This window comes from Strongylocentrotus purpuratus, unplaced genomic scaffold, assembly GCF_000002235.5.
Source record: "Strongylocentrotus purpuratus isolate Spur 01 unplaced genomic scaffold, Spur_5.0 spur5_contig_833, whole genome shotgun sequence".
In the NCBI taxonomy this organism is placed as follows: domain Eukaryota; kingdom Metazoa; phylum Echinodermata; class Echinoidea; order Camarodonta; family Strongylocentrotidae; genus Strongylocentrotus; species Strongylocentrotus purpuratus.
The window spans coordinates 1,124,538-1,196,626 of NW_022145539.1; the positions used below are offsets into that span (position 1 = coordinate 1,124,538).

Below are 72,089 nucleotides of genomic sequence, written 5' to 3' on the forward strand. Positions count from 1 at the left end.
ATGCATGGCAACTTCTGCAAAAATTTGCAACATCTTTTTGCACACCTGGCCAAAAGAAATGAGAAAGAATTTTCTCCTGGGTTTTGTGAACCCCTAAGTGACCTGCAAGTGGAGCTTCATGAGCAAGGCTAATTATGTCCTGCCTGTATGTAGAAGGGACTACAATTTGGTGGACTTCTTTCCACACCTCATCTGCAGGGACATCTGCTGGCCTCCACTTTCTCATTAGCACACCTGCTTTCTTGTAATAACAAACAGGCACAGTCAATGCCTCCTCCTCAGAAACAGCTCTCTCATTCAAAGAAATCAACTGAGGATCTGTCTGTTGCTCCTTTAGCAACTTACTCTTTTTCAAAGATAGTGGTTCAGATGTTTCACTATTTCCTACACTACGATCCTTTCTCGCACTCTCATCCACATTGGAATCAGACTCATCTTCAACCAAACGACAAAAGAAAGAATCTCCCAAGTCAACATCTACGTCATTGGACTTCTTCTCCGTCTCAACTTTCTTTGCCATTGAACGAGTTACAGCACATGCTGGGAACACAACAGGAAATTCTGCAACCAACTCATCTGTCTCAGAACTTTCACAAGGACTAGAACTTACTACTGGACATGATACGACTCTGTCACCAGCGAGATCATTACCTAATATGATAGATACCTCTTCCACAGGAAGTGATGGTCGAACTGCCATCTTCACCATACCAGAAACAAGGTCTGACTTCAAGTCTACCACATGAAGGGGTGCTTCCACAAAGCCATCTCCAATGCCTTTGAGCAAAACACTAGCACCAACAGAAGAACTATCACAAAAGGGCAACGCACTTTCCAAAATCAAGGACTGAGAAGCACCAGTATCCCGCAAGACTTTCACTTTTCTTGCTACATCACTCTCTGCTACAGATACATATCCTACAGACACAAACGGTTCATACTCTTTCTGAATTTTTTCCATGTTCGCTGGTACAATTCTACTTTGTGAGTTTGATGTAGTTTGTACGAATGCATTAGGATGTGCACTAGATTCCAGTTTCCTAGCCTGAAGTGAAGGACACTTTGACTTTATGTGCCCATACTGTTTGCAAGCATAGCACATTCTTTCCTCATTTACCTGTCCTTGCTGGGACTGCGGTTTTATTTCATCCTTTTCTTGTGATGAACTAGTTTTCTGGCTTTTGCTCCAGTTACCATTTTTCTTAGGTTCTACGCTCAGTTTGTTAGAGATTTTGTGCGTGAGCACGTAATCATCCGCGATTCTTGCTGCTCCATCCAGCGAATCGACGCGCTGCTCCTCGAGATGTATACGAACATCCAGTCGCACGCTGCGCTTGAATTCCTCAAGCAGAAGAATTTCACGCAGTTTATCATAATCATGATCTACATGGAGAGACGAGCTCCATCTGTCAAACAATTGCTCTTTTTGTTTTGAAAACTCCATATGAGTTTGCGATTCTTCCTTTCGCGCTTTGCGAAATCGCTGCCTGTACGCTTCGGGTACAAGTTCGTAAGCTTTTAGCACGCTCGATTTTACTTTATCGTAATCCGACACATCGGCCATCGACATTGCTAAGTAGGCATCCCTAGCCTTACCGCTAAACTTACTCTGAATCAGGTGAGCCCACATTTCCCTAGGCCACCCCATGCTTTGAGCTAATTTCTCAAAGTGTGGAAAGTACTTTTCCACCCCTTCCTCTTCGAATGGAGGGACCATTCTGACATGCTTTGCTACGTCAAAATGCCTATCAGCATTTCTGCTTTCTTTTCTGTTTACGGCAACAAGTTTCTCCCTCTCCAACTCTACTCTTGCCCTCTCTAATTCCAGCTCCTTAATCCTCACTTCATCAGAAACTGAAGACCTAGCCTGAGAATTTAATTCAGGAGACCGAGACCTAGACCCTGGAGGAGTCACAATGATACTACCTGCCGCCTCTGAAGACAATACCTCTTCAGCAACCAGAAATTCGACAATTTTGTTCAAAATGTCCGACTTCAGCATGTACCGCTTGATGCCCACAACCTCGTAATGAGTTGCTACATCTAACAATTCAACTTTAGTCAACGAGCTTAATCGCTCCGCAGACGGATCCCTAACAAACTCCCCCAACGAGAACTCGCTAGCCATCATGCAAAAACCTAGCCTCCTAAATAACCTAGAAAGAACTAGAGCCTGGCTGTTATAATCCCCAGCCAACCTTACAACACCTAGATTCTACAATATCCGAGAAATCTAGACAACCTGACTGTTATAACCCTCAGTCAAACCCTGCAAATCCATGCAGAAACATGAGAAGACAACAATGTTTTTCTCACCACACACACCACGAATGCTCGAACCTGAAACGGCTACCCCAGCGGTGCCCGACGATATCATCTTAACGAACCGACATCGACAACACACACACACAGTATACACACCGAACAGTCCGCTCATAAGTAACGTGTATGAAACTCGTCGCACGCAATGTAATGTAACATGCCAGTTTGCCAGCGCTAATATGATCACAAAAATCACCTGAAAATCATACTTTTCACTTTATATACCTGGCCGAGCCCCCATTTGTTACGTGAGGTTTCCTCTACCCGTTGTCCCTGGGTCCTTTGTTCCACAACAACAGATTACACAACACAAAGTGGTTAGATTTCAAGGGCTGATCTTCATTATTGAGCTTCGTTCTTCAACTCCAAATACTAGACTAACTCGTCCTGAGGACGGTCCGTACAATGTATCTAGATTCGGTCGATACACCCATCACATGTAGACTAGTTTTATACTGTATAGTCTATCCTAATTCACACACAGCTGCATGACTATCCGGGCTGTGTCCTGTGTATTGAACCTATATTCTCAACATTTCAAACACCACTGTACAAAACTCAACTGATTTCACTCAAAATCGGTACTTTAGCTTAGTGACAATTGATGACACCTAAAATTAAATAGCAGTTATTAATGATTCGTTACATCTAAAGAGTTTCTTTATAAGGATAAAGTACTTAGTTTGATTACATAAGTCATTTATTATGACAGGTAGGCCTACATTAGTATGTCAAAGGACACATCATGTAGGCACAGGTGATGTCAGTTAAGAATAATGGAAGGTTTATTTCTTCCTAAGTCTCAATATCAGGCACTAAAGTAATTATTCGGTGGTGATATATTATGTAAATAAGTGAGCATAGAAATAATTTGCAGACTTTGATTATTCTTACAAGGTATGAATGAAAACACGAGCACAGACATTTTGTATGAATTTCATGTCCTAAATGTCTGTACATAATGCAAGCTGAGTTCTTTGGGGTATTCCCTGGGTGTGTGAGCCAACCAGTAATGACAGCTTATCTAAGATAAGGGGAGGGGGAGGGGATTGGTCTGCATTTCCTGAGATAGAGGGGTTCATTGAGCAGTGTTCCGGATTTAGGGGTGTCTCCAAGGCAGGAAAAGCCCGCGAAAAGCCCGCGAAAGGGGGGTCCAGAAATGTTGGCAGTCCTCAAATAGGGGGTGCTTTCAAAAAGAGGGAATAAGCATATGCGTACCCTAAATAACACTTTTATGTATATAAAGGGGTGATACAAAAAAAAAATTGGCAGAAGAAGCATAAAAATAGCAATATACATGATATAGGCCTTTGTTTATCTAACAAACTAATAAGGATTTTTCAAAATGAATTATGAGAAACAAGAATCGCAACTTACGAAAATTGATCCAGCCATGCATATAGGGAAGTTCCGACCCACCCCGGGCGCATGAGCTCGGATAGCTCTTCGCTGTTTTAGACATTACTGTTCAGGAAACTGGCATATGGATATGGCCATGAGACGAAAAAAAAACGAGAAAAAAAAAACGATTGCCATGATAATCATAACTGGCTCTTCATAACCACATTTTGTATAGTCAGCATTGTATTAATACACAGGCCGTATATAGTTATGGACTAACGATGAGCTTCATTATTAAAAGAATGAGTTTTCTTTGCAATATTACTTAAGATCATTCCCATTAAATATGTTTTTGTATAGATATTTCCGGGAAATTATGACCATGATAGCCATGTAACATACACGCTTGCAAGGTCGATAGTTGGACGCTCTTTCCGGGTCCATCCAAAGACCAATCACGGTCTTCTGTCTTGAGGATGGAACTATATTGGTATGGACCTCTAACTGATGTCATAGTGTTAAAGTGCAGAGTAGGACTGTTAATAAATGAGAAAGTTTACCACTGGTAAAAATGGCAAAAGTGACCTCTAATTAATGCCATATAAGTAGGTGGAGAGTAGGACTATTAGTCTAAATCAAAATACACGATAATTGTTATTTCGTTCAGAGGTCTAGGTACCATTTTCAAGAGACAGGAATTAAAGTAAATACACATTTTTAGAGATTGTTTAAAATAATTTCTAAACCTGTTCAAATATCTGACCCCGCCCACTGTTCTCCAACCCACCCCTTTCTATATTCTGACCCTCTTTAATTCTACGATTCCGTTTTTTTGTCTCTGACACTTCTTTCTCTCCCCATGTCTGTGCTTCACCGTCATGTTTGCAAATTAACACCCACTGCCGCCCTTCCTCTCACTCTTTCTCTCCCCTCCCATCCCATTCTACCTTTCCGCCTTTCTCTCCCTCATGCTCTCTCCATTTAACGCCCCCCTCTCTCTCTCTCTCTCTCTATATATATATATCTCTATCTCCGTCCCTCTCTTCCATCTCAATCTCTTTCCATCCCTTTCCTCTATTTCAATTTCTCTATCTCTATTTCTCTCCATCTCTCACCTCTCCCCTATATTATCCTTTTCTACCTTTCCGCCTTTCTCTCCCTCACGCTCTCTCCATTCAACGCCCCCTCTCTCTCTCTAACTATCTGTCCCTCTTCCTCTATTTTAATTTCTCTCTCTCTCTCTTTGTCTCCGTCCCTCACTTCCATCTCAATTTGTCACTCTCTCTCCGTACCTTTCCTCTATTTAAATCTCTCTCTCTCTCTCTCTCTCTCTTTCTCTCCATCCTTCACCTCTCCCTCTCCCCTATCTTCATTTTTCTCTCTGAAGCATACTTTCTCCTTGATTTTAAACCTATAATAAATTATTCCATGTACAAATCAAATCTTTTTAAAGCCTCTCTAAAGTGTTGGGAGCCCAAACAAATTGATGGCAACAATTCTCTTCAATTGTATAATGACGAAAGTGAAAGAGGATGTCATTTAACACTGACTTCTGCAAGAATTTTCAGGAAATTATCAAAATAGTTCATTACAAGTGATACCCGACCCCTTAATGCGAAGCAAGGCCCCAAAACAGTTGGATTCTTAAAAGTATAAACTTGTGAAATATTGTTCCTCCCGAGGTCATGGTCTGGACATGCGATCGATAGACCATCCATCTTTTTCTGAATAATAATTGAATACCAATGCCACTCCTTGTTTACTGTACAAAATCACATTACTGAGTAAAGGTGCAGCAAGTTAATTTGGGCTAAGTCGTAATACTAGTAAAGATATCAACTGCCTGTTGCTACGATAAATAAGTGAGCTACATTTTATTTGTAATGCTGTGTTACAAAATAGATAAACTTATGCATCAAATGAAAAAGTGGGAATTGGACCCATCTTTACATCGTCAGTCCAAGACGATGTCATCTATTCACAGATCTCACATACATGTAGATCTCTATGTTTGTATCAGATTTCTCAATTTTAAAACAGAGAATAAAATATTGGATGTAATAAATTAACTATTTGAAAGAAAAGACAAGACACTTTGAAGCAGAAGTGAGATTTTCAGAAGAAGATAATGAAGAAGAAAAGAAGAAGAGGACGAAAAATAAGAAGAAGATGATGAAGTAGACGAATAAGAAGAAGAAAGGGTAAAAGTAGAAGAAGAATAAGAATAAGAAGAAGAAGAAGAAGAAGAAGAAGAAAGAGAGAAAAAGAAGTAGGAGGAAAAGGAGAAGAAGAAGAAGCAAGAACAACAATAAAAGCAAGAAGCAGCAACAGCAGCCGCATGTATTAGCAGTATAGTTTTAGTAATAATGCTGATGCAGATAATGCCGATGCAGATAATGCCGATGCAGATAATGCTGATAATGATTAAGATGATAATGATAATAATAATAGTAATAACAATGATAATAATGATAATAATAGTAATGATAATGATAATATAATGATAATAATGATGATTATGATAATAAAAATTATAATTATAATAATAATAATATCGATATTAATAGTGATAATAATAATGATAATATGATAATGATGGTGATAATGACGATGATAATGATAATGATGATGATGATGATTGGATTTAGTTTTACTTTCAGTCTTGAGACTTACCTTAAGGATTTAGGTAAAACTGAGACCTATAGCCTGTAATGTAAACTGTACTTTTGAACGATTTGCATTTCCCCTATCCAACTAATATATTATAATTGAGCACACAAAGAATTATACATGAAAATATCATATCGCCACTTCTTTACCTATTAAGTTGCCACATTCAGTTTTATTTAAACTGTACAATATATTAAATAATTTCATACCAAAAATTGTGATATTGTAATCGTGAAACAATGTACAAAAACGTAATCAGCTGTTTATAATTGCTTTATTTTTTCCCAGAAAAGAAAAACAAGTAGTATTCAACAAGTACAATTGAAAAGGCATAATAAAGTGGAATATCAATACAAAGACAATACATTGGTACGCAGTAATAACAACAATGATACCATTCCGTTTTATATGGCGCATATCACATTACAAAATACCTTGTAAAAGTATCCCGGCATTAGCTACGGTAACCGTTATAGGCTCACACTTGTGTGTTCGAATGAAAGAATTTTACAAGGTAATACACATTTATACATTTGCCATGGGTGTAGAGTGGCCAATGTAGATTTTATGTCCTGCCACAGAGGACACAATGGAAGATACTCAAGTTCAACCACTTACAAGAATCATGGTTTTCTAGGGGGAGAGATGGCGCGCGTTTTTCCGACGGCTCATTTTTCTGAAGGTTCGTAATTCCTAAGCTTCATAATTGGGAAATTAAATAAGGTTTATAATTCTGAAAATGAAATATATAGGGTTCATCATTCCAAAGATTACATATGGTTCTATAATTCTATTACCTTTCCTGAATTAAGAACCTCTGGAATTGTGTGCCCTCTTTCATTTTTCGGGATTACGAAACTTTGGAGCAACGAACCTTGGGAAAAATGAACATTCGGAATGAATTTGAGGAATAACGAGCATTCTGAAATATGAACCTTCGTTAAAAAATATTTAAAAAACGACATGCAATCGTTTTCCTTATACATGCTAATAGTATCAAGTATCAAGTATCAAGTTTATTTGTCTTCCAGAAAAACACATGTGAAAAAATATAATAGAGTATAATCATAACAGTACAATGTAGAATAAAGAACGACGAGGAGACCTTGGTTGAAGCACAGCTTGTTATACGTTAAGGCCCCCTCATGTGATGTGAAAAAGATAACTGATTCATGAATACAACAACAAATATGGAATATATAAAGCTATTTACAAAATACTCTCAGAGAACAACTACCCAACGATGCATCGACCACAGCATGGATGGCTACAACAAGTATACCCGAAGATGCGCACATCCCCATCACACCGGGTGAGCTAACAAACTCACCGTATGTGTGAAAATATGTATCATATGAGCAAAAATCAACCCTCCCATGGGAGAGTGATGTAATATGGACAAACCCAAGCTGACACCAAATCGAGACATCAATGAGTTATTGCTCTCTGAGTGCAGAGGTCAAGTAGGAATATTTTGTATATGTACAGAGGGGAAAGAAGAAGAAAAAGAAAAAGAAAAGGGATCAAGGGGATTATGTCAAAGTCAAGAAATAACGAAAAATAGATCGAGAGTATAGTTAAATAGCAACAGTACACAAGAAAATAAAGCTTGATAACACATTCATGTGTCATCGACATACTTGTGAATATGAGCCTTTGTTTAAAAAAAAAACGCAAAAACGACACGTAATCGTTTTCCTCATACATGTACCATGTTATAGTAACGTCGAGAGAGGCAAGTATTGATCAAATGCCTAGTCAAATGCCATTGTACGCATCCGACAAAGATTCGAACCCTCAACCTCCCGATTCAAAGTCAAGGACATGAACCATGAACCATATACATTAAAATTGTAAAAGGAGAAAGTGTACATTCACCACACTCTTATTTCAGATTGCTCTCTATAAATAAGTTATAAAAATCAAATTTTCCCAGTATTGATGAACATCACCTGAATTTAACATAAAAACAAAACAACAACAAGTGCAGGACGAATGTATTAGACTACATAAAGTGATATTATTTTTATATATGTTATAATTATTTCTCTATCACCACAAATATGAAACATTTAAGATATAATTTTGATATAAGAGAATACAAACAGAAAGTATAGGGGAATTCGACGTGTTTGGAAGCCAGCAGAGCTACAAAAAAGTACAGGGGCGTTTAGTAGGCCCCGGAATACATCATTATTTCATTTGATTTATTTCATCTATAGAAATGCACATATACCTTGTAAAAGATATGTTTAAAAAAAACATAGAAAATGTTGGTATTATCTCGTATATATTCTATTAAATTCCAGATGTTTTGACATATTGTTGAGAGGACCAAACCCCATTACCGTAATAGAAAAAGCAATATATTGTATGAACGTCAGTGTTGAATAAAAAATCCTGACCAAGTTTCATCATTGTAGCTCATGTGAATTGGGTAAACTAGTTTGATATGTTCTATTCAATGTCAATTATAAAAAACAGCGTGAAAAAAATTATAATTGAAGTTATGGTTCAGTATTTTTAGCCAATTAGAGATCTGCCACATTGTCACGTGGTAAATATTCAAAATAGAGAGATTTAATATACACATGTATCCCGTTTCCCGTATTAAATATCTTTTTTAATGACTTTGAAGAACTAATCTCTCCTATGAAGTAGATGCAAGGGGCACAAAGTATACAACAAAAAAAAAAAGGAGAAAGGGAAAGGAAAAGTGAAAAGAAGTAAATAAAGTATCCTGCCTCGTTCCCCCGTAGGTAGCCTCGACAATTTATACTTCATCCATCTAATAAAATTACTGCCTATCCCAGTTATGCCAGAGGCCCCCGCTACACCACTGCCTTACTGAATGATTATATTCTTGTCTAGCTTTCTCTTCTTGGTGCTATGTCTTGAGGGTATCGAGTCCATTTGTCTTGTCCTAACCTGAACGTTGGAGAAGAGAACAAGGTCACAATAGAGATATGTACAAAATATAAAACGGTGCTTTCCACGCCTTGAAAATGAGTTGAGTGAATTAGTCATCCTTGCACAGTCACTTTGAAGAAAAAAATGAGACTTTGTGTAACATTTCTGTACAAAACAATGATAGTGTAACTCGCAAAAACAGCACTTTGTTCTAAATCAAGACTGAAACATTTTTGCGCAAACCAATTTTTACGAGCTTTTTGAAATTAGGCAGTGCTTAGTCAAGCATAAAATGTTGTCAATCCTTTTAGTGCTATCCGTTTGAAAAGACCCTCACCCATAATTAAGCATACACGGCATCAAACACAAAATCGTATAGTGCTCTTGCCAAAAAAGTTGGTCTTAATTTTGAAATAGGTACTTCTGCAAATTATTTATATATATAAATATATATTCATATTCAGGGAAAAATTATGAGAGCTCGGTTAGCAGAGGTTTTGTGTTGTACTTGGTGTTTCCGGACTGTGAACCATAAGGTACGGGCTTCGAATGCCTATTGCTGAGCAATTGTACTTAAGCAAGACATTTATCTACATTTGACCAAGGTGTAGGAAGTGGATACCTGGCAGGATTTATTCCTTGAATGCACCGAGCGCCTATGTTTGCCGGAGCTAAATAAGGGGGTTAATAGCATCCAAAGAGTATCCCTTAAGAGCGCATAGAGAGGTTCTATCATTATGTGATACGCGATTTACAAGAAAGAAAAACTAATATTGTAAGTATGAGGGGGGAGACATACCTGTTTGACAGTAATCCCCCTTGAAGCCTTCGGGACAGAAGCACGGGAAACTTCCATGGATGTCTGACCATGTTCCTCCATTCTGGCAAGGGTTACATTCTGGAAAGTAGCATTGTTCATTTAGCAAAAGTAATGAAAGTATTGATATTCTTTCACATCAAAATGCCTAAATTGTCTTTAGTTTTTTGTAATGTGGTGGAGAAAATCAAACTATTAGCAAAATACCTTATTGATTTTACAACTTTAATAACGTAATCAATATCAATATAGGTTTCACAATTTTGCAAATTGGTCGCGCAGAGGTATTATGTTTTAGTGGTTTTTCTTATTGTTAATTTATCAACTGTCGTGCTTTTTTCTTCAGAAAAGTTCCCTTTTAAAACTATTTCAACGTATTTCGAGGTTAAAAGAGTTTTCCATGTTTGTTTATATAGATTAATGAATATGTTTATTAATATTTTAATGTTAAAAGAAATTCACATCTCACCTTCAGTCCTTACTGCTGTTAGATTCACCACGAATCCACTTCCCATAAGCGAACCGACCGCTTTACTGGAGTTCCCAGTAACCGACACAAATCTAAACCACAATTCTCGAGTGGGGGAGGTAATATCTTCCGGCAATTCACTTCCAGTCAACTTCACTAGGATTGTGGATATTAAAGGAATCGAGCCGTAGCCCACGGCAAGCACAGAATCGTCGGTGAGGTTAAAGAAGTCGAAACGCGCCCTCACGCTGTGATCTTGAGGAGCCATTATCCTTTTGCGTGCACCAAGAGGAAAGTCTGGTGAGCGGAGCTGTTGGACCGTAGACTCGTTCACCAAGATTAGAGGATTATCATCTGTTACCAAAAAAAAAGGATAACACTAAATGTGGCAGAAATACAGGCATGTTTTTTTCCTATAAAAAAGACGAGAATAAATTAAGAAATTGTATGTTTGATGTGTAATAATTTTAAGATCATCTGATCATTCGGTAGATTTTCAAATCCCTAGAATTTCAACATGACACAAAGTAGACCTTATTACCTCTCGGATCCACAGCGTTCAGTGTTGCCATGAATCCAACGTCAGTCTGTGAGGAGTCACTCTTGAATTTGAGCCACATATGGCGGTCATGTGACGTCCAAGTTGACTTTAACCCATAGCCAGTCAGCTTCGCAAGCTCTCTGTAACTCAGTGGCGTCAGTCCATTGCCCACCAACAAGATGTCGAAGTTAAATTCGGTAGCGAAGTTGACGATGTCCAGCCTGACGCTGTGGTCAACAGGGGCCGATACCTTCCAGACGATGTTATCGTCGATGTTGTAGTTGGAAGGGTAGTTTGGAGAAGTGATGGTCACTGAGACGGCACGCTCAAGGGTAATTTCAATAACACCCGGTGTTTTTGCTGAAAGAAATATAAATGTAACCAGAATGCTTATGATTTTTTTTTAATCCAATGAATAACGCAAAAACATATTTTTGAGACCATCATTTTAAGACGGAAAATTGAACCTTGAAATATGACTACTGTGAACTTATAATCGGAAGAATTCGGACTCCTATCGAAGGACAGGTTGATGTGCTGGCCAGAGGGCCACTTCACTTCACAACTGCTGCTCCCAAATTGTGGAATAACCTACCGATCTCTTCTTAACCACCTATCTGTAAATACCTTCAAAAATTATCTCAAAACTTTCCTTTTCTGTTAACAATATGACCGTAATGCGCATTTGAACGGCTTACATCGAAACGGTGCGATGCGGTGCGGCGCGGTGTGGTGAGTTCAACGCACCCATTCGATAAAAGGCCCCTCGCTTTTCTCGAAAGGGTGCCCTGAGAGCGGAGGATCGTCTTAGCGCACCCTTTCGAGAAAAGAGGGGGGCCTTTTCTCGAAAGGGTGCGTCGACTAGTCTTTCACATCTGATTCAGTCGTTTAAAATGTTTAAGGAATAGAAATGTCGTTTTATAAATTGAAATAATCAAAATTCAAACTACTTTTTGCGTAGTCTGGCAGATCAGGCATTTATAAGAATTAAATCAGTAAATAAAAAGAAACATACTTAAAAAATATCAAATATAGGTGTTTAGCTTCTTTTCACCCTATCAGTCATTTATTTATTAATATAAAAAAATAATATCCTTTACTTTTTTTTGTATGGAATTCAGTTTTTAAAGGATAACTATAGTCTTGCATAACTGTCGTTAACTTACAAATAAAAATTAATTGCCATTTTACTTAATCAGACACACGTTTATGTATTCGTTAAGTCTTGCTGAAAAAATGTAGGGGTGCACACCCTTTTTAATGTGTGTTTTTCTTACATTTTGCCAACACAAATTGAAATTATCTTATTGTCTATATCATCTGAAAAATGTATCCCACGGCATACATGCCATCTATAATGGTTGTTATCACATCCACAAAAATTTAGATTCTGTGGCACTCTGTGCTGATCCACAAAAGCCACACCCCCCTTTATGTCTCTCAGTCGCGGATCCAAGGGGGGGTCGAGCAGGCCTTGCCCCCTCCCCCCCCCCCCGCAAAAAAAAGAGAGAGAGAAGGAAAAGAAGGGAAAAAGAAAAAGGAGAGAAAGGGAAAGAAAGAAGAAAAGAAAGGGGAAAGAAGGAGACCAGGGGCGAAAGGGTCTTGCCTCGCAGGCTGTTGCTTGCCCGCCCCCCCCCCCCCGTAAACAAATAAGAGAGAAGGAAGGAAAGGGAAAGAAAATAGAGGAAGAAGAAGAGAAAAGAAGGGGGATATCAGTTGCAATTTTCCCGCCAACAAGTTGTGAGTCGGGGGGAGGGGCAAATGGCCCTTGCCTCCCTCCCCCCGCCCCCGCTGAAAAAAGAGAGAAGGAAGGAAAAAGGAAAGAGGAGAGCGAAAAGGGATCAAAAAAGATGAAGAAGAAAACAAAAGGGTGAAAAGAAGAGGAGATCAGTAACGGTTAATCCCGCCAACAACGTGTGGATCGGGGTGAGGCCCGAAAGACCCTTGCATCCCCTACCCCCAGCAAACCTAACAGAGAGAAGGAAGGGAAGTGAAAGAGGAGACAAAGGGGGAAAAAAAGATAGAAGAAAGGTAGAGGAGATCAGTTGCGATTTTTCCAGCAAACAAAGTGTAGTAGTAGTAGTAGTAGTAGCTCTATACAGAGCGAATTCATTTCCCATTTCTGTTCACATAATATAAACAGTAAAACAAAAAACAAAAAACGTAATGATATAACAGAAATGACCATTGAACTATCTTTGACATTGTTTTTAGTTATTGTAAAGCATAATGATTTAATTACAAGAAATGAAAAAAACGAACCTACTTGAAAGCAAAGCTTGATAGATGTAGGTTTGCACAATAATAATTATACTTTATACATTTATAACTTAATTTTGAGAAAAAAATTACGAAATCAAACAAATCATGACAGACAATAGAAAAACGGGGGGGTCACTGGGATACTGATAGGGGGCGGGGATTGGTATAAGTAACATTCAAACGTGGTTCTCTTTATTTCTTTAACGGTGATTTACAAATAATGCTGAAATGACATAATTTCCGAGATTTTCTCCTCACTTTTTAGTAAACTATACTTTTTTATGCGTTGGTTGGAAAATGGCAAATTCCTAAATTTGCAGTCAGGCAAGAAATATGCTTTTTTGAGTTGCCTACATGCCAGGGCCCGCGAAATGGCGGGAATCGGAAGCCTCGGGCTCCCTCCCCTCTCCCCCCCCCCCCCCCCCCCAGATTTGTTGTTGTTGAAAAGGTATATTAAAGAGAAATAGAAAGAAAGAATAGTTAACTGCCAGTGTCACAAAATAATGAGGTATCAATATATGGTCATCTGACGGTAATTTAATGTCTAAAACCCCTGAGCTCCAGGGGAGTTGGGCGGTTGGGGTGGTGGGGGCGATCCCCCCCAGAACGCCGGCCAAAAAACAAAACAAACAAGAGAGGAGATAAAAGGAAGATGACGTAGGAAAAAAAAAGAGCAGACAAAGAACATTAGTGACCGTACAGAGTGACCTAAAATGGAATAAACACGTAACTGATCTCTTGAAGAGAAGTAACAAGAAGTTGTACATACTCAGGAGACTGAAATCATTCAAACTACCTATTGTAGATCTTATCACCATATTTAGAGGATATATAAGACCGATTGTAGAGTACTGTGCCCCTGTGTTCAACGGAGCTCTTACAAAACAACACATCTATGCACTTGAATCAATTCAAAAGAGAGCATGTAGAATAATTCTGGGTAGTAGTTATACTTCATACAATGTTGCATTAGAAACATGTAACTTAGTGACTCTTGAGGAAAGAAGAAAACAATTATGTCTTACATTTGCTCATAATCTGGAAGAAAATCCCTTTTCATTGAATTGGCTAGTTAAAAAACAGGAAAGTCGCTACTGCTTGAGGAGAACAACAAAGTACACCCAGTACAAGTGCAAAACTAAAAAGAGTGCAATACCATACCTTATAGATCTTCTAAATAATGAATAATTGAAATGTATTTTTACACAATGTATATATATATATATATATATATATATACATTAACAATATTTGATAAATATGTTTATCATTATCTAATGTTTTAATACATACCCAACTATGATTTAGTTTTAACGTAGGAAACCATGTTTTACAACCTACTCTGGAATATGTTTATCTTTTTACAGAGACATCAATTTATAATTATGTACTTACCGTTGATGAACAGGCAACATAGAGTAACATTTTGCTGACTTTTAATTTTCAATGAATATGAATTGTTAAAGACACAGGTGCAATAATTTCAGTATTAGATTTTCACTTATTTGTATGTTATGTATTGTATTGCTTTTGATCAATTGTTGTTGTTACTATTGTGAAGTTTAATAGATTTTAAAAATGTAAATAATATAAAGTGATTGGTTTTAAATGCTACACATGAATACTGTTAAATGTTACCAATACTGTTTGAATGAATGATTGTAACAAATGAAATATAATGTTATGTAATGAAGCTCATGTATACATGTAAACACGCACAATTCAGCATTTTGGCTGCGAGGCATTGTTTTTTAATAAAACTATTATTGAATTGAATTTTTGAAATTCAGACAAGTATATAATAATAATAATTTCATGAAACCTTAAAGCTTCCGCACTTCGCGCGGGAGGGAGGGGGGAGGCAACCGAATTTAGACAAGAATTAACAGTCGAGAACGGCACAATGATCGTCTTCTTTCTCTATTTATTTAATTAAATGTCAAAGCTTCAGGGGAGGGGGGCAAATTTGAAATTATGCGAGCCAAATATTGGTACGTAATGGTGACCAGCAGTGACGTAATGGGGGGGGTGCAGGGAGGGGCGAGTTTTTTCCTCCCTCCTCCTCAAGCTTTGACGTTACAGAAAGAAGACTATTCATTGTACCGTTCTTGACTCTTAATCCCTGTCTGTACTCAGTCCCCCCCCCCCCCTCATGCGCGAAGCGCGGAAACTATGATATTTCATTAAATTATTAGAGAAATGAGACGATTCGTTGTACCGTTCTCGTCTCTAAATCCTTGTCTTAATTCAGTTCCCCATCCACGCCCCTACCGCGCGAAGCGCGAAAGCTTTTACATTTCATTAAATTATTAGAGAAAAAAGACGATCATTGTACCGTTCTCGACTCTTAATTCTCGTCTGAATTTAGTTCCCCCCTCACTCGTGAAGCGCGAAAGCTTTTACATTTCATTAAATTATTATAGAAAGAATACGATCATTGTACCGTTCTCGACTGTTAATTCTTGTCTGGATTCAGTCCCCCCCCCCCCCTCCCGCGCGAAGCGTTGAAGCTTTTACTTTTCATTGAATCATGAGAATAAGAAGAGACGATTCGTTGTACCGTTCTCGACTCTTAATTCTTGTCGGAACTCAGTTCCCCCTCCTGCTCGGTTGTACCGTTCTCGACACTTAATCCTTGATTAAATTCAATCTCACCCCCCCCCCCCCCACTCGCGCGAAAGCTTTGACGTTTCAGAGAATTATTAGAGAAAGAAGACAATTCGAGGTACCGTTCTAGACTCTTAATCCTAGTCTGAATTCAGTCGCCCCCCCCCCCCCTCCCGCGCGAAGTGCGGAAGCTTTGAGGTATCATTAAAGTATTATAGAGAAAGAAGACGTTTCGAAATACTTGTCTGAATTTCAAAAAAAAAAAAAAATCCTCTCTTTTTTGTTTTTTGGCCGGCGTTGTGGGGGAACCGCCCCCACCGAGGGGTTTTAGGCATTTGATTACGGTCAGATAAACATACTTTTATACTTTATTTATTTTGTGACAATGGCAGGACAGTAATTGCCGTGAGGTCCAGCGGGCGGAGCCCCCAGAAGCTCAGGGGTTTTAGGCATTAAATTACCATCAGATTACCATCCAAGGGGTCCGCCTTAGGGCCCTAGGCGGGGTCCAGTGGGCAGACCCCGGAAGCTGAGGGATTTTAGGCATTTAATCACGATCAGATGAACATATTTTGATACCTTATTATTTTGTGACACTGGCAGTTAACTACTCTTTCTTTTTTGCTCTCTTTCTTCCTATTTCTCTTTAATATACTTTTTCAAAATAAGTTGTGGGGGGGGGGGGCTCGAGGCTTCAGATCCCCGCCGTTTTGCGGGCCCTGACATGTAGGCAACTCAAAAAACCTATTTCTTGTCTGACTGCAAATTTTCCCCAAAATGCATGAAACAGTATAATTTACTAAGTAAGTTAAAAAAAAAATTCGGAAATTATGTAATTTCAGCATTATTTGTAAATCACCGTTATGGAATTTAACATAAACCATGTTTGAATGTTATTTCCCCCAATTCCCCCCCTCCCCTATCAGTACGCCAGTGCCCCCCCCCCCCCCCGATCTACACTTTGTTTGCGGGAAAAATTGAAAATGATCTCCCCTACCTTTCCCTTTTCCTCCTCTTCCCCTTCTCTTCCTTCTCTCTTTTAGGTTTGCTGGGGGTAAGGGGAGGCAAGGGCCTTTCGGCCCCCACCCCGATCCACATGTTGTAGGCGGGATTAACCGCAACTGATCTCCCATTCTTTTTACCCTTTTCTTTTCTTCTTTCTCTTTTTTTTTGGTTCCTTTTTCGCTTCCTTTTCGCTTCCTTCTCTCTCTTTTTTTAGCGGGGGCGGGGGGGGGGGGCAGGGGAGGCAAGGGCCATTTGCTCCCGTCCGATCCCGATCTTGTTGGCGGGAAAATTGCAACTGATACCCCCTTCTTTTCTTTTCTTCTTCCTCCATTTTCCTTCCCTTTATCTGCTCTTTTCCTTTTTTCTTTGCCTTTCCTTCCTTCTTTCTCATTTTTTTATGGGGGGAGGCAACAGCCTGCGACGCAAGGGCCTTTCGCCCCCGGTCTCCTTCTTCCCCTTTTCTTTTCTTCTTTCTTTTCCTTTCTTTCCTTTTCTCTCCTTTTTCCCTTTCCCTTCTTTCTCCCTCTTTTTTGCGGGGGGGGGGGGCAAGGCCCGCTCGACCCCCTTGGGTCCGCGCCTGAGAGACAGAGAGAGGGGGGGTGGAGTTTTTATAGGATCAGCACACTGAGTGTCACAGACCAATGCAAGGAACCATCTCTGTTGAATTCACCATAATACCTTCATTGTTACTACTATTATTGTTTGCTAGTGTAATGTTTATTAAAAAGTAATAAATATGTTGAATTTTATATCAAACTTTTTTATTACATTTTGTGTTTTTAATTAGCATCAATAACGAATTTATTAGCATCAATAACGAAGTTATTTGTCCTATGGCGGACTAATTCAGAATGAATCAGGAGAGCTTGGGGTATTTGTTTCTAGTTTATCGTGACTGTGCCATGGACCAGTGATGGCCTGGTGGTAGAGTCGCTGCCCGGCAAGCAGTAGATACAGGTTCAAGTCCCGCTGGTTCCAAGGTTTTTTCTGACTTGTTTTTCAATACAGATCGATCAATCGATCTTATTTACTGGGTGTAAGCCACATGTTTAAATGATTGAAATTTCTCCCAGGAAACATTACGTTTATAAAACAACGAAGGTTTAGAAAAGTTGAACCGGGTGAAAGTTGTGTGAGTGAATGTTGATTGGGTATGTCTTGTAATTGCTGTCTTAATTGGATAATCACTGATTATGAAGGTGACACATTAATTTGAACTAAAGAAGGGCATATTATGTGAAAAAATGACTTTCCTTAAATCTAAATTTTTGTGGATGTGATAACAACCATTATAGATGGCATATATGCCGGTGAATACATTTTTCCAGACTGGTATAGACAATTAAAGATTATTTCAATTTGTTTTGGCAAAATGTTAAAATAAAACACATGAAAAAGCATGTGCTCCCCTACATTTTTTCAGCAAGACTTAACAAATACATAAACATGTGTCTGAATAAGTAAAATGGCAATTAATTTTTATTTGTAATTTAAAGGGACTTGGTAACATTGTTCAGATGAGAGATAGTGATGCTAAGGTAGTGACTTCAATGCTAGATGTACAATTAAAGATAATCTGAAAATTTGAGTGAAAACGGATCATTATTCATGGTACAAATTGGGAAAAACTGATCTGATCGATTCCTTAATTTTCCCAACTATATTATTCTACTTCTATTCTGCTACTTGTCAAAGCCTGTTCAGCATCAAGACAAGGACAATTTAATTACATTTTAGGTGAATGTAAATCGTCACAAAGCAATAAAATGGCTCTACATTCCATTCCAGACAGTTAAGTGTTGACAGATTTTTCTCATGGAAAAACGGTTTGGAAAATTCAAAAAGGTTGGGAGAATTTACTGTTAATCACTGTTAGAGGGTGCCTCCCATCGACGCCTTCAAAGAAAACCATAGATATCTTTGTGGTTTGAGAATTTGTTCAGGATTTTTTGCATGTCAGAGGGTTAGTATAGTAGAAGTAATATAGTAAGTAACATTTTATACAAAAATTAAGCAATTTTGTTCATCAACCTTTAACAATGTTACCGAGTCACTTTAACGACAGTTATGCGAGACTAGTTAACATTTAAAAACTGAATTCCATACAAAAAAAAAGAAATGAATATTATGTTTTATTTCAATAAATAAACGACTGACATGCAAGACTAGCTAAACACCTATGTTTGACATTTTTTAAATATCTAAGTTAATTATTTCATTGTGTTACTTTTTATTTACTGATTTAATTCTTATAAATGCCTGATCTGCAAAACTACGTAAAAAATAGTTTCTATTCCTTAAAATTGTTAAACGACTGATGTGAAAGAAAGTCGACGCACCCTTTCGAGAAAAGACCCCCCTCTTTTCTTGAAAGGTTGTGCTAAGACGGTCCTCCGCTCTCAACTCACCCTTTCGAGAAAAGCGGGGGGCCTTTTATCGAATGGGTACGTTGAACTCACCACACCGCGCCGCACCGCACCCTTTCGATGTAAGCCCATTTGAACATGTATATAGAAAATGCGCTATATAGATACATTATTATTATTATTATTATTATCATTATTATTCACGGTCAAAGGGGCCAGTTGATCAAATAAAATGATGGGAAACAGAAGGCTTCAGAAGGTTACAATTGGCTAGTCGCACATACATTCCTTGGTTTAACCTTTAGCCGATTTCAAAATGTTTCGAAGAATCAACTCCTCAGCAATTTTAATGGCATGAAGAAAATTATTGGATTACGTAATACGCCATTGTAATGCAAGCACATTTCAGTAGGTGGTGGACAAGGCTTTTGAAATTGCCGTGTATTGTTTTTTGTGTTGTTGTTGTTGTTGTTGAAAGTCTTGTTTCTCCTGCACAGGTGTACTCACCTCCTGAAACCACAGCTGTAATAAATGAGTGGAACTTTGAGATTCGGGTGTAGACGCCGGGCAAGCGTGTTTTTTGCGCATCCTCCTCCAAAGCTTGTTGGTCCGACCAGATGCCATCGACCATCATCACCCTCACAGGTTAAAGGCCCACCGCTGACTCCCTGATTTTTGTAATAATAAACACGAGATAATAAAATTTAATTGGATGACTTGCAAACTAAACAAATATCCTACATAGGACCACACACATGTGTAGCTTTCGAAAAAGTACATGTATTCGGAACCTGGCAGTTTGATATATATTAAAGGGGTAAGCAAGTCAGTGTGTCCAAATTCTGAAACAAAGACAAAAAGGATATAAAATTGAAAATTACTGAGTGAAAAAAATACCATTTCAGTCAGTGTCACAGTTATGAGGGAAACGGGAGTACAGCCCAAATAATCGGTCTGATGAAAATAAAATAGGATGGGAGAGCAGAAAAACAACTTGGGTAAAAGGTAATGACTCAACCCTATGCCCTTATCTCCTTCCATGCTATCGTAGTAGAGAGGTTTGAGCGCTATACTGGAAATTCGAAGGTCATGGGTTTGACTCCCGGGACGGCACTGATGTCCATTGACAAGGCCTTAATCTACATTTGCCACTCCATTGAATGTGGACACTGTAGGAGCACGAAGCCTGTGTGATAGTTATTGCTTTATGCCCTCTCGGCGACGATGAGTGGAGATGCTGCACATTTTGCGTATGAATGAATCAGGTGTCCGGGATAATAATATCTTTAAAACGCTTAGACCCCCCCCCCCCCCTTCAGTTTTTTTATGTGTGTATTTTGAAGCCAAACCCCCCTCTGTGTTTCCTTTTTTTCATTTTGTCTTTTTTTAATTAAAAAATAAAAATAAAAAATAAAATAAAAATTATGCCAATGGCTGACCAAAGAGAGATGACCTTAACCCCACAAAAGTGTCCTCTTACCCCCCCCCCCCCCGCTTATTCAGGAGCTGGCTGAGTCGTTGCGATTTTGTTGGGACCCCCCCCCCCCCCCGAAAAAAGTCTCCTCTTACCCCCCCCCCCCGCTTATTCAGCGGCTGCCTGTTAACCCCCCCCCCCCCCCCTTGAAAAAAAATCCTGCGTACGCCACTGGTAGTCGTAGTAGTAGTAGTAGTAGTAGTAGTAGAAGTAGTAGTAGCATTCTCTTTAATTCAAACCTCATAACAGTTGCCTATTGTGTCTGATACCGCCGCCCCCATGATACCTGTGCCCCCCCCCCCCCCCATGGTTAAAGTTGATGTTTATTGATTTTAAAAACTAACTTAATTTCATTATTGCAAAGTTGAAACGTTGATTCGACAAGGTTATCAAAATTCAATGCTTGGAAACATTCGAAATAATGATTATTATAAATTATAAAACGCTTAAATACAGCCCCGTCATAGCACCTGAAGAGCTCCCCGAACGCTGCTGAGATGCGTGAGATCACAGTATGGACATGACTTGCACAAGCAGACGATGTCCCATGACATCTCACACATTTTCAGTGCCTGTGTTTTCATCTTTTCTTGAGTTCTTTCTCTTACTCCACTACCGTCAGGCTAAATGTATAATCTATTGCCTCACTCTTAACCCCGCACATGGTTTTATTTTGATGACAAATGCAGCGATACAAAAATAAAGGAATTTGTCGCTTGTAAACAAATAAGACGCCATTGAATATTCAGCTGGACACACCGCGGTATGTTCGGCGTTTCAAGAGGGAACAAATGCCGTCCTCAACATCGTTCCGGGGGTTTTCAATTCGAAAGTCTGGTTTCTTTGACTGTTAATTAACCCCTATCCTGTGTATTTACAAGCAAAAGATTTTAGTTATCGGAATCGGGTCATATCCCCTTTTGAATGGTTTGACATGCCATCACATTTATATACACTAAACTCATTATAATTTGACAAATAAAAGCTTTGCAATTATGTTCATTCTCTATGGGATGTCGTCTGCTTGGGCAGTATTGGTCCATATAGTGACGTCATTAAAACATCTTTATTTTTCCGGCGAATCTCTCGTATATCCCAGCTGCTATGCCGGTGGTTGTATTTGTATTTTTATAAATCACCCGATATGTAGTTGACCTAAAACTTGTACGATGGCCATCTGTTAGCTTACCAGTTTCTAGTCATACATTAGTTGACATATTTGTGATTTTCTTTGAAGTTCAACTTTAACACTCAGGCTACGCCAAAGATAGCAGTTACCTGACAAGTATCAATTCCACCTGGCTCAAATCCAGCACATATCATTTCTTCTGTCAGAGACCCGTTGTAGGAAACTTCAGAATTACACCAGTCTTGGTCAAGAAGGGTCACCACTACTTTTTTCAAGCTCTCTGTCAGCGCTGCGAAAGATTAAATTAAATCATCGTTTACATCTTCTGTAAGCAAACGAATTTCAAGTCAAATTTTTATCAAATGTTTGAAACCATTTAAAGAGTTATGGAAAGGTAAAGTGGTTTCAACACTGCTATTTAGCTTGATTTTTTTATTTTTTAACCAACCAATAAATACAGTATTTAATGACATTTGGGTGAATAGGGGTATTAACCCTAATTAGGCCGGGGGGGGGCATTATGGCCCCCCCCCCCTCCACGATTTTTCTGATTGCTCGGGAACGCATATGGATGGCGCCCCGCCACTCGCTGACTTTTTTTTTCGAGTCTTGCGCAACTTTTAAAAGATTTTTTTGAAAATCGGACCTACGGTTACAAGGTCACGTGACCTTTCATCTTTGCATGTCAGCCCGAAAATCGCTCATTTTCGTGATTTGTGTACAAAACATAAGGAAAAGTAATTTTTCCTAAAAACAGATCAAACATGGGTTATTGGGTCTTGTTTAAAGTTTAGGTGGTTGTTTTGGGAGTCAAAATAGGTGAATTGTAGTAAGGAATGAAATAAAACAACAAAAACAATGAAATACATAAGTTTAAAAAACAATGAAATTAAGAAATTATCAAAACAAGGGATGACATAAGGAATAAGCTTGCTCTTCCAATTTTTTTGTCGTATTGTTCTTCAGAATGTTCTAATGAATATATGTAGTGAAAAAGAATGCATAAATATGAATAATATATGATTTATGAGTAAAAAATATGATTTTTATGACTTTATTGGTATAAATTAATTTTAAATATGCAAATGAGTGTATTTTTCATAAAATTGAAATTATCATATTATTCTATACACTTCACTTGACATGCGTGCAAATTTTCGCGGCGATCGACCGCTTCGCGGCCGAGATTTTAAGGGGGGGGCATAATGCCCCCCCGGCCGTACTAAGACCTCAAATAGCCCGGCCTTTTTAGGGTTAAGTTAGGTGGATGAAATCATATTGGTTATGAATGTTGAGATCTACGTGAAGAAGAACTACTGAAGTGATTGTTCAAAGCTTCCCTGTTTGAAAGAGGCCTTTTGGATATCACATTCCTTTCAATCAGATAACCTAGAGAATTGATTGGCTAACCCCTATAGGAAAGGAGCAACCTATATCAGCAACTAAATAGTGAAGCACAGTAGTGTTGTTGATTCAATTTCAATTCAATACAATTTAATTGTGTCATTCATTGTAAGTAAAAAAAAATATATATATATATATTCACAAATGAATACATAAAGTACATCATGATTTAACCTGGGTAATGATATTAATAAATACCTGAGACTTAAAAAGAATGAAAATAAATGAATATTGGAAAATTTAAAGAAAAGTCCTAGGTCCTTGTATTAGGCTAGCCCTCCACGAGCATAATTTTCACAAGACTGGATAAATATGAAAGCAAAGAAGATCAAAATAATTAAACATATCAGAATCAAATTGCATACAGGAAACCAGTTTAACGCAAAAAACATACACATCATGTTTCAAAAGAGTGGCCGACAGTTTGAATCTCTTCCCGCTGCGAATATTCTTAGACGAAGTATTTCATTTTCAGTCGTCTCTCTTGACACAGGCGGAGTGATTGGGTATCGGTGTAATGGAGTATACTCTGACATGCACTGTAAGGTAATACCGGCACCCGTATAAAACTGAAGAAATCGTAGTGCATTTAAGGACACACACACGCACACACACTTCGTTTCATTTGAGAAATTCGCTTTACAAAATGGGAAATGTTCTTTCATTATCATTATTATTATCATTATCAAAGCCTCATCTGTTGCTGTCTTCAAAGTTTTGTTGAAGATGCACTTGTTTTCAGGATTAAAATGTTTATTCATTATTGTTTGTCTGTATAGTAGCACTGTTAGGAGTTTTGATTTTATTACAGAGCAGTAGAGTGGCTGCGATATGTAAATTAATCTAATTATTATTATCATCATCAAATATAAATTAAAACAATGCATACGTGAGCCTTCCAGTATAGTTGCCCATCCAGCGACGAGACAGCGACGATAGTCATTGAGTTCATCCGAGGATTCCGACAGACACGCGGGTCTGACGTAGTCACTAAATTTTACCGGTTCAGCAAGTCGTATCAGAGCGATGTCGTTGAGGAGGGAATAGGAGTGGAACTCGGGATGGACGAAAATATCAGCCACCTCAACTGCTACTTCGTTGTCGGAGTCATCCATCAAATGTGCGTTCCCAAAAACCACACGATCGACGTAGTAATCACTATAAATGATAGTGGATGTAAAATCAGTGATTTTTACAAGGGCGAAATATAATTATGTATATCAAAAGGACATCGCAATAGAGCTGCATTTATTTGAGTATGATATATATTATATATTAACTGTAGTTTCATATATGTACATCATGATTTCATTATAAATTACAAACGTTGTATCTGCTATATCACACAGGGGAATTAACTAGCTCCTAATACATCGGACGTTATACGGTCATGTAAATGTAAATCTCTAAATAAAGCATAATTCTATAACGACACTGAAGTGAAGTCCCGTCATCTGATAGTTATAGTCGGAGGGGATAGAGTAACGATAACGATGCCGTCCGTTCCTCCGTCCTTCCGTAACAAATCTGGTTTCCGATCGATAACTTTAGTAATGTCTAACAGAGGTTAATGAAATTTGATATGAAGGTACATGGTATCAAAACACAGCGTAAGTTAGATTTCGGAGTATGTAGTTCAAATGTCATATAGCTTATTAAAAATGCAAATCTGGTTTCCGTTCGACAACTTTAGTAATGTTCGACGGATTTTAATAAAATTTGATATAAAGGTACATGCATGAAAATACAGCCTAAGTTCGATTTCGGAGTATGTAGGTCAATGTTGAATGGTCATAGCTCATTAAATATGCGAAAATACCTAATTATTATGCGAAAATGTGGTTTACTTCCTTGCCTAGTAATATAATAGTATAGTCTAATGGAGGTAACTTGTTCTGACGTATTTGGTCATTTATACCCTGCGAGGGGATGCTACGCTTTGCGTTAACTTGTTCTCTTTATTTCATACATACATACAATTGCTTTTCATATAGCGCAAAGTTCAATAAAATATTGCTTGATGCCTTTTACACTGTTCAAAAGAACGGATATAGAATTTGGTGCATATATATATTGACTACTAGTGATACTTTATATGTATATACACTTTCATGACTATGACTATTTAGACGAAAACTCAGTACATAATTTGGTTAAATATTTACACGTAATCAAGAGGTAAACACGTTCGCTACTATAACAATTGGACTAAGTAAATATCCCTATGAAAGTAAGGTGTTAATTCGCTTTCCTTTCCACAGAGCAAACGAGTCTGATTAGTGGCATCATACTTACAGGCATTGAGCTGCGCTAAGAACCCATTGAGAGTTGATCAGGGTAGACCCACACCAACGTCCTTCAAATGTCAATCCGTCGATGCGGAGTGAACCAATCCAAGGGAATTCCCCTGGGCGTGCGTTGGTACCACCAAGAACCCTGTATTGATCTGGTGTGTATGCAGGGCGTGTACCGCATATGTTGGTATCGAAAAGATCTGGGGGAGGGATGAAGTAGCAAGTCAGTGGCACAACGACGGGAAGGGAAGGGACATCCACCCAATTTGAATAGCACCCCTTCGCCTCCCCCAGCAAATGAAACAAAACAAAGCATAAATCGAAAATAAAATGAAAAGAGGAGGGAAAAGGAGGCCCAAAGAAGATGACAGACAACCTTTAAATACTCTCCAATCCACCTACCATTTGGTTGCTGATTTTCATTTTTATCTAGAAACCCACTTGGCAGTAAGATCAGTGCCGCCATCCCCATCTCATTAGCTGTAAGCCACTGCCACATGTGATGAATTCAATAGAAAATGCCGACATCTTTTCTTCGGTTTTATGAACTATCATTTATAAACACTTAGGACATCTTGTTAAGTCCAAGCATATTCTTAACTCGATATCATCTACATGAATATGGCGGCATGGTATTTACCTCCCGCAGGACCAAAACAGCTTCCATCTTCCTCCTGTTCATCGGTAAACATCGAACAGTTGACGGGCCATGGACCGTCGAGGAGTTGCTCAAAGGATGCCTTGCAGGCATCAGTGACTGCCAAACAGTCGGAGTAGCACACCCGATGGGTGGGGCCGTTATGGGTGCATTCCGGATAGTAAACGGAGCACATGAAAGGGAACAGGTGATCATGGCACGATGATATAGTATCTGCCTATGGTAGGTCATTAGAAAGTATAAACTTTGAGGATTTCACGTCAGGATTTTCAAAGGCAATTGCAACGTAGATGTGTATGGTACATCAACAACGTCAGTGTAGCCAGCAGCTCTTGCAAGTGGTAGGGGGGACCACGTGCCGACAAATATAACATAAATTATGTATTTTCAGACAAACAATAAATATTACATCAAAAAAGATCTCCAACATATTTTCAGTCGTTACATCTCTGAAATATACACCCTTCTGTGTGATTATCTTTGCTATCATGCATATCCCCTCGAAAAAAATCACTTATACAAAAAAAAATATAATTATTGAATGCGTATTAACAAATACCAAATTCATTGGTTGATATACAGGTCAAATATCGTAGTCAGACAGTGTTCTACTAAAGTTAAAACTAATTAATTAATCGTTCCTGGCATTATCTATGAAAACCACCAATAATCTGGACAAACCCATCAATAATAATGAAAAACTCAACATTTCTTTATAAAGCAATTAAAAAGACATTCAGTTGCTTACCATGTCTGTAAAGCTTCCCGCTGCAGCGTCTGCTGTCTCTGCGTTCCGATTCGGGAAAAAGGTCAAATTGTAGGCCAGGTTCTGTCTACATATATCAAATTGAACTTGTTCGCAGTACGCTGGGTAGGAAAATATCGATCAATGACAACCTATATGACACATTCCCCGTGTCCACACACAACATTTTCCGTGATTAGGCGTGATTAGTTGCACCGTTTCGGGATAGTTATACTGTTTCGCGATAGTTATACTATGAAATTGTGTGTGTGGACGCTTACTAACCATACGTCGTATAACGAAACGTCGTATAACGAAACGATATCCAAACATGCGTTTCGTTATACGACGTATAACTAATCACGCCTAATCACGCCTAATCACACCTAATCACTGAATATGTTGTGTTGACGTAATTGATGTGTTTGGGGGAACTGCTTAACAAATACTCAGGGGAGAAAAAAAAACCTCTCTCTAAAGTAAAAATCCAGAAGTATAGAAACTCCCTCAATATATAGAGATAACATAGAAATGCATTAATAGGTGTGCAATACAATTGGAGGAAACTACATGTATAACCATATGAATTAATTAAAAAGCTAATGTAAACGTTAAATCAAAACTTACGACAGTATTCCTCATCTGAGAAATCGAGACAGTCGTTATTTCCGTCACACCTTGCCGATTCGTTGATACACATTCCACTAGAACATTGCACTTGACCGCTTCTGCATCCTGTCATGAAGTATTTAAAGCATCATATTATAGATAATCTCAATTCTAGTAAACAATCTGTTATCGTGTACTTTAACTGATAGATTTCGAATAGCAATATAAGGTCTGGGCTCCGTCTTATGAAGAGTTGATATCAATCGCAACTTAGATGCGATTGATATCAATCGCAAGGATGTACATAAGAGATAGGAGGCTGCAAACTTGCGATTGATGCGGATCAATCCCAACTCTTTATAAGACGGGGCCTTAATGGAATACTTTGAGTATAATTGAAATAATCACTCTGGACAAGAAATCAAATATTATGAGGCACGACCCTCACTTTTATACAACATGCAGTTTTCGCCAGATGTCTTAAGCATAACTGGCAAACAAATTATTGTAGGCCTACCTATCTTTAACAACCTCCGTCAGCGCAGTGTCTAGGTCAATGGTTCTTAACTTATTTATCAGGCGGGAAAGGAATATTTCTAAAATTACGTTTTTTTTAATATAGGCCTCTGTGGATAACACTACACCAACAACCAATCTAGTGTTAGTGGAATATTTTCCCTCCCTCTTCATAGGAAATTAAAGGATACTCTATAAATTGTCCTTACTTTCATTTTTGATAATGTATTTCATCAAAGCATTCTAGGTAAAATATCGTATGATTGACCTTTTGTGAGTGAGGGAAGTAAATTGTTGATGCGTTTAATAATCAGTGATATGGTATTACGTATCCACCTACAGCAGTGGAGAATTTTCTTTCTTTTTGACTATTTAAAATGATGATAAGCCGAATTAAATCGTCTTGCGTGCCCCGTGTGGCCCATGGGCTGCTAATAAGAAACATAACTAAAAAATAATAATAAGAATAATAGCTACATTTACATTGCACACACATTCATTCCAGAGGAAGCTCAAGGAGCCTACAAAGTAATATTATTACCCTGGCTTTAGCCCAGTTGCCCTAAGGCGTTAAAAGGATTCAAGGAATAAATTCCTACCGGGTTGCCGTTTACTATGTCTGGAAGGATATTAACAAAGATAGATTAATGTCTTGCCAAAGGACATTAGTGCCTCGGCGGGACTCGAAGCGAAACCATATGATCCACAGTCCGGTGACGTATCCACTAGACCACTAAACCTCTTAAGAAGCAGAACCTATGGCTAATATGATCTTACCAGGGTTTAGTATAGGTGTGACACGAAGACTGAATCCAATATCACCCATTGAGACATCCGTGGTGAACCTGACCCACATAGAGTGACCGGGTGTAGCGGGTTCACTGGAATTGCTATACCCAGTCAGTTTCTGAAGCTGCCAAGAACCAGGTTCATTGGGACCAGGCCCATAACCAATGTACAAGTAGTCGTATTTCGTCTCTAGGGCCAGGTCTAGAATATGTATCTGGAGGATGTGACTCTCTGGAGCCTTGAGTACCCAAGTAAGGTCGAGATTCGAGCCGTAGTAGGAGGATGGATAGCCGGGTGAAGATATGACGGTGGGTTCGTTCCATTCAATTTCTATCACAGTGATGCTGGTATCTGTGCAATGAATTCATAATAATAATAATAATAATAATAATAATAATAATAATAATAATAATAATAAAAATAATAATAATAATAATAATAATAATAATAATAGTAATATAAACAATAACGATGAAAATAATAAAATAATGATGAAATGGTAATAAGAGTGATTAAAAAAAAGTAATAATATCTTTAAACCAAAGAAGCCAAGGCATAAACGGTGTTCTTCCTTAGAGTCCTGCAATTATTCTTATCCCAGCAATTGCCAGAATCATGAAAGATTTTTCGAAAGAAAAGTAGAAGGTACCAGACTAAGAGGGAAAACAGTAAGTAACTAGAAGGGTAACGTTGCGACATGGTGTGCAATGACAATACGAGAGTATACCAAGATAGCAGAAAACAGAGATGTGTGGAAAAATGTTACAATCAGCCTCCAAGCTGAGAGAAGTGTCTTGATAGATATATAGAATTGACAGACACCCGTTTACACCTGGGCGGAGATTGGTAAATGTGGAGTAATGGGCTGGTGTTTGAACCCTCAATCCAAAAGAGTTAAGTGAAATAACCTCTACACAACGATACATCCACTGAAGACAAGACAGCCAGGAATTGAAAATGCCATTTCATGAACTATCTACTCTAGCCGCAGCGCACCCATACCATCTCTAGAAAATAAAGTGTAATGTACTTCAGAACTTGAACGAGTTTAATTAGATCACTTTAAACCCTACAAAAATATGAAACCGTTACAACATTTCCGAATTCATTGTAGCAGGTTCCTCCATTGTAGCAGCGGTTCTCGAACCGACATTCATTGTTATCTGGGAGCAGCAAGGAAGGAAAATTGATTTTCTTTGGACTGGATAAAAGCATAATTAAAGGTACTATGTTCCATTTGCAGGCCATAAAAATGAAAAGGTTAAATTCCAACAGCATTTGAAAGACAATACTAATTTAGAACTTCGCTAAAAAAAAGTGGGCTTGAAAATGTCTTTAAGTGGGAAAATAACGACTATAAGTTGTCAAATCGACTTAGGAGCTATAGAGCCAATAAGTAATAGTCTGATTTTTCAGACTATAGTACCGAATGGTTGTACGTTTTATGCTGCATAAAGATTCAATCGGTTTAATTTTGGCCATTACAAGAAGTGTGTTATTGATGTAGACAAATGCTCATGTACCCTTTACGGCTCATTTTATACCAAACATGAACAAAGCCAGTCAGTCACTCAATAGTGTCTGACAGTGAAGTCTAGCAAGTAAACGGGTTTCCTTGCACAATTTGAATATTAGGACACTGTTAACGTTTAAATTTCACAGCTAGGACATACATGACATATTCATAATTCCTGCAAAGTTCTACAGAATTTGATGTTGGCTGCAAAAGGGACATGGTATCTTTAAAGGGGAAGAGTACGGGGAGAGACATCTCCAAATGTTTTGAAGGAGGGCGACCACCACATTCACAGATCCAACACAAAATCATTGCTATCTGAGAACAATAAGGAACTCTAATCTATTTTGTATGGATTGGATAAAAGCATATCTAAAGAAAATGAAACGGAGAGAGACATCTCTAAAACGTATTTAAAGAGGGCGGACCTAATTCGCAGATTCAAGGAGCATGAAAAGTCCTCCCAGTTCCATGTTTACCTACAGATACGCAAAAGGTTTCTGTAGCTCTGTAACTTAAGTGAAACGCCTAATAATCTGTTTGCAATCCCGCTAATTAGGCAAAATTGTCTCATGCATAAATAACAGGAAACTAAGGAATGACTAAATTCAATCGAATTCCTGCCCCCCCCCCCCCATGAAAAAAAATGTAATAATATATGTATTGAAGCCCCACTGCACTACTTGTAGCTACTTGCTCCCTCTATATAGAAAACAATGTTTAATCGGTGACCATTGGTCCCCCATGATCCTCCTTTCTTATGTTAATTGAGAGCTTAGTTGATGAGACATCCACCTGTCAGTGACCAAGTGGGAGTTATAATCCCTCCTGTCCAAACTAGTGCAGATGGGATTTAAATGCTGTTTCATATCCTCATCCATGTACATAATAATCAGAAATTAAAAAGTCTACGGAAAAAAAGGACGGGGTATAAATAATATTTTCTTCCTGAATAACTTCCAATTGTTTTGTTTTACCTGAATGCTAAGAAAGTATGTGTATGCTTGTAAGTAGGGAACCAGGGAAACGCCGACTTTAAGTCCTCTCCGAGGGACTTGCTAATGAGGATTAATACCTTACTGAAGTGCACAAGCGTCGACTTGGTTTCGAACCCGTGACCTCCAGGTGACGAGACCACTGCTCTACCACCGAACCATCGCTAAGTACTACTCTTGTTTTAGCCGACAGGCCAAATGTGTAGCCCTCAAGTATATCACATACCCAGTGTAATTTGTTCATCATTGTGTCTGTAAAATGTCGCCTGGCCCGAATGATCCCCAAGGGAGTTAATCCCCAAGGGAGTTAAGTTTTAAAACAATGCAACGTTTGTGTGCAATTTTGATGTTGTAAAATATAATCATGTATTCACATAAACAACGACAAGATACATAGAAATTATTAAGTTAAATGTATACCAAATCCACAACAGCGAAGAGCACGTTTTAATGTGTATGATATTAATCATTTCTACGAAGTACGCATTAATAACTTCAAATCAGCAATATTTATACATTTTTATGAAAGATTATCATCTATTTTAAATTCCTTGTTGCAATTCGTACTCTATCTAGTTTCAACTACATTACATTTTGTAAGTAAAATATTAATGTGTCCAATTAAGAAACATTTTGACGACGAAATACTTATTCATTCAGCTATTTAGCAAATCGTTTTCCTTGGTCAGTTGAATTGTAATAATACTAGTATAAGAGTTATCTTACCTGTATTTTCTGCAGATGTATACGGCAGAACAGAGACAGCCAAAAACCCAAACACGATGAACATTATCCCCATTTCTCTTCGTGAAACTTCTCCACCTATGAAAATAAAAGAATGTTTGATTATCGTGTAAAAGTTTCTAATGATTCATAGTCCAGTGCGTCCCAGAAAAAACGAAACCGAGAATTATCGATGTTTTATCATAACTTTAATAGTCACATTTATAATTAATAAATGACACATATTTGGAAAGCTTAGATCCTCTTCTAAACATTTATGGTAAAGTTGTTTTAATTAAAATCACTTATAATTTCACAATTTGTGTATGTTGCTTCCGTATTACCTTTTCTCACAAACTAATTGTTGACTTGAACAAATTGATTTATAATTTCCTTTGGAATTCAAAAAGAGACAAGATAAAGAGATCAGTCTTAATAAATACAACTGAAAAGGCAAGCCTAAGAAAGACTTGGATTCCACGTTCCAATCCCTGCATTTAGCATGGTTATCAAAGTTCTTTGAAAATAACCAAGATACACCGTGGAAATTTATGTTTAAATTCTGGATAGGAGAAAGTATGTCCGTTGTCATTGATTTTAAAATCAAACTGTTCTCGCAAAGATATCTTGATTTTATGTTCAAAACACAATCTAAGTGAGTTTTATATTAATTGTCTCGTATGCTGGAGTGAACTTAAATATATTGACATTTTGCATGTCGAAGATGTTAGAAATGAAGTGTTATGGTACAACAGTAACATAAAATTTGATAGTAAAACCCTATTTTTTAAAGAATGGTTTAAAAATGGTATCGTACTAGTTGATGATATTGTAGAAAATCGACATTTTAAGACACGAGATCATATTTACAGTAGGCTTGCGGGTGCACCATGTGTGTGTGAGAGAGAGAGAGAGAGAGAGAGAGAGAGAGGATTGAGGAGTCCTGAAAAGGACTCTCGGTAATCTTTCTTGAGGGTGTGTAGTCCTGAAAAGGACTGTTTGTGTAGTCTTGAAAAAGACTGTTGGTTATCGTCCTTATATTAGCTTATAGTTCTAAGGAGAACTATAGCGCTTGGAGAGAATGAGTGGCGGGAGGGGCTCGACGTTTCGAACAGGTTGACTATCCGTCGTCAGGTGATCATATTTGTAATGTAAGATCATATTTGTAATGTATTTGGTTCGAATTCCTTATTGGTTGACTTTATGTATACGAATCTCAAAAAGACGATCCCTAAAGGCCCGGTCACATAGAGGGGACGCACGGGGGACGCACGGCTGGCGCATTGGAAATTTGCAATTTTGGCCAGTGCGTTGTCGTTCGCTAGGCGTGCGTTACTTGTTCGTCGAGCGCGCTGGGCCAACGCTGGACCAACGCTATGCATTCGTCGTCATTCGCTGTGTGCGTTGGGATTTTTTGAGCATGCTCAAAAGTGTGCGCGGAGCTCGACGCATGAATGTACACGCCAACGACATGCGTGGAGCGCGCTAGACCAGCGCCAGACATACGCGGAGCACACGCCCTGTATACGCACAGCGCGCTAGCTACACGCCGTGCATTTTGTGTCAGCTCGCTAGCTTTTCCAAAATTATGACAAAAGTAAGGCACACAGCCTTTTCCGATTTCCAATGCGCTGGCCGTGCGTCGTAGAACGCGGTGCTTGCGTGGACCATTCGTCCAGCGCGCCAGCAACACGCTGTGCATTCATGGAAGTTGTTATCATGTGTGCTCTGTGTACGGTCTGTATGCGCACTGTATGCGCCCTGTATGCGCTCAGCGCGCTAGCAACACGCTATGCATTAGGTGTCACCTCGCTGTAGCTTCGACAAAAGTTGGGCGCACGACAACGCACTGGCCAAAATTGCAAATTTCCAATGCGCTGGCCGTGCGTTCCCCATGCGTCCCCTCTGTGTGACCGGGCCTTAAAGTTTGGATAAAACGAATTCATGAAGTCAACCAGCATGCAGTTGACGATAGAGGTACTATACAACATTATGACACTGATTTCTGCGAAATTAAAACAGGTGATGTCATTAGATCATTGTCAACGATGAAATCGAAACATTTCTATAGTTTAATGAGTGAGCTTAGGAAAAGTGATTTAGCTGTATTAACACACTGGGAAGAAAAGTTTCACCTTCCAATTGATTTTGACTGGTAAGAGATATTGAAATTTAAGTTTAAAACAATAAAAAACAATAAAGTGAAGCAAGTAAATTTTCAAACACTTCATCGAATTTTTCGGTTCAGATATAATTTATGTTAATGGAAAATTGTAAATGAAAACTCATGTGCTTTTTGCAAAGTAACTAAATCGTTTGTTCATGTTCTTTTAGAATGCCCCGAAGTAGTATGATTCTGGAAACGCGGTGTTGCATTTATTCGTTATATCTTCAAAGAAACGCTGATAATAAACGAAAAATACCTGATTGATGGTGCAGATTCTAATTGTTCAAACATTAAAGATATAAACGTATTTATTACATATGCACAATATGCAATATGTCAAATGTACTACTTTCAGGAAAAACGTACAACAGTCTTGCAATATGGCATGTTTTTAAAACTACTTTGTTTGGATAACATTTCAGATGTTATATCAAATGCCCTTCAACATTATACTCCTTGATTTTATCTGATTGTAAAGATTTCAAGATTTGAGGTGTAAAGTAAATGTATATCGGTTTGAATTATTTGTTGTTAAACATATTTTATACCAGAACAAATACCTCTGAAGAGGAAATTATTATTTGTTTAAGTAAGAAGAAAGGTGTTTTAGATAAACTCAAGTATATGAAATATATTCAATCAACTGATTTGTTTATATTCACTTGTAAATCAAAGACTCACAAGAAAAAGCAAAGCTTGTTGGTTCACATGGCTTGAGGCTCCAAGAGCCCTATCCAAATTTCAAATTTCAAATTTACATTAAACAGGTTTATTACTACAAACTGGTAATAAAAATTAAAACAAAAGTGGTAAAAAAATTAAAAATCATTATTATTTATTTTTGTTACATTCTTTCAAATTTGTAGCACAAATGTGCCAAAATTGGTGATTTTAGACAAAAGTGCAATTTGTCCAACTTAACCGCCAAACTATACAAGCTTTAGCTTGAAGAAACCCAACTATATGTCTAACCATGGTTTATTCACTCACCCATAACCAGAAAGGAGTCTGTACAGCCGAGCAAGAGTCTGCGAATACACGGATCTCGATGGGTGCACCAGCAACCGAGGTGGACATCCAACATGCAGAAGGAGAAACCGATTGGGTAAATCAGTTCTGCATAGCCACGACTGACAAACACGATTAATATGGAAAGGACACACACACGGGCGCACGCGCGCTCACACACGCACACAACCACACCACTCTAGTCTGCAAGCACAAACCCTGGTCAGTCTTAAAAGAGAGTCTGCACTACAAGACTTCCATAGGCCATGTATTATAGCTGCTCCTGACACAACCAGTAGGTAGCTGAGCTAGGCTTCTCTCAAGGCATAATGATTTTTGATAAAGTGTCATATTAGGGTCTGTACTTGCAGACTTACACCCAGTCCCCCGCCCCACACACACGCACACACACTCTCTCTCTCTCCTCTCTCTCTCTCTCTCTTTCTCTCTCTCACTGAGATATTTTTCCCTCATGGGAATGAATTACATCAGAGGCGGACCTAGCTGTAGTAGAGATATATTACGGGATTTTCCACGAAGCACGCTGCACTAGGAGCTGAGGTGTGCACTGGTTTGAGTGATGCATGTCAATGCATCAAGGCGAGGGGGGGGGGCTTAATTAGGAGCGTGAGCATGCATTTTGAGGAGGCAGAAAATATGAATTAAACTCACTAAAAGAAGAAGAAGAAGAAGAAAAATAATAATAACGATAATAGTAATAACAGTAATAATAGTAATAATAATAGTAATGATAATAATAATAATAATATTAACAATAATGATGATAATAAGAATGATAATAATAATAAGAATAAGAATTAAGAATTCCATGAGGAGGAGAAGAAGATGAAAATAAAGGTATGCCATTTAGACGGGGGGGGGGCTTATTGCCCCTAGCTGTTGCAGTGCCCTGAACAGTTTGAGGCTTGCGGGGGGGGGGGGGGCCTTTATTGCATGGCGCCGTATACGTTTTATCCATAACAAGGGAGGCTTAATTTCTGTCTCAAACATTTTTTTCCGGCCCGCATATATTTATGTTTTATTTTGTTAGGTGCATTATAAGGGTCAATGTCGCTATTCATTAGGACCGCTATTCATAAGGTCCGTTATTCTTAAGGACCGCTATTCATAAGGACAGCTTTTCATAATTTGTGAAAAGGGTCATTATTTATAAGGTTCATTATTCATAAGGACCGCTATTCATACTCAGGGAAGAGGGTCGGTATTCATAATATGACAAGAGGGTCACTATTCATAATACAAAATCGGGGTCCTTATTCTTAAGGGTCGCTATTCATAATAAGAGAAGAGGGTCGCTATTCATAATACGAGATGAGGGTCGCTATTCATATTAGGAGTAGAGGGTCGCTATTCATAACACGAAATGAGGGTCGTTATTTATAATGCGCAATGAGGGTCACTATTCATAATACGAAATGAGGGTCGCTATTCATTATACGAAATGAGGGTCGCTATTCAATTTATATATTGTCTTACTGTCATGTCGTATATCTTTTTCTTGTTTTCCTTTTTATTTGAATAGAAAAAAGAGAAAGAAAGGAACAAATTTTGTAAAAGTATAACCTGTAATATATATGTCTGTATATATGTATATGATTTATGATTATTCAACCTCTCTTACAAGATGACCCCGACAATAAGACACTATTCCAAACTCGTGGGAGACAATGAGTATGGGATGACAATATACAATGCTTTTTACAATACTAGATTCCACAAAGATTAATAGGGTTAACACAAAAATAAAAAAATATATATATATATTCCTGTTCTCAATGTGTATGATGAATTGACAGGTAAAGATGTGTTTATTCTGTAATTATCTATCTTGTTTTATGACAACTTACATCAGCCTTAATTTTCGTTCTATTTGTTCCCTTTATTGTATTTTTCTTGTTATTGTGGTTTGGCTATTTAAAGTAATTGATTATTTATATTTCGTGTGTGAACCTTTAAGCATGTATATATCGACTTGGATAACTATTACATATATTTTCTGTGTTTGCTTTGAATTTACCATGTCCCCAATTAATTAATGGTTGATTTTTCTTGAACCTGCATTCATATTTATGTTTACATACCGTATTTTCCTGTGTTTGTTCTGTATTTATCATTTTATCCTGCCCCCTTGTTGCTATGAGGGCTAGATATCCCACTCCAAAATAAAACAGAAGACAAATTTCTCACGGCATATTTTTCTTTAATTGTGTTGCACTATATAGACCTTATCAGACCTCCTTCCCCATCACCATCACCCTCACCCTCACCCTCACCCCAAATCACAATTCTTAAGTGCCCCCCCCCTCCTCTCATTTCGTATTATGAATAGTGACCCTCATTTCGTATTATGAATAGCGAACCTCTACTCCTATTATGAATAGCGTCCCTTACTCTATATTATGAATAGCGACCCTCATTTTGTATTATGAGTAGCGACCCTCTTTTTGTATTATGAATAGCGAACCTCTACTCCTATTATAAATAGCGACCCTCTACTCCTATTATGAACAGCGACCCTCATTTCTTATTATGAATAGCAAACCCGTACTCCTATTATGAATAGCGACACTCTTTTCCTATTATGAATATCCACCCTTCCTTTGTATCATGAATAGCGACCCTCTACTCCTATTATGAACAGCGACCCTCATTTCTTATTATGAATAGCAAACCCGTACTCCTATTATGAATAGCGACACTTTTTTCCTATTATAAATAGCCACCCCGGCTTCCTTTGTATCATGAATAGAGACCCTCCTTTCGTATTATGAATAGCGAACCCCTAATCCTATAATGAATAGCGACCCTCATTTCGTATTATGAATAGCGACCCTCTACTCCTATTATGAATAACGACCCTCATTTCGTATTATGAGTAGCGACCTCTTTTAGTATTATGAAAAGCGAACCTCTACTCATATTATAAATAGCGACCCTTTACTCCTATTATGAATAGCGACTCTCACTTCTTATTATGAATAGCAAACCCGTACTCCTATTATGAATAGCGACACTCTTTTCCTATTATGAATAGCCACCCTTCCTTTGTATCATGAATAGAGACCCTCATTTCGTATTATGAATAGCGGTCCTGATGACCAGTAACCCCTAATATAAATAATGAATAGCGACCCTCTTCTCGTATTTCGAATAGCGACCCCAATTTCGTATTAAGAATAGCGGTCCTTATGATTAATGACACTCAATATGAATGATGAATAGCGACCCTCATCTCACGTTATGAATAGCGGTCCTTATGATTAACGGTCCTTTTTCTTTATGAATAGTGACCCTCTTCTCCCATTATGAATAGCGGACCTGCAGGTATGGGAAGTTCCGCGTTATGAATAGCGGTCCTTATGAATAACGGTCCTTACGAATAGCTCCCGGTGAGATGGGGGTAACTGTCTCTCTGGCACATTTCATGTTAGTAATGGTGTTCGGCAAGGAGGTATATTTGACTCCATACGTATTTAATTTGAATTTGGATGATTTATCTGTAACATGGAATAACCGTGGTAGTGGCTGTTCTGTTGGTAGTACCAAAATTAATCATTTAAAGGTAAAGACCAGTTATGGTCATGCGATTGCATTGTGAAAGAAACGTTGTGGAATCGATCAAAAAGGTTGATCATCTAGCATCTAGCATCTGCAAGGTTCAGGAATCATCAAAATGATAAGAAATTTGGCCCATTCTTAGTAAAGTTACAAGCAATATACACAGAAAGATGTATATGGGACTACCCTATATCTCTCACAGACCATGAGAGAAACAAATTTACCAAATATATGAATTAGTAGGCGGTTTCCCGGCAAATTTTTTATCATCATGTATTAGTCAAAACATATGCTTTCACACGATTGGTAATGAGAGCTTCCATTTCATTTTTTGAAATCGGGGCGTTTCCAATACTGGTCTTTACCTTTAATGTATACTTATGACGATTTTTTTTTTTTTTTTTAGTCCATCATCTGCAGGTTTGTTCTCAGTTTGGTATAGAAAATGATGTTAAATGTAATGCGAAAAAGAATCACGCTATGATTGTAAATTGTAAAGAACATTGTAAGTTGGTATTTCCAGATTTGTATTTGTGTGGTGCTAAACTTGATGTTTGTAAAGAGGCTAAGTACCTAGGTCATTATTTAACCGAGGATCTGTGTGATAATAGAGATATATTTATTGACAGTTTCGTAAACATTATGCACAGGGTAACTCATCGTGCATAAAGTTTCATATGTGCTATCGTAAAGTTAAGGTTGAATTAGTTCGAGCTAATTGTACACCGTTATATACTACACATCTTTTGAGTAGGTATAAAGCTGGTATAAAAAGAGCAGTGGGCCTATAAAGAAGCTCACGGTAGCCTATAATGATGCTATGAGGATGCTCTTACGAATACCTGTATGTGAATATAACTGTATGTCAAGCTGTTGTAAGAAATATAATAAGTTTTTTTCAGATAATTGACCGACACTTCAGAAAATAGGATTGTTAAAATGTTGGCTAACCCATTGCAAAACAGCACAATGTTCACCTCAGATTTGTGGAAGTTTAGGGCGCTGTTTCATAAAACTTGATATCAATAACAAGTTACAAGCTACTGTTATAAGCTACTGAAATCATGGCCGCATCTGAATGGCTGAGACCAAATTTGTCATAGAAATTTAGCATTTGTTATAGATAACAAGTTTTATGAAACGGGCCCCTGCAGTGGTTCAGTAGCTTGTTGCCCAGGGGTCTCAGTCAAATATAATTACTTGTAAGCATGCGTGACCAAGAAAACGCGTATAAAGGGGTGTTTTTATCAGATTGTTAATTGGTTAAAAAAAAACGTCAATTTTCAAGAAAAAGGGTAGTTTACAAAATACTGCTGTACGCGTTTAGAAGTATTTTTCTAGATCCCGACTCCGAATTTAAAGCTGGTCTGGAAGCTGGTTATCTATAACCTTCGGAAACCACTATAATTTCCGTACCAGCATGTGAATTGCTTGTTTACGACCGAGGTTTACGACGACGACGACGAAATGTAATCATTTTTTTTCGAAGCCAAGGACATATGGTCGCTGTGCATTAAAACCAATGCCACTTGGAAGTGGAAAGGTAGATGATATTGCTCCTATACTGGAACAGATGTTTACATTGTGAAGTTTACATCTGAAGCGCAATTTTTTTAATTTTATTTTGTACATTGTCTACAACTTCATTGGTATTCTCTATCGCGCACTTCAAAATGCTCAAGACCGGGGTTACACTTTTACAATACTTGTTTAGGAGTACACTTTTGTGAAATACCCGTTTAGGGTGTGAGTTCGGGGGGGGGGAAACACGCGAAATCCTCATTGAGGGTGTATTTCGGCTTCAGAAGAAATCCTCGTATAGAGGATGTCTGGAAAACATAATTCTATGTGACTGAGACCCCTGGGGCTTGTTGTCCCGGCTTGTTGTCACAGAGGTTGTTTCAAGTAGTTCTCTTGTATCTGTATGCATGTGTTCCCCTCTTATTTGTGTTCATTGTTTATATCCACAAATTTCATTTAATTTCATATCGTTTATTTCCATTTCCAACAAAATAAATAAAGCACAATGGATTACATTGTACATAAAAAAACAATGAAACTTAACAATATATTTGTAATTGGTCCACATTGTACAACAGGCATATAAAACAGGTTGGTCATGGAGGGGACTGCTGAAAAGCTGGGCTTGTAGATTGCAGCCCCCTATAACTTATAGTTGCAAAAATAGTATATCAATAAGAAAGGAACACACAAATACATAAACCAAATAAACATAACAAAGAAGGAGTGAAAGGGACAGGGAAAGAAGAGAGACAAGGAACGAGAAAGGGCGGTACTCTTACCTATAACACACACAACACCACACGGACCGGCTGGAATACGGATGGCCAGTACAAAATGAATCAAAATATTAAAAAAAGTATTTTATTGAGTGAAATAAATTTAATGAGGAAGAGCTGACGCTTGATAATCACGCAAAAAGATTTTTTTAATTTGAATTTAAAATAATTTAAGCTGGGGGCATTCTTAATGCTAACATCAAGAATGGTCCAAAGCTTCGGGCCTTCGTAAGTGAATATGGATTTAGCTGGTAAAGTTCTAATTAATGGCAGATGGAATTCGCCAGATTGGCACGTAGGGTATTTGTGTATAGTTTTATTTTTGATGAATATTAAATTGAAGACTGAGGGTAGCGTATTATTATTTTACTGGTACATAAACTGACCGAGGCTATAACGATATAAATCATTTATTTTCAACACATTATTTTCAACAAATAAAACATCAGTATGGGATCTCAAGGAAGTGCTACAAATAACACGCATAGCTTTTTTGGTAGAAGTAGTATTCTATGAAGATAAGAATCGTTTGTATTACCACAAACAATAATACCATAATTTAAGTAGGGCAAAATTAATGTTTAGTTAAAGCATTAGCAGGGAGGAGGTTGGCAGAAAAAACTTAACCTTTTTTACAATCACTTAACCTTATTTACAATCACCTAGCTGCATTACTATCCTGGCTGTGTATAAATTGCTGTGCTATTTATTCTCAACATTTCAAACACCCCTGTACAAAACTCAACTGATTTCACTAAAAATCGGTACTTTAGTGACAATTGAAGACACCTAAATAGCAGTAAAATACCATTTTTTTTTCAACTTACCGATGTTCAAAAGAATAATTAAAAAATTTAAATTGTTAGTCTACTGTCAAACTTGCAGATCAGCCACATCGGCATAATTGTGTGCATTTGTGTATTATACTTTAAGTGTATTGACTATTCATGTGTGCAAATGCTGACTATACAGTGTGAGTCAAAAAAAAGTTTACGCCTAGAAAATTGCTAATTATTTTAAAAATCATCTATGAACAGTAATTATATCTTATGAAAGAGTGTTTTATCCCAAATCATTAGGTATCTTTTTTGTGTAGTATGTGTTCACGCTTGGATGAACAGGAGGCATTGTTTGCGAGAGTGCAAAAATCGACTTGCGCCAAAGTTGCTTATGTGATATTGAAATAAAACAGTTGAGATTTTGGTTTGAAATCGGTTTTTGCAGATCTAAATAACATCACTTACACATATAATCATGCCATACATATCAAATATCGAATATCAAATATCAACGAACATGTGTGCGCGCGTGTGTGTGCGTGTGTGACTTTGCTTCATTTGATACATTCAATTCATTCTGTCACTCCGCTAATCCCAACATAATACATGCTGTAGGCATCACTTTCATTGAACAATCCCTCTTTCAAACAAGTATCTATCAAATATAATTTTTCCATTTATTAATATATTCCGATTATTAAAAATAACTAGATTAATATAACCCTCCAAATATCTTAAATTACTTGTCTCTTGCCACGCTTGCAACATTTCCATATAGTATGGTGGAATATCTAAAACGGGTTTAATCTTGTTTAAATCATAATCATATAACAAAATACAATACAATACAATACAATGAACATTTAGGGCGCCATTCCCATAAGGCTCAGAGCGCTAACATCAAATAATATTATTGGTCTTTACTACATGTAGTAATTAAAGGCTACAATTAGATATTCCATATAAAATATTAAATTCAATTGATTAAATTAAATAATTAAACATAGAGGAGAATTCATGTAAAGAGATGAGTTTTCAGAGCCTTCTTAAAAATATCGATAGAGGCAGATTGTCTGATGGACATGGGGAGATTATTCTACCCTTTGGATGCTGCTACCGTGAAAGTCATATCCCCGGCTTGGACACGTGTAATTGGATAATTTAGACGGAGGTTATCATTTGAAGATCTGAGATTTCTGCTTGGTGTATATAAAGTTAAACAGTTAGACAGGTAATTAGGAGCTAAGTGGTGCAATGATTTATAGACATATAAGAGTAACTTAAAAATGATTCGCTGTTGAATTGGAAGCCAGTGAAGGGAATTAATTAATGATTGAGCTGAATGACTTCTACCGACCTCAAACACAAGACGTGCTGCCCAGTTTTGTAGGCGCTGGAGACGGTTTACATGTAACTTTGGAAGAGAGGAAAGAAGTCCATTGCAATAATCAAGTCTAGAGAGAATTAAAGACCTTACAGCATGATGACAAGTTGATTGATCCATATATCTACGAATTCGTGATATGTTCCTTAAGTGAAAAGTGACCGTTCTACTAACATTGTTAATATGTGAATTCATACTCATATGAACATCAAAGAATGCGCCCAAGTTTTTAATTGTGTCTGTAGGTTTTACGGAAATATTTCCTATGGTGAGAGTTATGTCTGGCAATTTTCTGAAATTGTGTGGTGAAGCAGCAATAAAAAACTCTGTCTTACTGTCGTTCAATTTCAACTTGTTGATGGACATCCAATTCTTTATATCACAGATGCAGTTTTGCAGTGACAACAATGCACAATCTAATTCACCACGTATTTTGGGATCAAATGAAACATATAACTGTATATCATCCGCATATACATGGTATGACACATTATGATGCTGAGTAATATCACTAACCGGGAGGGTGTAAATTGTAAAACCAACAGGACCTACTACAGAACCTTGTGGCAGACCAAACTTGGAAATGATAGGCGCAGACAATTCCCCTGCAATGTCTACTTGTGTTGACCAGCCATCGAGATAAGACTGGAACCATTTTAGGGCAGTGCCTTTGATACCAATCCTCGTTGATAAACGAGAGACTAGGATATGATGGTCGATGGTATCAAAGGCTGCTGACAAGTCTAATAATACCACAAGAATTACTTTGTTTGAGTTAAGTGAAAACATAATATCATTCTTCACCTTGATCAAAGCAGTTTCTGTGCTATGTCGGGGTCTATATGCAGACTGAAATGGGTCAGCAAGATTGTTAGCTTCAACATGCTCCATTAGTCTTGAGCAAGCTACTTTCTCAATGAGTTTTCCTACATACGTTAAATTAGACACAGGTCTATAGTTCTTAATATTATTCTTATCCATGGATGCATTTTTCAAGAGAGGTTTAATTACAGCACGATGAGCTCCTTTAGGAAAGATACCAGATGATAAGGAGATATTCACAATATTAGTGAGTACAGGTAGAAGATGATCAATATTCTCTTTCAAGAACCATGTCGGTATAGGATCTAAACAACTAGATTTACTAGGAGATCTTGTAATGATTTTCAAAAGATCACTTTGGGAAACTGGTCTTAAGACTTCAAGCGATGGTATATCATCATTCAAAGTATTATTGAAGTCAGGCAATGGCATAACAGGAAGGTTATCAAGTTGATCACGAATGGTATCAATTTTTTCAACAAAATATTTAGAAAATTGATAACTTAGACGAGCAGCAGAATCATAGAATGGAAGATGATTTGATTTCTTGTTTAAAAGAGAGTTAATAGTGCGATAAACATCCTTGCTACTACAAAAAGCTAGTTTATCTTTGAAATAGCTTTCTTTGGCGGTTTCAGTGAGTTCACAGACATATCTCTTTTCTTTCATATACAATTCACGATCCTGATCAGATCTTGATTTCCGCCACTTTCGTTCTGCTCGACGTCGCTCTCGGCGAGCAGTATGAATTGAGTCATTAAACCAAGGCATTCGATTCTTTACAGGTCGAGTCTTAATTGTTGCTGGTGCATATGTGTCTAACAATTCTTCCATTCCAGATTCATACCATTCGAACAAAGGGTCAACATCCACATTGATTGGTTTGGATGATAACAACTCAGTTAGTGAGTTAACAAATTGATTCTTATCGATTTTACGATAGTTGCGAAGAGTTGATACAGTTTGCATAGGTATAGGTTTTGGAAGCTGCAAAGTGAAACACACAATATGATGATCAGACATACATGTTTCATCAATGTAACAATCCTTAAGCAAAGATTTATCAGATTCATCACAGCGGGTAAACACCAAGTCTAAGGTGTGCCCAAGACTATGTGTTGGGCCATTTACACATTGAGCAAAACCAGCAGCAGTTGTTGTTGAAGAGAAATGAATAACATCATTTTTAGAGGGATTATCCCAGTGGACATTAAAATCACCCAGTAAAATTAGCTTTCCTGGAAGAAGAGATACTTCATTTACAAAATCATCAAATTCACTAAGAAAATCTGCATTAGTGAATCCATTCATTGGTGATGGGGGTGGCCTATATACAACTATAAAATTGACTGAGTAAGAACTATTAGTGATATGTACGCATTCGAATGTAGAGTAAACTAGATCATCATTTCGCCTAATACACATCTTAAGTGGAGTTTTAAACAACATAGCAAAATAAACAAAATAAATCTACCACCCACAAACTGTAAGCAATGATCAAAAACATTTCTATCCCAAATGTTTCTCTCCCTATAAAAGATGTTTTATCCACATTATGCGTTGTATTTCAACGGACGTTTCAAAATTAATCATTCTTAATCCTCCAAAGTCATAATCCTGATATATTATTGCCCGTTTGATTCGATCTTTCCTCCTCCATATAAATTTAAATGAAATGTTTGCAACTTCTTTGTATACCCAATGAGGGACAATGACGAGAGATGAAATATAATTTAATTTTGAAAGCGCATAAGTAAAAACAAATGTATTTTACCCATAATAGTTAAATCTCTTTGTTTCCACCATACAAGCACTTTTATATATTTTACTTTTAATCTTCGATCTAATGAATAACTAACCCCTAAAATGTGTTTTTCCTTAACCAAATTTCCAAATAAAGGCCCATCAGGTTTGTTCTCATCTTCACCCATCCACATAAAATGTGTCTTTGTTTTATTCACTTTAAGACCACTATTTTTTTTCAAATGATTCAAAAATATATTGCAACCTTCTAACCGAATCAATATCTTTCAAAAATATTGTCATGTCATCTGCATAATACTTGCCTAATTTCAGATTTTCCAAATATAATCCCTTTAATACCGTTGTCCCCCCTTATTGCATGCGCCAAAATTTCGATGGCAACCAAAAACAGATATGGCGACAATGGATCCCCTTGCCTTTAATACTCCCCTTTCTATTTCAAAGTACCCCGTGAAGTGACCATCGTTCATAACACAACTGCTTATCCCTTTATACAATAATTTTATCCAAGAGCAAAATGAATCCCCAAAACCGAATAATTTCACCATTTGAAATAAATATCTATGAGATACAAAGTCGAAAGCTTTCTCAAAATCCACTGCACACGAAAACCCTTTCCCTTGTTCCCCATAATGCATAGAATAAAATAACATATCAGCTATCAATCGTACAGCTTCCCCAATATTTCTATCTTTTATATATCCAACTTGATCATGATGAATTATTTCATTTAAAAGTTTCATTCTTTTTGCTAGAACTTTAGATACAATTTCATAACTTACATTGAAAAGCGTTATGGGTCGATAATTTTTAATATGGAGAGTATCTTTCGCTTCTTTCTCAATTAAGGTAATAACTCCTTGTTTTTGAGATGCTGTTAATTCACCGCTTTCATATGTTTCATACTTTTACTAACAAATCACCCAAAGCTGGCCAAAAAGTATAATAAAATTCAACTGTTAACCCATTATTTCGAGGGGTTTTATATAATTTTATTTCTTTTAAGACCTTCAAACATTCTTCTTTAGTTAATTTACCTTCACATATTTCCCTATTGTCTTCATTTAACTTTGAAATATCATTAAAAAAAGAAAGGGTAGTTTTGATTTATATCAGCCCTTAATGAATATAAATCTTCATAAGGTATTTTAATTTCTTTTAATATTTCCTCCTTATCTCTAGTAGTTTCCCCATTTTCTTTATTTCTTTATTTTCTTCATAAACTTCCCTAATTACGCTTTTCCTTTCATTCGATTTTGTTATATACGACCAATTTTAGAATATTGTGCTCCTGCGTTCCATAGCAGTCTTACAGTAGAACAAAATAATAATCTTGAAAAAATACAGCGTAGAGTATGTAAGATTATTTTAGGGTCTAGTTACATTACCTATTCTAATGCATGTCAAGTTTGCAATTTACCAACTTTTGAGGAGAGGAGACTAGCACTTTGTAGAAAATTCGCAAAATCCCTTTCAAATCACTATATTTGTCAGACCTGGTTACCTAAGAAAAAAACACTAATATCACTCTTCGCCGTATTCCCATTTATCAACAATTTCAATTCAAAACAAAAAGATTTAAAAATAGCCCACTGTCATTTCTAGTTGACATACTCAATAAAAGTTGAAGAAAAAAAAATTGTTTTATTTTGTACTTTTATCGTTATTGCAGGTATACTAAGTGCTTGTCTCCTCCCCTCAGCAGGCTGTTTAAAATGTACCTATTTTAATCTTTTTACCATGCTTGTATTGAATTTTATAGGACATTTGTAAACAATTACAGCTGTATTTCTGGAAACTTGTGCAATGTGTTTATGGATTTTAGTTACAGAATCGAAGTCTTATTTTTGATATTGCTAGTTTTTTACATGTATATATTTAAAATTGTTATCTATTGTGCCGAACATGTAAACATGAATATTCCACCCAAGGCTGTCCTTCATGTAAAATTGTATTTGTATATGAATCATGTTTCTGCTCTAATAAAAACCATTTTTGAATTGAATTGAAAAAATTTATTTCAAATATTGAAAGTGTTCGGTTTTGGGGATTCATTTTGCTCTTGGGTAAAATTATTGTATAAAGGGATAAGCAGTTGTGTTATGAACGATGATCACTCCACGGGGTACTTTGAAATAGAAAGGGGAGTAAGGCAAGGGGATCCATTGTCGCCATATTGCCATATTGCTGTTCTTCGCAATGCCAAGAGAAATTATTACAGTGGTTTGCTAGCTGAGAACAGCAATAACACTAGTAAAACGTGGAACATCATAAATGAATTACTATCTGGGAGAAATAAAGGGAACAAAGGTACTAAGGTAGAAAAACTTATAAGGCGTATTAATGGAAATGATAGAGTTCTAACAACTGAATCTGAAATTGCCAATGAATTTAATGATTTCTTTGTAAACATCGGTCCAAATCTAGCATCAGCAATACCAAATGTACCCACATTATTTGAAGATTATTTGAATAATAGTGTTGAGCAATCCCTTTTTTGGAAACCGGTCAGTATGAAGGAAGTTCATGACCACATGTTGGCTCTAGACGAGAAGAAAGCTTGTGGTTACGATAACATTCCAGTACGCCTGATTAAGGATGGTGCATCTATTTTGGCTGAACCATTAAGACATATCTTCAATCTTTCATTGAAAACAGGAAATTTCCCCGATCAAATGAAAATTGCTAAAGTCAGTCCACTGTTTAAAAAAGGTAATAAACATGAAACAGGGAATTATAGACCCATTTCTGTCTTACCAATTTAAAGTAAAGTAAATTTAAAGGGTAAAGTATTAGAAAAAATAGTTAATGCTCGATTGACCAGTTTTCTAGAAACGCATGCCATTTTATATCACCATCAGTACGGTTTTAGGAAAAAGTATAGTACTAAATTATCATTAATTAATCTTATGAATACGGTATTGAAAAGTATAGACGAAGGATGTGTTACGCTTGGTGTGTTTCTTGACTTTCAAAAGGCTTTTGACACAATAAACCATAACATATTATTTAAAAATCTATCACATTATGGTATCAGAGGACATGCACTGAAATGGCTCGAAAGCTATCTTAGTGACAGAATGCAGTTTGTGAAATACAAAGAGTCATCATCAGAAAGTAGATATATCAAATGCGGTGTACCACAAGGTTCTGTCTTAGGACCAACTCTGTTTTTAATCTATATAAATGACTTGCCAACTGTGACAAATTATTCAATTTCAGACTATTTGCAGATGATTCTAATATTTTTCATACTTTTCCCAAAGGTGTAGATCAAATAGATGAGTGTGAAGTAAATGAAAATTTAAAATCAATACAGAATTGGTGCACTGCAAATAAGCTTACTATCAATGCGTCAAAAACCAATTTCATGTTCTTCAGTAGTCGTAGAAGAAAGGCTGTGCTTACAGGGAGATTAAAAATATCTGGGGCAGAATTAAGAGAAGTGGAGGAAGCGACATTTGTTGGCATTACCATTGACAGACATTTTACATGGAATTCACATATAAAATCTGTTAATGACTGTATACGGAGAAAGGTCGGTATCCTCTTTAAATTACGGCACTTTGTCCCTAAACATATATTGATACTGTTGTATAAAGCTCTTATACAGCCACATATTACATATGGCATCGAGGTTTGGGGTAGTACTTATAAATCACACTTGAATTGTATATTTTATACTCAAAAGATGGCTGTACGTGCTATAACTTTCAAGTCACATCGTTCTCATACTAATGCACATGACCTCAAATTGTTGAATGTTTTTAAATTGCATAAATTATCTATTTGTACTTTTGTGTTTGATTTGATAAATGAACGATTACCTCATTCCTTAAAACATTATTGCAGTATGATACAACATGAATATTCCACAAGACAAAAAACGGGTCGACAATTACGTATCCCTTTATTCAAAACAGACCAAGGAAAGTTTTCTGTTTCGTTTGTTGGAAGTAATTTTTGGAATATGCTTCCTACTGATCTAAGAATTGAGAGATCAAGAACCTCTTTTCGTAAAAAACTTACAAAATTACTCTTAAGTGAAAACCACGAATCATAACCTCGTAACTATATAGTTGTATATAGTAACCAGTTTCAATGTTAATATTATACACCAATCTTATTTATAAGATTTGGAAACCCATCATGTATTTTAAAATTAACTTTATTTTAGGCTTTAGATAACGAGAGTCAGACTCGACTAGCACATGTGCTATGTTTGACTCTATTTTACCATCGATCACAAACTCATTGTAAATAGTCATTTATTGTTTTACTCTTGAAGCAAAGTTTACTTTATCTTTGTCATAATGTACATGTATATCGCTGTAGAACATGTATTTTTTATAATTCATGTCATGCATTTATGTTATATTGACATTATCATTGTACATTTTTATCTTTTGTTTCAATGTTTTCAATGATGGTGAATAAATAAATTCAATTCAATTCAAATAAATAAATTCAATTCAAAAATAAATTCAATTCAATTATTAGTATTATGTGTCAATCATGTCATGTACATGTTATGCATAGGCATTATTATTATTATGTATCAATCATGTCATGTACATGTTATGCATAGGCATTATTATTATTATGTATCAACCATGTCATGTACATATTATGCATAGGCATTATTATTATTATGTGCCAATCATGTCATATACATGTTATGCATAGGCATTATTATTTTAATCACTATGAACAGGCCGGACAAAATGACAAATGACTTCATATAATTATATGATCTATATTTGTTTTTTGGTTGTCATCGAAGTTTTGGCGCATGCAATAAGGAGGGACAACGGTATTAAAGGGATTACATTTGGAAAATCTGAAATTAGGCAAGTGTTATATGCAGATGATATGACAATATTTTTGAAAGATATTGATTCGGTTAGAAGGTTGCAATATATTTTTGAATCATTTGAAAAAAAATAGTGGTCTTAAAGTGAATAAAACAAAGACACATTTTATGTGGATGGGTGAAGATTAAAACAAACCTGATGGGCCTTTATTTGGAAATTTGGTTAAGGAAATACACATTTTAGGGGTTAGTTATTCATTAAATCGGAGATTAAAAGTAAAATATAAAAAAATGCTTCTATGGTGGAAACAAAGAGATTTAAGGCGCCTTGAATTAATTCTCATGTGCGAGAAGCTGCAGCCTTTTAACCTGAGAGCGCATGCATGAAAACTGTATTGAGCTAACTCGGATGCGCGATTTGCCCACGAAAAGCCGCATTGTGTGTGTCTGAAGACCGTGACGTCTTTTTCAAGCCAGAAAAACCACGATTAATTTTCAACCCATTGAAAGATTCGTCATACTTATTTAGCTCCCTCTGCGGTTAAACTAAATTATTTTATCTTAGCTTGAGTTCGTGTCTAATTAGCACTGTACTCTGTATGTTTGGAATGGATCATCATGCACAATCAAAACACCGTTTAAAAGGGTTGTTTACAAATAATAAGACCTGTTTAAAAAATTCAACAAGCTGTTGTATTGTAATGAACTGTTAGCATTTTAAACAACGTTTTATCTGTGTATATACATGTAATAATAATAATGATAATAATAATAATAGCCTAATAGTCACTCCAAATTTTATTAAACCGAAACGGAAATTCTTTATGCCCAATTGATCGTGAGCTCGGCAGCCACTGAGCAGCGCCAGATCGACGTTGCTCTATCCCTTATTGTTGAACGCCAAACAAGGTAGCAACAACTCCCATCTTTTAACGTCTTTTGGTATGACGCGGCCGGGGTTCGAACCCACGACCTCCCGAATGAATATTTAAAAAGTAGATTTTTTTCGGGAGGTAACTTGGAGGTGTCAATCTAGACACACGGGTTATGGGAGCCCCATTGAAATTTAATTCTCCAGCAATTCATGGAAATAAAGACTAGTGTTTTTTTCTCTCTCTCGCCGGTATAAACAATTGCGTGCTGGCCATAAAGCCAATATGTTGATTCATGAATTCCTGTTTGGAGACTATGCTATTCTATTGTCATTTAACTCATAGAGGCAAAACACATTTTACGGAAGGTTTTAAATATTTTGTTTTCTTTGGACTTGGTATAAGGCCCTCTCCAAAGAAAATATTTTCTCTTGCTCCTGTTCATCTCTTTTCCTCCCTCTCTTCCCTTTCTCTCTCTTTTCTCCCTCTCTGTTGTTTCTTCACTGGCCACCCATTATGGGTGCAGTCTGCCTCCCTATCCGCATTCTGCTCCGTGCCCCCCCCCCCCCCTCCCGCCGTACGCTAGTGTTTCTCCGGCTTATTATTATCATTATAATCATCATATTATTATTATTATCATTATTTAGATGGTGAGGGTGATAAATAATGAAAGGAAAGCAATGAATTATAAAAATTCGTTTGTAATCGTTTAGAAATTTGGGTTGATTTTACTCTTCCATTCAATAAATCTCATTAAAATGTGAAAACTACACTCATGATTTTTTTTTAGCTCCATAATCTCCCCCGTCAGGTTGCTCACTGGGGCGATTGCAAAATTAAAAGTCGCCCCTGTAGAATTATGAAATAAAGATTATCTTTTCTTATATAACTTCAACACAAAATGAGTTTCAATTTTCAAACCTTAAACCAATGAAATGGAACTTAGATGGCGCTTTCTCTCCCATCTCTATGTATTACCGATACAAACAACGGAAGCTCGCAGTGCAGCTAATGCGGCCGTCAGCAGTCGCTATACTGCGCAGGTAGTACCGATGTGCACGCTGACGCCCAATATCTGCTGGAGCTGGAGACGATCGCGCAAGGACTGAAACATGGAGAAGTTTTTCGTTGTGAAAAGAATCCTCTGAAATATGGTTGTTCTAAAAGAACAACAAATAATGTAACTCGACCAATAAATAAATATTGAGAAGAAGATCAGCAAAGATGTTGCAGGGACGTTTCGTTGTACCGTTCTCAAAAAATAATCCTCGTCTGAATTCATTTTACCCCCCCCCCCCGTCCGCGCAAAGCGCGGAAGCTTTGACGTTTCATTAAATCAGTAGAGAAAGAAGACGAAAATATGAAAATATTATTTTGCCTTGATTATGAAAAATTGAAAATTGTATCAGTGTTAAATAGGGAGAAGAAAAGGGGAGGAAATTAATCAAAACAAACATTGAAGAATCCAACTCAGTATTCTTTCGTGATGCATACGAATGAAAGTACATAAAAAGGTGAAATAATAAATTGAAGAGCGATGATAAATCAATTCTTTGACGTTGATTGATTGAAGAAAAAAATAATGAAACAATATGGTCTGAGGGTCATATATCTTCAAATATTAGAAAGTTTCATCCACCACCGTGTTGTTGAACACTATTTGCAATTTAATTTTAATGCGGTGACTTGTCGGTTACGAGCAGAAGGTCATTTCAGGCTTCTATATTCTATAATACTATCAACAGATATCTGGATATAGACACTTCAAGCTACGAGTCAGAAAGTATATCATCATCTCACAGAATTCTACCCGAACACCGCATCGAAATTCTTTTCACCCTTTTTTTTTCTTCTTCCTCTTTTTTGGTCCCTTTTAGCTCTTGTTGGCGGGAAAATTGCAACTGATATCCCCCTTCTTTTCTTTACTTCTTCCTTAATTTTCCTTCCCTTTATCTCCTCTTCAGTGACTGGTCCCTCAGAAATTAGTGCTAAGCCAGTCACTGAGAATTCATGATTTCAACAGATGCCTGTTAGTGCATTGTACATTCGATTTTTCTTCACATTTCATTTAAAAATCTTTTCATATTTGATAAATATGGTGCATTGGCATATGGGCTATGGTTGGAGCGTTGGATGCGTTGAACAGCGTTGGTGTATTATGTGGATTTATTATATTCATATTCTGAATATTTTCAACGAATTGAATAATATTGAAAAGGATGCAATTCATGGTTGTACTCGATAATTCTCACTTAACATATTCTCTGTCTCTCTGTCTCTCTCCCTATCTTGCATAAAGAAAATATGAAAATAATATTTTGCCTTGATTATGAAAAATTGAAAATTGTATCAGGGTTAAATAGGGAGAAGGAAAAGGGAGGAAATTAATCAAAACAAACATTGAAGAATCCAATTCAGTGTTCTTTCGTGATGCATAAGAATGAAAGTACATACAAAGGTGAAATAATAAATTGCAGAGCGATGATAAATCAATTCTTTGACGTTGATTGATTGAATAAAAAATAATGAAACAATATGGTCTGAGGGTCATATATCTTCGAATATTAGAAAGTTTCATCCACCATCGTGTTGTTGAACACTATTTGCAATTTAATTTTAATGCGGTGACTTGTCGGTTACGAGCAGAAGGTCATGCAAGCACCTACCTCATAATCTGCTCCTCTATTGTTCGAGTTTATAACCATGACAACGAACTCTACCTTTGGCCACGTTCATTGTTCCTATTAAGTAACATAGATGTAGATAGGCCTCAGACATAACTCTTTTCGTATAATCATTCTATATACCGGTAGGTCTAAAATGCTTTCAAATATTTTGTGTCGTTTTTGTTTGTATATACTTTGTCAATATACTTACACACTATTATTGTGAAAATTTGCCAATACTACCAAACTATTACGTTTTCCCTATCATCTTCCGCTCTAGAATCCTACTATTTATTTACTTTTTTTATTTGTTGGGTCCTGCTCATATTGTTCTTGTCTCTCTCTCTTCAAGATTTGTTCTGTTTTTGTAGGGGTATTTAAGCTGTTAATTTTTGTATAAATTAACAAGAAATCGTTATTCTTTCTCTTATAATGTTGTCCACCTTCTTCTATGGATAACCCTTTTGTGCTAAAGTATAATGTTCGATGTATATAACTTCTGTCAATAACATACAATGAACGTATAATTTTATTTTGATGCAACAGATATTTTTATTTTTTAATTTAGGAGTACGTCGAATTGTGATCTCATTTAAAACCTTTGTACACGGCACGCGCGGGTACAGCGTACGATGCATGAGCCTTGGCCTCATATGGTCATTGACGCCTTTACATGGTAACGGGCCTATTATTGAAAAGCTTATATATAGGATTTCCCGGCCAAATTCGCGCGTTTGTCATTCGAATTCATTTACTTTGCATTTAAGTTAGCGCAGATCGGCTTTGCTATGCCAATTATCATTCAATTTTCCAGTTTTTGTATTTAATTTAGAATTTTGGTCGAAGGGTTTGATGGATCTGTCATTCAATTTAGAAACTGCTCAACTAGCATTTAAATTAATCGTCACTTGTCGAGGCGTCATTTTTATCATTCAAATTAGCACTTGTCATTCGTATTCGAATTATGTTTATTCAATTAGGAATGTTAGGGGGAAAAAATGCAACACACGTTTACAGTTTGAAGAAAAAAAACTATTAAATGCACGATTTGCCATAATGGTCTTTTGTGTTAGGCCAAATAAAAAAAAAACATGTTTAGACTCCTGTTTTTTCGAATAGAGAGTTTCGGACGATTGTGGCTTTCACGCAAACTAGGCCGCGTTGCATAAAGCCGCGTGATTACTGCCACTCGAATTGATCCAAGGCGCCTAACTATTATGGGTAAAATACATTAGCTATTACTTATGCGCTTTCAAAATTAAATTATATTTCATCTCTCGTTATTGTCCCTCATTGGGTATACAAAGAAGTTGCAAACATTTCATTTGAATTTATATGGAGGGGGAAAGATCGAACTAAACGGGAAATAATGTATCAGGATTATGACTTTGGAGGATTAGGAATGATTAATTTTGAAACGTCCGTTAAAATACAGCGCTTAATATGGAAAAACGTCTTTTATATGGAGAGAAACATTTAATAGATTAGATTCATTAGATTTATTTTTTTGTGATTATGATTTAAAAAAGATTAAACCCGTTTTAGATATTCCACCATACTATATGGAAATGTTGCAAGCATGGCTAGAGACAAGTAATTTAAGATATTTGGAGGGTTATATTAATCTAATTATTTTTAATAATCGGAATATATGTATAAATGGAAAGACTATATTTGATAGATACTTGTTTGAAGGAGGGATTTTTCAATGAAAGTGATGCCTACAGCATGTATTACGTTGGGATTAGCAGAGTGACAGAATGAATTGAATGTATCAAATGAAATGCATTGCCAATGCTTTTGTAGAAGAAAAGTCGCACACGCACACACACGCGCGCATACATGTTCGTTGATATTTGATATTCGATATTTGATATGTGTGCCGGGCATGATTAAATGTGTAAATGATGTTATTTGGATCTGCAAAAACCGATTTCAAACCCAAATCCCAACTGTTTTATTTAAACATCACATAAGCAACTTTGGCGCAAATCGATGTTTGCACTCTCGCAAATAATGCCTCCTGTTCATCCAAGCGTGAACACATACTACACAAAAAAGATACCTAATGATTTGGGATAAAACACTCTTTCATAAGATATATAATAATTTACTGTTCATAGATGATTTTAAAAATAATTAGCAATTTTCAAGGTGTAAACTTTTTTTTTGACTTACACTGTATGCCGATGTGGCTGATCGGCAAGTTTGACAGTAAACTAACAATTTAAATTGTTTAATTATTCTTTTGAACATCGGTAAGTTGAAGGGAAAATGGTATTTCACTGCTATTTAGGTGTCAACAATTGTCACTAAAGTACTGATTTTTAGTGAAATCAGTTGAGTTTTGTACAGTGGTGTTTGAAATGTTGAGAATCAATAGCACAGCAAGTAATACACAGCCATGATAGTAATGCAGCTATGTGATAGTAATTAAAGGTTAAATGATTGTAAATAAGGTTAAGTTTTTTCTGCCAACCTCCTCCCTGCTAATGCTTTAACTCGACATTAATTTTGCCCTACTTAAATTATGGTATTATTGTTTGTGGTAATACAAACGATTCTTATCTTCATAGAATACTACTTCTACCAAAAAAAGCTATGCGTGTTATTTGTAGCACTTCCTTGAGATCCCATACTGATGTTTTTTTTGCTGAAAATAATGTGTTGAAAATAAATGATTTATTTCGTTATAGCCTCGGTCAGTTTATGTACCAGTTAAATAATAATACGCTACCTTCAGTCTTCAATTTAATATTCATCAAAAATAAAACAATTCACAAATACCCTACGCGCCAATCTGACGAATTCCATCTGCCATTAACTAGAACTTTACTGGCTCCATATTCACTTACGCAGGCCCGAAGGTATGGACCATTCTTGATGTTAGAATCAAGAATGCCCCCAGCTTAAATTATTTTAAATTCAAATTAAAAAGATCTTTTTGCGTGATTATCAAGCGTCAGCTCTTCCTCATTAAATTTATTTCACTCAATAAAATACTTTTTTTATATTTTGATTCATTTTGTACTGGCCATCCGTATTCCAGTCGGTCCGTGTAGTGTTGTGTGTGTTATAGGTGAGAGTACTGCCCTCTCTCGTCCTTGTCTCTCTTCTTTCCCTGTCCCTTTCACTACTTCTTTGTTATGTTTATTTGGTTTATGTACTTGTGTGTTCCTTTCTTATTGATATATATTATTTTTGCAACTATAAGTTATAGGGGGCTGCAATCTACAAGCCTAGCTTTTCAGCAGTCCTCTCCATGACCAACCTGTTTTATATGCCTGTTGTACATTGTGGACCATTACAAATATATTGTTAAGTTTCATTGTTTTACTATGTACAATGCAATCCATTGTGCTTTATTTATTTTGTTGGAAATGGAAATAAACGATATGAAATGAAATAAAATTTGTGGATATAAACAATGAACACAAATAAGAGGGGAACACATGCATACAGATACAAGAGAAACAAAACTAAACTACTTGAAACTACCTCTGCCGACTGTGACAACAAGCCCCAGGGGTCTCAGTCACATAGAAATATGTTTTCCAGACATCCTCTAAGCGAGGATTTCTCCTGAAGCCAAAATACACCCTTAATGAGGATTTCGCGTGTTTCACAAAAGTGTACTCCTAAACAAGTATTGTAAAAGTGTAACCCCGGCCTTGAGCATTTTGAAGTGTGCGATAGGGATTACCAATTAAGTTGTAGACAATGTACAAAATAAAATTTAAAAAATTGCGCTTCAGATGTAAACATCTGTTCCAGTATAGGAGCAATATCATCTACCTTTCCACTTCCAAGTGGCATTGGTTTTAATGCAGAGCCCCCATATGACCTTGGCTTCGAGAAAAAAAATGATTACATTTCGTCGTCGTCGTAAACCCCGGTCGTAAACAAGCAATTCACATGCTGGTACGGAAATTATAGTGGTTTCCGAAGGTTATAGATAACCAGCTTCCAGACCAGCTTTAAATTCGGAGTCGGGAGCTAGAAAATTACCCCTAAACGCGTACAGCAGTATTTTGTAAACTACCCTTTTTCTTGAAAATTGACGTTTTTTAACCAATTAACAATCTGATAAAACACCCCTTTATACGCGTTTTCTTGGTCACGCATGCTTACAGTATTTATATTTGACTGAGACCCTTGATGCTACAAGCTACTGAACCACTGCAGGGGCCCGTTTCATAAAACTTGTTATCTATAACAAATGCTAAATTTCTATGACAAATTTGGTCTCAGCCATTCAGATGCGGCCATGATTTCAGTAGCTTATAACAGTAGCTTGTAACTTGTTATTGATATCAAGTTTTACGAAACAGGGTCCTGAACTTCCACAAATCTGAGGTGAACCTTGTACTGCTTTGCAATGGGTTAACCAAAATTTTAACAATCATATTTTCTGAAGTGTCGGTCAATTATCTGAAAAAACTTATTATATTTCTTACAACAGCTTGACATACAGGTATATTCACATACAGGTATTCGTAAGAGCATCCTCATAGCATCATTATAGGCTACCGTGAGCTTCTTTAAAGGCCCACTGCTCTTTTTATACCAGCTTTATACCTACTCAAAAGATGTGTAGTATATAACGGTGTACAATTAGCTCGAACTAATTCAACCTTAACTTTAAGATAGCACATATGAAACTTTATGCACGATGTGTTACCCTGTGCATAATGTTTACGAAACTGTCAATAAATATATCTCTATTATCACACATATCCTCGGTTAAATAATGACCTAGGTGCTTAGCCTCTTTACAAACATCAAGTTTAGCACCACACAAATACAAATCTGGAAATACCAACTTACAGTGTTCTTTACAATGCACAATCATAACGTGATTCTTTTACGCATTACATTTAACATCATTTTCTATACCAAACTGAGAACAAACATTTAGCAGGCTCTGTAAACCTGCAGATGATGGACTAAAAATAAAAAATCATCATAAGCATAAATTAAATGATTAACTTTGGTACTACCAACAGAACAGCCAGTACTACGGTTATTCCATTTTACAGGTAAATCATCCAAATACAAATTAAATACGTATGGAAACAAATATACCTCCTTGCCGAACACCATTATTAACATAAAATGTGCCAGAGAGACAGTTACCTCCATCTCACCGAGAACTATTCGTAAGGACCGCTATTCATAACGTGAGATGAGGGTCGCTATTTATAATTCATATTGTGTGTCATTAATCATAAGGACCGCTATTCATAATACGAAATTGGGGTCGCTATTCGTGATACGAGGAGAGGGTCGCTATTCATAATTTATATTAGGGGTTACTAGTCATAAGGTCCGCTATTCATAATACGAAATGAGGGTCTCTATTCATGATACAAAGAGAGGGTCGCTATTCATAATACGAAAGGAGGGTCGCTATTCATAATAGGAAAAGAGTGTCGCTATTCATAATAGGAGTACGGGTTTGCTATTCATAATAAGAAATGAGAGTCGCTATTCATAATAGGAGTAGACGGTCGCTATTTATAATATAAGTAGAGGTTCGCTTTTCATAATACTAAAAGAGGGTCACTACTCATAATACAAAATGAGGGTCGCTATTCATAATATAGAGTAAGGGACGCTATTCATAATAGGAGTAGAGGTTCGCTATTCATAATACGAAAGGAGGGTCGCTATTCATAATAGGAAAAGAGTGTCGCTATTCATAATAAGAGTACGGGGTTGCTATTCATAATATGAGTAGAGGTTCGCTTTTCATAATACTTAAAGGGGGTCGCTACTCATAATACGAAATGAGGGTCGTTATTTATAATAGGAGTAGAGGGTCGCTATTCATAATACGAAATGAGGGTCGCTATTCATAATAGGAGTAGGGGTTCGCTATTCATAATAAGAAATGAGGGTCGCTGTTCATAATAGGAGTAGAGGGTCGCTATTTATAATAGGAGTAGAGGTTCGCTATTCATAATACAAAAAGAGGGTCGCTACTCATAATACAAAATGAGGGTCGCTATTCATAATATAGAGTAAGGGACGCTATTCATAATATGAAATGAGGGTCACTATTCCTATTACGAAATGAGGGTAGCTATTCATAATAGGAGTAGGGTGTCGCTATTCATAATAGGAGTAGGGGTTCGTTATTCATTAATAATAAATGAGGGTCGCTATTCACGATAGGAGTAGGGGTTCGTTATTCATAATAATAAATGAGGGTCGGTATTCATAATAGGAGCAGAGGGTCGCTATTCACAATAGGAGTAGAGGTTCGCTATTCATAATATGAAATGAGGGTCACTATTCAAAATGGGAATAGAGGGTCGCTATTCATAATAGGGTCACCATTCGTAATACGAAATGAGGGTAGCTATTCATAATAGGAGTAGGGTGTCGCTATTCATAATAGGAGTAGGGGTTCGCTATTCATAATAAGAAATGAGGGTCGCTATTCACGATAGGAGTAGGGGTTCGCTATTCACAATAGGAGTAGAGGTTCGCTATTCATAATACGAAATGAGGGTCGCTATTCATAATATGTTTTTGTAGAAAGTAGCTTTTAGTAGGACTTTTGGACCTACAAATTGTATAGCGGGGTTGGACCGGACCACGAGCTTACTTACTGTCCGGAGAGGGGTGAGAGGAGGGGGGGCACTTAAGAATTGTGATTTGTTTGAGACTTTGGGGGATAGGGAGCTTGAACACTTTCGGACCTTGAAGGTTTTCGCTTCATGTATCGTACAAAGAGGTAATGCAATCCTAATATGAATCACTAATTTATTGTCTTTTTTGTTGGGGTGAGGGTGAGGGTGAGGGTGATGGTGATGGGGAAGGAGGTCTGATAAGGTCTATATAGTGCAACACAATTAAAGTAAAATATGCCGTGAGAAATTTGTCTTCGTTTTTATTTTGGAGTGGGATATCTAGCCCTTGTAGCAACAAGGGGGCAGGATAAAATGATAAATACAGAACAAACACAGGAAAATACGGTATGTCAACATAAATATGAATGCAGGTTTAAGAAAAATCAACCATTAATCAATTCGGGACATGGTAAATTCAAAGCAAACACAGAAAATATATGTAATAGTTATTCAAGTCGATATATACATGCTTAAAGGTTCACACACGAAATATAAATAATCAATTACTTTAAATAGCCAAACCACAATAACAAGAAAAATACAATAAAGGGAACAAATAGAACGAACATTAAGGCTGATGTAAGTTGTCATGAAACAAGATAGATAATTACAGAATAAACACATCATAATATACCTGTCAATTCATCATACACATTGAGAACAGGAATGTATATATTTTTTTTTTTATGTTAACCCTATTAATCTTTATGGAATCTAGTATTGTAAAAAGCATTGTGTATTGTCATCCCATACTCATTGTCTCCCACGAGTTTGGAATAGTGTCTTATTGTCGGGGTCATCTTGTAAGAGAGGTTGAATAATCATAAAGCATATACATATGTACGTACATACATATATATTACAGGTAATACTTTTACAATATTTGTTCCTTTCTTTCTCTTTTTTCTATTCAAATAAAAAGGAAAACAAGAAAAAGATATACGACATGACAGTAAGACAATATATAAATTGAATAGCGACCCTCATTTCGTATTATGAATAATGACCCGTATAAATAGCGACCCTCATTGTGCATTATAAATAACAACCCTCATTCCGTGTTATGAATAGCGACCCTCTACTCCTAATATGAATAGCGACCCTCATCTTGTATTATGAATAGCGACCCTCTTCTCTTATTATGAAAAGCGACCCTTATGAATAAGGACCCCGATTTTGTATTATGAATAGTGACCCTCTTGTCATACTATGAATACCGACCCTCTTCCCTGAGTATAAATAGCGGTCCTTATGAATAATGAACCTTATAAATAATGACCCTTTTCACAAATTATGAAAAGCTGTCCTTATGAATAGCTGTCCTTAAGAATAACGGACCTTATGAATAGCCGACCTTATGAATGGCGGTCCTTATGAATAGCGACATTGACCCTTATAATGCACTTTACAAAATAAAACATAAATATATGCGGGCCGGAAAATCATGTTTAAGACAGAAATGAAGCCTCCCTTGTTATGGATAAAACGTATACGGCGCCATGCAATAAAGGCATACCAACTATAGGCGAGTGTCCCCCCGCAAGCCTCAAACTGCTCAGGGCACTGCAACAGCTAGGGGCAATTAGCCCCCCCCCCCCCCCCGTCTAAATGGCATATATTTATTTTCTTCTTCTTCTCCTCCTTATGGAATTCTTAATTCTTATTATTATTATTATTATCATTCTTATTATCATCATTATTGTTAATATTATTATTATTATTATCATTACTATTATTATTACTTTTATTACTGTTATTACTATTATCGTTATTATTATTTTTCTTCTTCTTCTTCTAGTGAGTTTAATTCATAATTTCTGCCTCCTCAAAATGCATGCTCACGCTCCTAATTAGACCCCCCCCCCCCCCCTCCCCTTGATGCATTGACATGCATCACTGAAACTAGTGCACACCTCAGCTCCTTGTGCAGCTTGCTTCGTGGAAAATCCCGTAATATATCTCTACTACAGCTAGGTCCGCCTCTGATGTAATTCATTCCCATGAGGGAAAAATATCTCAGTGAGAGAGAGAGAGAGAGAGAGTGCGTGTCTGTGTGTGGGGCGGGGGAATGGGTGTTAGTCTGCAAGTACAGACCCTAATTTGACACTTTATCAAAAATCATTGTGCCTTGAGAGAAGCCTAGCCCAGCTACCTACTGGTTGTGTCAGGAGCAGCTATAGTACATGGCCTATGGTAGTCTAGTAGTGCAGACTCTCTTTTACGACTGACCAGGGTTTGAGCTTGCAGACTAGAGTGGTGTGGTTGTGTGCGTGTGTGAGCGCGCGTGTGCGCGTGTGTGTGTCATTTCCATATTAATCGTGTTTGTCAGTCGTGGCTATGCAGAGCTGATTTACTCGATCGGTTTCTCCTTCTGCAAGTTGGATGTCCACCTCAGTTGCTGGTGCACCCATCGAAATCCGTGTATTCGAAGGCTCTTGCTCGGCTGTACAAACCCCTTTCTGGTTATGGGTGAGTGAATAAGCCATGGTTGGACATATAGTTGGGTTTCTTTAAGCTAAAGCTTCTATAGTTTGGCGGTAAAGTTGGACAAATTGCACTTTTGTCTAAAATCACCAACTTTGGCACATTTGTGCTACAAATTTGAAAGAATGTAACAAAAATAAATAATAATGATTTTTATTTTTTTTTACCACGTTTGTTTTAATTTTTATTACGAGTTTGAAGTAATAAACCTGTTTAGTGTACATTTGAAATTTGAAATTTGGATAGGGCTCTTGGAGCCTCAAGCCATGTGAACAAATCAGTTGATTGAATATATTTCATATACTTGAGTTTATCTAAAACACCTTTCTTCTTACTTAAACAAATAATAATTTCCTCTTCAGAGGTATTTATTCTGGTATAAAATATGTTTAACAACAAAAATTCAAACCGATATACATTTACTCTACACCTCAAATCTTGAAATCTTTACAATCAGATAAAATCAATGAGTATAATGTTGAAGGGCATTTGATATAACACCTGAAATGTTATCCAAACAAAGTAGTTTTAAATACATGCCATATTGCAAGACTGTTGTACGTTTTTCCTGAAAGTAGTACATTTGATATATTGCATATTGTGCATATGTAATAATTACGTTTATATCTTTAGTGTTTGAACAATTAGAATCTGCACCATCAATCAGGTATTTTTCGTTTATTATCAGCGTTTCTTTAAAGATATAACGAATAAATGCAACACCACGTTTCCAGAATCATACTACTTCGGGGCATTCTAAAAGAACATGAACAAACGATTCAGTTACTTTGCAAAAAGCACATGAGTTTTCATTTACAATTTTCCATTAACATAAATTAAATCTGAACTGAAAAAATTCGATGAAGTGTTTGAAAATTTACTTGCTTCACTCTATTTTTTTTTTATTGTTTTAAACTTAAATTTCAATATCTCTTACCAGTCAAAATCAATTGGAAGGTGAAACTTTTCTTCCCAGTGTGTTCATACAGCTAAATCACTTTTCCTAAGCTCACTCATTAAACTATAGAAATGTTTCGATTTCATCGTTGACAATCTAATGACATCACCTGTTTTAATTTCGCAGAAATCAGTGTCATAATGTTGTATAGTACCTCTATCGTCAACTGCATGCTGGTTGACTTCATGAATTCGTTTTATCCAAACTTTAGGGATCGTCTTTTTGAGATTCGTATATACAAAGTCAACCAATAAGGAATTCGAACCAAATACATTACAAATATGATCTTACATTACAAATATGATCTCCTGACGACGGATAGTCAACCTGTTCGAAACGTCGAGCCACTCCCGCCACTCATTCTCTCCAAGCGCTATAGTTCTCCTTAGAACTATAACCTAATACTATAAGAAAGATAACCAACAGTCTTTTTCAAGACTACACGAACAGTCCTTTTCAGGACTACACACCCTCAAGAAAGATTACCGAGAGTCCTTTTCAGGACTCCTCAATCCTCTCTCTCTCTCTCACACACACATGGTGCACCCGCAAGCCTACTGTAAATATGATCTCGTGTCTTAAAATGTCAATTTTCTACAATATCATCAACTAGTACGATACAATGTTTAAACCATTCTTTAAAAAATAGGGTTTTACTATCAAATTTTATGTTAATGTTGTACCATAACACTTCATTTCTAACATCTTCGACATACAAAATGTCAATATATTTCAGTTCACTCCAGCATACGAGACAACTAATATAAAACTCACTTAGATTGTGTTTTGAACATAAAATCAAGATATCTTTGCGAGAAAAGTTTGATTTTAAAATCAATGACAACGGACATATTTTCTCCAATCCAGATTTTAAACATAAATTTCCACGGTGTATCTTGGTTATTTTGAAAGACCTTTGATAACCATGCTAAATGCAGGGATTGGAACTTGGAATTCAAGTCTTTCTTAGGCTTGCATTTTCAGTTGTATTTATTAAGACTGATCTCTTTATCTTGTCTCTTTTTTTAATTCCAAAGGAAATTATAAATCAATTTGTTCAAGTCAACAATTAGTTTGTGAGAAAACGGGTAATATTGAAGCAACATACACAAATTGTGAAATTATAAGTGATTTAATTATAACAACTTTACCATAAATGTTTACATTTCTTATCTTCCAGATATTTAGGATAGATATAATCTTTTCAAGTTTGACTGACCAGTTCAATCGATCACATTCTTCTTTAATTTCTAGTTAGGTATATACCTAAATACTTGAGTGGATTATAATTCCAACTTAATTCGTTTATAAATTCTATTTGAGGTGTCGTTGTTAACATTTGTTTTCATAATATTTAAGCTTGGCCCAGCAAAATGTCCAAAGCTTCTGACTTCTTCAACTGAAATGTTACTGAGCAGATTCAATGGAATTAAGTAAAAGGACAGCGTCATCAGCTAATTGTGATATTTAAAAAACTTTCGACATACCATTATTTGCAGAGACGACCGTGATACCATGTATTTCATTATTTTGCTTGATTTTTAAGGCCATTACAACAAGGATGATGAATAGTAACGCAGAAAGCGTCTTTTACATAATACCTTCGCTAAGATCTTGTAGTCCGTGTTCAGTAACGATATTAGTCTCCAGTTGTCCAAACTCTATTTATCCCCTTTCTTATATAACAAAGTAAGTATACCTAATCTTTGGGATTCAGATACTTTCTCTTGTTGAATACCCTCATTTATACAGTCTTATAGCAGATATTTTACGTCGTTCCCGAAACATTTAAAAATTCCACAGATAAAACATCACTGCCAGGTGACTTGTTGTTTTCATGGATACAATAGCCTGCCGACATTCTTCTTCAGTAACCAGTCCTTCACATGACATTATATTATAAACATATACTTAGTAAACAATCTGATATTGTGCAATGTGAAATATGAAAAAAGTCGTAACTGAAACGGGCACTGAGCTGAGAATGTTCTCTCGATGTTGTGCCGCAACGAATAAAGGATTACAGTCCTGAAGTAGAGTCTCATTGAAAAAAATGAGTAGGGTCTATTATTTAGCTGAGGCCTCCTTGAGCCTTCATGTCCACCTTACATAATATCCATGGATAAGGTAGCTTGATGAGTATAGATTCTGTTGGAATGTATTTTAATACGTATAATTGTTGAGATTTGTTTACCTATCATCGTTATCGTATTGTAGGTAAGTATTCGGTTCCCATACTCCCATCAAGAAATACCCCTAGTCTCTCGAAGAGTTTAGGGGAATTTAAGATAACAACTTTTCCATATGGGGCGCTTGGTTGTAAATGCAGTGCATTACATGAGACCTGTTGATACAACAAAAATTGAAGGCTAATCCTGGTGTTCGACAACACAAGTTGTTGGGTAAATACCCGAGTGGTGTTGAATTCTCCATGGAGGGCCACTACTATGCCTCTTTAACTTAATCGTTATTCCTCCTCTATATTCCTTTCTCCCCCGATCCCTCCCCACTTTATAATGTATGAACCAGTGGAAGATGATTTTGTTTTTCAATCGCAATGCTGATTTAAGAAATATACTATACTATATCATCTCCCTCTCTTCCTTATCACTCTCTTTTCTCCCATATAAGTATATATTATACCCGTTTTCCTAATGTACGCGCATCAGTCGCATAGACTATCACGGTAAGTTGTTTTTATAAAGCCAGGCTTCAGAACTAGAGTACACTATTTAAAACACTGAAACCCTCACTTTCAAGATCAACAAAGAGGAAACAAACGTTCAAAGAGAAGGTTCCTTTCTTCGCTTGTTTGACAGGCCTTTATATCTCCTTCTAATATATCTGATGGACCCATGTCACCCATCCCCTCACAGATAGTCACTTCTATTAAAAGTTCCGCGTTTGTCTTTTTGGTTTGAACAAGAATGTGGTTGACTAATTGTTTATAATAAATCTTTTCTTTTTAATTACTGCTTAAAAACGTATTTGAAAGTTTTCGTCTCAATAATTTTCTTTGCCGTAATATGAATGCGTTTCGCAAATGCATACCGTGTAAAAATTGCAGGTATTAAATGCCGAGTAATTGTGACTATTTTTTTAAAATATGAATTCCCAAGTCATTTTAGATAAACGAATATATATCTTGTCGATTTCAAGTAATAATTGAATCTCTTGTACATTAGGTATTATCTGAATTCATGGGCTTTTTAGAGTATTCATATCCTTCCGTTGATGGCGATGTAAAATTATACTTCTTCATGTTATTTTCAAGTATATACGAATTGAATAATTAGTATCATTATTCATAAGACTGGGGCTTAAGCATCGACTATTCGCTCCATTGCAATCCTGTCATATCACGGTCGCTTACAGGCCCTATCTCACTGAGCTGCGAATGCTTGCGAGGGTAGCGAATTTTGGATTCGCCAACTTTTCTGACGAATGTTGGCGAAAACTAGCGACTTTTAGCGATGTTTAGCGTCGATTAGCAACATTTGAGAGAATGTTTGCGAAAGGCAGTTGGTGTCTATTAGCGACTGTAAGCAAATGTTAGCGACAGTTTTTGAGAAGATTAGCAACTATTTGCCAATTTTTTGCCACTAATTGTGAATGTTTGGGACCTTTTGCTAACTCTTGGTAAGCAATGGATCGATTTTGATATAGGAACCATTATGGTAACGTGGTCGCTAGCATTGGCGAATCAAAAAGAACTTCAGCGACACCGTCTTACAACTGTTTGCAAAGGCTTACGACTGTTTTGCAAACGCTTGCAACTGTTTGCGGAAAATAAATTCGCAAAGAAATTTTGAACGTGTTTAAAATTTCCTTACGACAAGAAAAACTGTTTACGACAATGAAAACTGTTTGCAAACTCTCTTGCCATCTTTTACGAACCCTGGCAAAACCCCCAAATTCGCTACGTTCGCAAGCATTTCCTGCTCAGTGAGATAGGGACTTTACCAATGTCCCAAAAAATCCCATCAATACCACTGGAGAACATTAGTAAATTCGCAAAAATATCAATGCAGAACCAAGACAGCTGCTGGTATAGGCACAGGCCTTGCCAATCCAATGCTGTCAGGCTTTACGAAAAATAACGTACGTTTTCACAAGGGGGCTCGATTGCTGGATAGTTGATGATCTAAATGGCAAGATTTGAAGAAAAAAGGAAGGTTTCACCAAGGGTAGAACAAAATTGAAAACCTTCTTCTTCTGCAGAGTTAAATATATGGTATCGATCGAAGTGGAAAGAGTGGGAGGAATATCGATTGCAATTTTTCTTCGTTATGAGATTACCAGAGATTGAGAAAAGCTTTAAACGCCAAAGAATTCATCATTACATCATACAGATATTTCTGTATTGTTTAGTTACTATTTGGAGTTTATATACCAAGTTGCGGAGAAAAAGTTCTATATGGAGGTTAATAGTTATAATATATGCCTGAATGCCTCTTTTCCTGAGCGTTTAAAGTATATTATATTGTTTTTAAATTAATGTAATTTAGCGGTAAGCAGCGTTATCTTTTATATTTTGTTTTTCGTTGTTGTTGTCGGTTTTGTTGGTCTCCACTTGGGGTGCAACTCCAAGAAGGGCACTTTTCCAATCGTGAAGAACATGAATCGAAAGTGGGATTTTCCTGACATATCCTCTATGGCAACTTATTTAATAACATTATTCGTACCATCTCCTCTGATACGATAATCATTTTACAGCATGCACTTGCGCAACTATACAGTGCGTTCCAGAAAAAACGAAACCGAGAACTATGATAGAATCGATGATTTATCATAACTTAATCACAATTATAATTGATAAATGAATCATATTTGTAAATCTTAGATCCTCCTCTTTCATATGATGCAACTCTTATAATGCATATTTCATGCATGAGTGATTAAAGTGAATTTGAAGAGAGGAAACCAAAAGGTCATTTGGCGGACGGTATCTGAATTGAAAAAAATGAGCTAGTAATAACAAAGTTCTGTTTGTTTAAAGTAGTGCTTGCATTTCCATAATTTTATTAAACGAATTCGTTTTCACTGGCTGCCTGCCGTAGCAACAAACTGAATTATCAAAAGACTTAACTCCGTTTCGTTGGCAATCAGCCGTAGACGAAAAAATGCATGCATGGTTGATTGTCAACGAAACGGAGTTAAGTCTTTTGTACAAATGACTTTTTGGTTTCCTCTCTTCAAATTGATTTTAATCACTCATGCGTGAAATATGCATCATATGAGTTGCATCAAATGGAAGAGGAGGATCTAAGCTTTCCAAATATGTGTCATTTATTAATTATAAATGTGACTATCAAAGTTATGATAAAACATCGATAATTCTCGGTTTCGTTTTTTCTGGGACGCACTGGACTATGAATCATTAAAAACTTTTACACGATAATCAAACATTCTTTTATTTTCATAGGTGGAGAAGTTTCACGAAGAGAAATGGGGATAATGTTCATCGTGTTTGGGTTTTTGGCTGTCTCTGTTCTGCCGTATACATCTGCAGAAAATACAGGTAAGATAATTCTTATACTAGTATTATTCCAATTCAACTGACCAAGGAAAACGATTTGCTAAATAGCTGAATGAATAAGTATTTCGTCGTCAAAATGTTTCTTAATTGGACACATTAATATTTTACTAACAAAATGTTATGTAGTTGAAACTAGATAGAGTACAAATTGCAACAAGGAATTTAAAATAGATGAAAATCGTTCATAAAAATGTATAAATATTGCTGATTTGAAGTTATTAATGCGTACTTCGTAGAAATGATTAATATCATACACATTAAGACGTGCTCTTCGCTATTGTGGATTTGGTATACATTGAACTTAATAATTTCTATGTATCTTGTCATGGTTTATGGAAAAAAAATAGCATATTTCATATAAATGTGAATACATGATTATATTTAACAACATCAAAATTGCACACAAACGTTGCATTGTTTTAAAACTTAACTCCCTTGGGGATCATTCGGGCCACGCGACATTTTACAGACACAATGATGAAAAAATTACACTGGGTATCTGATATACTTGAGGGCTACACATTTGGCCTGTCGGCTAAAACAAGAGTAGTACTTAGCGATGGTTCGGTGGTAGAGCAGTGGTCTAGTCACCTGGAGGTCACGGGTTCGAAACCAAGTCGACGCTTGTGCACTTCGGTAAGGTATTAATCCTCATTAGCAAGTCCCTCGGAGAGGACTTAAAGTCGGCGTTTCCCTGGTTCCCTACTTACAAGCATACACATACTTTCTTAGCATTCAGGTAAAACAAAACAATTGGAAGTTATTCAGGAAGAAAATATTATTTATACCCCGTCCTTTATTTCGGTAGACTTTTTAATTTCTGATTATTATGTACATGGATGAGGATATGAAACAGCATTTAAATCCCACCTGCACTAGTTTGGACAGGAGGGATTAGACCTCCCACTTGGTCACTGACAGGTGGTTATCTCATCAACTAAGCTCTCAATTAACATAAGAAAAGGAGGATCATGGGGGACCAATGGTCACCGATTAACCATTGTTTTCTATGTGTCCCTTTTGCAGCCAACATCAAATTCTGTAGAACTTTGCAGGAATTATGAATATGTCATGTATGTCCTAGCTGTGAAATTTAAACGTTAACAGTGTCCTAATATTCAAATTATGCAAGGAAACCCGTTTACTTGCTAGACTTCACTGTCAGACACTATTGAGTGACTGACTGGCTTTGTTCATCTTTGGTATAAAATGAGCCATAAGGGGTTCATGAGCATTTGTCTACATCAATAACCCACTTCTTGTAATGGCCAAAATTAAACCGATTAAATCTTTATGCAGCATAAAACGTACAACCATTCGGTACAATAGTCTGAAAATCAGACTATACCTTATTAGCTCTATAGCTCCTAAGTCGATTTGACAACTTATAGTCGTTATTTTCCCACTTAAAGACATTTTCAAGCCCACTTTTTTATAGGGAAGTTCTAAATTAGTATTGTCTTTCAAATGCTGTTGGAATTTAACCTTTTCATGTTTGTGGCCTGCAAATGGGACATAGTACCTTTAATTATGCTTTTATCCAGTCAAAACAAAATCAATTTTCCTTCCTTGCTGCTCCCAGATAACAATGAATGTCGGTTCGAGAACCGCTGCTACAATGGAGGAACCTGCTACAATGAATTCGGAAATGTTGTAACGGTTTCATATTTTTGTAGGGTTTAAAGTGATCTAATTAAACTCGTTCAAGTTCTGAAGTACATTACACTTTATTTCCTAGAGATGGGATGGGTGCGTTGCGGCTAGAGTAGATAGTTCATGAAATGGCATTTTCAATTCCTGGCTGTCTTGTCTTCAGTGGATGTATCGTTGTGTACATCGGGTGTCTGTCAATTCTATATATCTATCAAAATATCTTCTCTCAGCTTGGAGGCTGATTGTAACATTTTTCCACACATCTCTGTTTTCTGCTATCTTGGTATACTCTCGTATTGTCATTGCACACCATGTCGCAACGTTCCCCTTCTAGTTACTTACTGTTTTTCCTCTTAGTCTGGTACCTTCTACTTTTCTTTCGAAAAATCTTTCATGATGCTGGCAATTGCTGGGATAAGAATAATTGCAGGACTCTAAAGAAGAACACCGTTTATGCCTTGGCTTCTTTGGTTTAAAGATATTATTACTTTTTTAATCACT

The 72,089-nt window shown here is 36.7% G+C and overlaps 3 protein-coding genes across 3 annotated transcripts in view; 1 reads left to right on the top strand and 2 right to left on the bottom strand.

Annotated features, from left to right (window-relative positions):
- Positions 1-19,813: 19,813 nt before the first annotated feature.
- On the bottom strand, positions 19,814-26,444 carry LOC753420 (transmembrane protease serine 9). The gene is made up of 5 exons (XM_030984197.1): positions 26,252-26,444; positions 25,613-25,811; positions 24,207-24,475; positions 22,063-22,202; positions 19,814-19,978 (listed from the first exon to the last, which is right to left on the bottom strand). The coding sequence occupies exons 1-5, from the start codon at positions 26,442-26,444 to the stop codon at positions 19,814-19,816; spliced, it is 966 nt and encodes a 321-aa protein (XP_030840057.1).
- A 2,437-nt stretch (positions 26,445-28,881) lies between these two features.
- Positions 28,882-32,259, bottom strand: LOC115923481 (CUB and sushi domain-containing protein 3-like). Its single transcript, XM_030984206.1, has 2 exons — positions 32,166-32,259; positions 28,882-29,279 (listed from the first exon to the last, which is right to left on the bottom strand). The coding sequence occupies exons 1-2, from the start codon at positions 32,236-32,238 to the stop codon at positions 28,882-28,884; spliced, it is 471 nt and encodes a 156-aa protein (XP_030840066.1). The 5' UTR covers positions 32,239-32,259.
- A 37,564-nt stretch (positions 32,260-69,823) lies between these two features.
- The window catches only part of LOC753320 (ovochymase-2), a 16,271-nt gene continuing 14,005 nt past the window's right edge, over positions 69,824-72,089 (top strand). The window contains exon 1 of the mRNA XM_030984212.1: positions 69,824-69,917. Coding sequence (XP_030840072.1) covers positions 69,845-69,917 — 73 coding nt within the window. The 5' untranslated portion in view covers positions 69,824-69,844. The remainder of the gene's footprint in view (positions 69,918-72,089) is intronic.

Coding starts and splice junctions, on each gene's coding strand:
- LOC753420 (XM_030984197.1), bottom strand. CDS start 26,444: ATGTGCTCCGTTTACTATCCGGAATGCACCCATAACGGCCCCACCCAT. Junction 24,476..25,612: donor CTTAGCGCAGCTCAATGCCT/GTAAGTATGATG, acceptor TATCATTTATAG/TGATTACTACGTCGATCGTG. Junction 22,203..24,206: donor AACTATACTGGAAGGCTCAC/GTATGCATTGTT, acceptor AATCTTTCGCAG/CGCTGACAGAGAGCTTGAAA.
- LOC115923481 (XM_030984206.1), bottom strand. CDS start 32,238: ATGGGGATAATGTTCATCGTGTTTGGGTTTTTGGCTGTCTCTGTTCTG. Junction 29,280..32,165: donor TACATCTGCAGAAAATACAG/GTAAGATAACTC, acceptor TTCATTGCACAG/ATACCAGCATCACTGTGATA.